Here is a 51,606-nt window from a genome sequence, read left to right as displayed (position 1 = left end):
CTCTATTAACTTTCTCATTGAAGCTGTATGTTTTACTTATTTTTTCCCCCAGTTAATGAAGCTTACTTGTGTGATTGCAGGTTGGGAGATTAAAGAGCTAGAGAAGTTTTATTTCAAAGAGCTGCCAATTGCCATCTAGATTTTTGTTAGGTTTTTTGGTTTTTGTCCTCCCAGATCAATACTGCCCTTAACTATTTCAGACTGGGGAAAAGCCATCAAAACAGCCTATTTTCACACCAGATATAGGATTAAACCATAGTTCCAAGTCGCTAACAGTTTTTGTGTTAATGATTTGTCTAAAGCAGGTTTCTTTTTCATTTCTGATGCCTTTTTTTTAGGAACAGAAGCACCACAAATTGCCAGCTAAAATCTAAACTCAAACTTGACTTCTTGTACTGTAACATTTGGGTGGGGGGGAGATAAGGCATTTGGAGAAACATGGATAAAGAATTTGAAACCCAGCACAAACAGAGAGCCCATTTCAACCCTGGGAAACAAACCAACAACTTTCCTGAGTTGGGTTGTTTGTTTTTTCTCCAACAAATCCATCTTCTCTCTCAGCACTGGCAGTGGCTGGCCGGGAAACGTCTGTGGGGGAGAATGCAATTGCCCAAGCTGTGCCAAGCTAATGGTGTCGAGTAAGATTGATTTATTTACTTATTTTATTCTTTTCATCAGGAAACATGGGGTTTGGCTTGTTTTGGTTTTTTCCCCCAAGTTTGAAGTGCTGAGGGGAAGGAGCTGTGCACAGAAAAGGGAACAACAACATCACAGAAGTTGGGACAGAAATGGTTGGTGCTGGTCCCTGTGTACTGCAAGGCAGCCAGGTAATGCTGTAGCCATGAACCATGTTAGAGAGAAGGGATTTGGAGGCTGTGATGGAAAACTTTTGGAAGCCATCAGCAGCTCTGAACTGCTCACATCAGAACACAGTATCTGGCACAGCCGGGGCTGCTGCTGCCTGCAGCCGTGGGTGCAGAAGGAGTGCTGCCAGTTGGGCAGAGAACAGCCTCCTACATATTTTCAGTGCATTTTATCTCTCCTTTGGTTATCCCATAGCTGAACCTTCTCCCACCAGCGCAACCCTGTGGATGGTGGGTGATGCTCCTTCAGCCCACATGGCAGTGATACGGTGGTGTGCCAGTGGGGCAATGGTTTGTGTGACGGCTGCTACCAGAGAGGGTTGAGCCATGCTGTCCTTCCAGCAGCGCCCAGGTGAGCTCTGGATCTTGCGGTCACCCCCATCTGCCCTCTGCTGAAGCATCTCTTTCTCTGCTCATAACACTAACAAAAGCTGCCGTGGGAAGCAGGAGCTGGAATGCCATGGCATGGCAGTAATGACAGCCGTTCCCCTGCAAAGCCCACATGGGAATTGGAGGGCTCTTCTGCTCCCCCTATGAAAACCCTCTGTGTTAGATGCTGTAGCCATAAGGCGTGGTGAAGCTTAAGAGAAGCTGAACAGAAGAGGAAGCTCAAGTGGCTGCTTTAACAAAATGGCTCATTTTTCTTTGAAATTAATTGGCTGGATCCTGACAAAACCTGTTGTTAAAAGAGCACCCTTGCCTTTTTTAATCATCTGCACTGTTTGTAAAGCTCTCCCACAAACCAGAAATCATACCCTTTCCTCCGGCTCTTTTGTTCACTTCCATCTGGGGGAAAGTGGTGAGAATCCATTAAAAATTATCGGCACCCCAGAGCCAAAGGCGCCAGGGCTCTCAGAATGTCCAAATAAAAACTGTCCTAAGGAATAGCCACTGTCAAATGGGCAGGCAGAAAGGAAAAACAAAACTAAACAAATCTTGAGCACTGCCTGCTAAGCGGGGGCTGCAATTAGGAGTTGTGTGATTCACACAGCAACACCCACCCACCACTGCTCTCTACCAAATGATTCACAGCAGATAGCATCACTCTAATGCCCTGGGACTTCCCTTGTGCCAGCGAGAAGCTAGGGCTGAAGGCAGCCAGGATACTCTAAACCGACAAGTGCAGCTTAAATTGTGAGAGTACACTTGTCATCCCGCTCATTGCACAGTCCCACCAGGACAAGTCATCAGGTCAAAATCTGCCTTGAGTTATCTCCTTGTCACCATAGCGTGGGCAGCAGGTCCAGATGAGGTAAGTGCCTGATCCTGGGAGCTGAGCCTGCAGAAGGACAGGGAGAATATCACTTAGTCCTGGGCGGCGGTATGAATGTGGTCTGTTAACAGCCAGAGTAAGCAACACAGAGTGGAATGTAGAACAACTGTGTGTTGGGCTCTCCTACCCAACAGCACAGCCTGGGGCTGCACTTGGCAGAGAACAGTCTCCTACATATCTTCAGTGCACTTCTCCCTGCATTCAGCTGTGGGGACCCTTCCCCAGTGGCCCATGTCCTCTGTCACCACCCCATGTACTTGCTTTGCAGCATTCAGGCTGCCCTTGCGATGGCTGCATCAGTATTCATCTCTTTGTAAACATGAACTGCCCCTGCTGCTCAGAGTCACTTCACATTATTCCTATTGATTCAGCACTGTTAATGATTAAATACAATGTTCTTCAAAGCCTGCGTTTAACAGGAAAGCTTGATTGGATTTACTGTTTTGAGGTTGGGTGGGTTGTTTTCAGTTGCGTTGCTGGTCTTTTTTTTTTTGCCTTGTGGAACATTGTGTCATTTTGCAAATGAAGAATTACCCTCTTGCCTTTTAATAAAAGCTTTCATCTCTGAGGCATTCACATCCCCCTGCTTAATCAGACAACTGATGCATTGCATGCCCCACCGTCATCTCTGCGGCCCTCTCCCCCACAGCCATCACAAGCAGAGCAGCTCCTGCAGGTCCAGCCCATTGAGCTGACCATGCCCAGAACCCCCAGGCTGGAGGACAGGGGACAGAACACATCCCAGTGAAGGCAGACAATTGCAAAGTACCGATCTGTGGATGGCATCCCTAGGGCTTCCTTGGATAGGAAGAATAACAGTCACAAAAGCTGGTGCTTGTCCTAGAGAGAACTTGATGTTTTTACAGAGGAAGTCAAAAGACAAAACGCAGAATTGAGGTGATTTGGTTGATGTTCCAAGTATCCTCTTGGCTGTGCTGGGAGGAAATCCCCCAAACCCCAGTGTAATGCACCGTGCAGTTTTGCCTTCCAATAGTTCATCAAAGAGTCCATCCATTCATCACAGATTCCCAGCGTCTGTCGGAAACATCCAGACTTAAGTCTGAAGAAGGAACATGTTTGCACATAGGACCAGCAGGATACAATCACTGCATGTGTCTGGGTCAACAACTATAGGTGAACTGGGGCATTTATTTCTTGCCTTATCTTTAAGACAGTACATGAGGTCTTGACCACACGAATTAAGAAAGAAAGAACAAGGCAAGAACTTGCTGAAATTGCTGTATTACTAGTTAGTGGCAGTTTGAAAAGAAGAAGTGAAATCAGAGATTCAGGAAGAAAAGCCCTGACCTGAAAAAGCACAAAACCCTGTGAGTAGTGGCAGAGAGAAGGCAGATTGCAACTCAGCAAGACTGATCCATTGCAGGCAGCAGCAGAGCCCTGCAATTCCCAGGGCTGGCTGGTCAGGAGGGGCTGGTTCTCTGCCTGTGCTGGGATGGGGACACATGCATGCTTACACAGCCCAAAGCTATGTGCATTAGCAGCGAGATGTTTGCCATGTACACATGTCATGGGCATGTTTTGCTCTCAAGTCTGTGCCTGATAGAAGATGGACAAATAAAAGTGACCCGGAGGTCCAGGGTTACATCTGGTTAGACTCAGTGAGATGAAATCCATTTTGGGATCTCTAATAGCCCTTGCTCAGTGGTGTCACACTGGTGCCAGGACATTAAGGCACCTGTCAGAGATATTTTAGGAAACAGAGGCCTCCTGCCTGGTGCCTCCCTCCCCTGTGCACTGAGCTCACATCATGTCAAATGAGGTCTGCTGGAGCAGGGCACATGGAAAGTTGTGGGTTTAGTGGAAAGCCTGGGTGAGAAAGCAGCTTCTTCGTCACACACAGCTCCAGCCTGGACTCTGTAGGTCTATTTTTGGCATCTTACATGGAACTTTCACATGCAGGTTTGGATCCAGCTGCACACCTCAAGCATTGCCCATCCCCAGGGACAGGAAGAGGGTTAGGGCTTCTCCCTTGCGAAACTGAGCTGCTATCTTCTCCCACAAGGAGAGCCAGCGAGGGTGAGAAGGGAAATGAATTCAGTGTCTACCCATGAAGACTTCCTTCAATGCATGAAACAGTTTGTGTGCTGGTCGTATATAAATAGGCAAAGCAGCTGGGTTCTGACCTGCTAAAGCACAATGCTTTAAGTTTCACAAGTGGGTCTGGATGTCAAGCCCTTTGAAAGACTGAAATCCCTCTAAGCCTTCATGCATTTAGGGTGTTCTAGCCTGTCTCCAACTGTTTGCACCAGGATAAAGCCAACAGTGACTAGATTTACTCTTCCACAAGAGCTAGTTCTGGAGCTACTGCACTTTTTATCTTCCTTAATTACTGCCATAGGTCACAATTCCCTAGTTTTGAGTGGCAGGACCTAAGCTGATCACAGGAACATCTAATGGGCAGTCAGGCTCCAGCACAGCCGGCCCATCAAGTCAGCAGTGCTTGGGAGCACTGCAGATGCAGCATGCTTTGCTTCATCCAGGATAACTTTCTCTTTAGAAATCCTGCTTTCTTGCATAGGTGAAAGTCACCACCCCACAGCCAGCTCCCCACCAACAGGTTACAAAGGCAAGGGCTTCTCAGAGTCCTCATGACATGAGATGCATTTCACTTAGAAGCCTTAAAACCCAAAGGTGAGAAAGAAACACAGGCAAAGTGAGAAATGAGCAAAGGAAGGAGTTAGTGCTTCATTTCGAGATGCCTGACCAGCTCAGTGAACCCTGAGTACTGTCATAGCCATGCCATGAGCTGGGTTTGGATATTCACCTTTTGCTTCCAGACTTGTCATTGTAGCTGCAAATTCAGGCTTTTTTCTTCTTCTCTCGGACTAGATCCAGGGAAGATCTCCAGGGAGCTTTACATGCCGAAGAGTGGGCTTTTTCGAAACCATTAGTGGTTTTGGATAGGGAGCTCAAGACCAAAGCCAGTCACATACTGATGATGCAGCCACAAAGCTACTCCTACAGATGGCTTGGTTGATGATGACTTCAGTAGTCATGCCTACCAGCAAGCACATCTCCAGTCACATAACATGGTGCTGCTAGGTCTGGTTTTCAGCTCTTTAAAGGCATCTGTAGATAAGCAGGCAATGAAAGCACCCCAAAAACACTTCTGGCTCCTGACTGCAAGGCCCCAGCCCTCTGCCACACTGCTCACTATCTCATTCCCAGGGGAAGGGAAAACAACAGAGAAAGACTTTTTCCTTCACTACTGCCAACACAAGAGCAGTTTGCTGCTTGGAGATCCTCCCAGGCTCTCCCACCCTACTTTCTTCTCTCCAAGCTCGCCTTCTCTGAAGAACTGAGAACTATCAAAACAACCATCACAGCCAGCATGAGCTCTACAAACACCAGCAGTAAGTGCCATCACATAACATCCCTCAGTCCAGCTGTGCAAGAAGCACAACCTCCTTCCTCCTCCCTGTACCTGCAGCATCTCTGTCCCTTAAGCCTTTGTCTCTGGATTTAAAAGCTCCCCAATTATCACATCTCTTTCACTCACCTGCAGAGCTGCTTCAAAAGACAGAGCAGGAGCTCCTGTTCCCTTCACAGCACAGCCACAAGAATCAGAGCTGCATGCTAAGGCCAGCTGTGATACATTTAGACTCATCTGCGCAGGGGCAGCTGCTGGCAGGGTTGGAGGGAAGGCAGCCCCAGGTACAAAGCCTTAGTTTGTTTCTCATACGGCTTTGTTGGGGAGTTGGAGATGATCTGAGCTGCAGGGTTATAGCTGGGGAAGTTTCCTCTCTTTTGGCTCTTTGTCAAAGCTGCTCATGGCTGCTCTCTGCAAGTCACTCCCAATGACCCACAGGTTCCTTCTGCGCTGCTGGTGACCCTGGGCTCCTGGGGAGCACCTCCTCACCAGCCCTATTCTGCAAATGGCATCATACTTTACATGCCAGACTAGTCTTTATTCCCCAATTCCCCAGTCTCTGTGGCTGATGCTGCTTTTGGAATGAGTGTGTCCTGAGATTTCTACTTGGAGATGTCTGTCCCCATCCCAGCTGTTGCAGAGGAGTCCTTGGGGAGCCCCTGTAATGGGGGGGAATGGTCACTTACATTGATTTAACTTAGTTATGGGGAGGGCTGAAAGACCTGTGGTTCAGCTCCTAATGTAGTAAATGATCCTTTTGCTTATAAATTCTGTTCCATCAGCAGAAGCATTTTATGTTGCTGAAGGCTGCACTAATCACTTGACAGAAATATATCTTCCACTGAGATTTATCCCTACACTTTAGCAGGGAGTACGGATACATCCCAAGCCCCTGCATCCAGGGCTAGAAGGAAATTTCCTGCTCAGAATTCCTGTTTTTTTTCCTTGCTTTTTGAAACCATTGAGGGTGGAGAAAATGGTAGAAAATGGGGAAATCCATATGGGTGAAGCTTTGTCCACCAGCAGCTTTGTCCATCTGCTTCTGGCAGAAAGCAGCAGGGCCCTTTGCTGGGTCTCCCATCCCTTTGCATGCACCACTCAAGCTGTGGGTGAATGGGAGAACTGAGGACCTCTGCCTGTGATGCTGCCTTCTCCTCTGAGCTGTGTCCCCACTACCTGCCCCTGGGGGACCAGGTTGCAGCAGATGAAGGTTATGGGCAGGCGTGAAGGGCACTTCTGTCATCAGACAGACGTCTGCGTGCAGCAGGAGTCAGGGAGCCTCCTCCAGCAGGCACTGCCCTGGAGAGATTAACCCCGAAAAGGGATGGAAAATCAGCCCTGATGTGAACATGCATTCCCTGTTAGCGAGGCGGGAAGGAAACTCAGCCGTGGGAGCAGGACCTGGTGAGTCAGGCTCCTTTTTCTCCCCTCTAATAATACCATCTCAAGAAGGGTCCTTGGGAGCTGGGGTTGGGTTATGTGAGGTCATGGGGGAGCACGAGCAGTGGAGGTGTCCTGGGAAAAGCAAAATCTGAGTAATTCTGGAGGGCCTGGCTGGGTCTGAGCCCTGCAGGGGCTGCAGTGGGGTTGGATTTACACTGTGTAAATGAGAGGTGAGATCCAGTTTGGATGTGGCTTATCAAGAAACACTACCCTAATAAACAGGCACATATATGCATATGGGTACAGCATCCCTGAAAGGGGCACCCTTCCAGCCCACAGAGCTCCTGCAGAAGTCTCCACATCAGAGTTTTTCTGTTCCAGAAGACAAGCCAGGCAATAAGTACTGGGAATGCCATGAAGGATAAATTGCTGCTGCAAAAAGAAATCCCTTCAGCCTGGCAGAAGCTCTGTTTATCTCCCAAAGACTTTAGCTTCAGTCTCTCCCAGGGGAACATTAATGGAGCTTGTTAGGAGCTCCCATGACAAACAAACCTTTGTTACATGCCAAAAGGGCACACAAGTCTGCCAGCTCCCTGGTCCTCCCCTAGAGACATGAGGGGATGCTTCATGCTGTAAATACCATGCCAGGGGACAATATGGCAGTGCCACTGAGAGACCCATGTACATAGGGGCTGTACAGCAGGGCTACTGGTGAGGATAAGACCCTTCTCCCTTGAGGTGCATGCACCTTGGTGTGGCTTGCCACCCACATCCCTGCCTGGGGAAGAGGGCTGGAGATGGCAGCCATGCTCCAGGGTCTCCATGCTCTGCACCCACAGGAGGCACCAGAGGGCTGGGTGGTGCTGGTGCCTTTGCCTTCTCCTCACCTTGTTACTCACTTTGCTGCTATAAACAGTCCCCAGCTTTGAGCAAAGCTCATCTCAGCACCCACTTTATGAAGTCGCCTTTGCTGAAGACCTTTAACAACAGTTGCCACTTGTCCCATCAGGCCCAGTCCTGCTCCTTTGCTCATTGGCACCACTGTTCATGGGAGACCATCTTGCTGTGGTAGAGTCATGCTCTTGGTAGATTAAGTTACTCAGCTACTGACTACGCTCATTAGTCAGATATTGACACATCATGCTGAAGAAAATGAGGAGGACTGTTACAGTGACTGCTTTATTTCTCAGCCTGTTAAAAGAGCTGTTCCTTGTCTGCTTCTCCCCCAAAAAAGCTGAATATTCAAAAGGTCAGAAGGATGTCTCAGCATGAATCAGCCAGGAGACGTATATCTAAAATCAAAGGGATTGTCAATCCAATTAGCAGCCTGGGTTCCTGCAGTGGCAGGTATTTTACATGTAAAATATACTCTATTCAGTGTTTCATCTCCAAGTCCAGGTCTCTCTGGCAGTCTCTCTTCTCAAGTCTTTTTCCTCATCTCCCTGCTGTCCCAGACACCTCTCAGCTGGCAGGAGCAGTTCTATAACCAACAGAGCAAATTCTCTTTTCTCTCCTTCCCCAGAGATGCAGCCTAACTCTTTTTTGTGAGGTTAATTAAAACTCCCTCATTTTCACATTGCAGCTGCCTGCCTGGATCAGAGGGAGGAAGCGCACAGCATGTCGGGCTGGAGCAGACAAACAGACCCTGGGTTTCAGACTATAAAGAGGGCACGAGATGAGCAACCAGGGGATGAACCACACTTCCTCTGCCTGGGGATGCATTGTTGGCCATACCCAGCCCTGCTCTGCAGAGCACTGCCTGCCTGGGCAGGTGGGATAGCAGATCTTTGCCTTGCTGTACGTAAAGGCACCATGGAACAGATGGGGAAATGTTGGACGTATACAGGGGGCTGTTGAAATCCCTTCTTTGGGGTTCTCCAGCAGGACTGAGAAGTGCTGGCACAGAGTCATAGAAGGGTTTGGGTTGGAAGGGACCTCAACGATCATCTAGATCCAACCCCTCTACCATGGGCATGCCCCCTCAAGTGCCAGACTCCCTGTGCGACTCCTCTGCCCCACTGCAGCCAGCCTCTGCTATCAGCAGAAAGAAACCACAGCCTGGAAAAAGAGCTTGTTCAGAGCAGGTTAAAGCCTAGGCACACCACATATAACAACATCTCAGTGGAAAAGAAGATGAGTTATTAACACTGCATCAGTGACAGTTCCTCGGGGACACCCAGGGCCCCCGCATGAATACCCTATCAGCGCATTAGGATTCATGTGGGCACAAGAGAGATAGCACCAAAGGAATGAATAGTCATGAGGCCATTATTTTATCTTTCTGGAAATGCCAGCATTCCCCATGTGGTATTGGCACAGCCAGCAGCAGTGTTGCAGGCAGGCCAGGAGGACACAGTGAGCTGCTGGGACCTCTAAGCACCCACACCTCTGCAGATACAGGCTCCTACAGTCCAAATCCCTGCTCGAAGGGAGGTAGGAACCCAGTGCTGTGGTATTGCATGAAAGCTCCTCTCTGGACAAGGACAGCTTGTAGGAGAGGAAGACTTGACACTACCTTTGCACTGAGGCCAATATCCTGTCCCTGATAGTGGCACCTGATGTCCCAGAGGAAGATGGGGGAATACACAAAGTGAGCAAGCCCTGGCCAAATGTGCAAGGTTTTCCTGTTCCTCAGCCAAGTTAATAATAGTGCAGCATTCAAACCCAGAGAGCCAGGTTGTATTCTGAGCTGATCCCAATTCATTCAGGGGAGCCTTTAGGCTGCACACACCAGGACGGCTCTGCGGCCATGGGAAGGTGGGAAAGCTGCAGAAAGGCCGTGCTGGTGAAGCAAAGCCCCCCTTCCATTGCTCTCTGATACCCTCCTCTGGCTGAATCTGGAAGCTCAACCTCCCAATGGACAGGACATAACCCTAAATGGGTCCTCTTCAGTGTTTAGGACACGTGGAGTTTGGGACCAGGAGTACCCAAGCTGTCATTTGAATGGGCAGGAGGGGACATGAAATGTCCTGAAAAACATGCCCATGGGTAGGCAGAGATTTTGTTTCTTCTCACCAGCCATGTAGAAGGCTGCAGGGATCAGCACAGAGCTGGAAGGCTCCTTCTGCAGCCTATGGCAAAGAAATGCAGGTGTTGATGGACTTTGAGGAAACACATCTCCTATCAGAAGGTGAAGAGCAAGAAGACACAACAGCCTTAGAAAGGGAAATAGTGCTCAGGCAGTTGCTCCATCAGGCAGCTAGAATGCTGTGCTAAGGGGAATTCACAGCATAGAATAAACCTGACTTTAAACCATGTTTCCTTCCTTCAAAGTTATCCAGCAAGTGCTTTCCTATTAAAGGTACCCTTGGAGGTGCAGCTGCCACGTTGACGCAGCATCGCCCCGGTCGGCTCCACAGTTCCCAGCTGTGCCGTGACGACGCTGCTCTGGTACATTCTGTAATCGTTAATCTGCGCTACAAGCGCACAACCACTGCAGCAATCGATGCCTAAATAAGCCCAGGGAAGTCTTTGCTAATGAAATGGGTGTTCATTTCTATTCTGGGGACAGGCTTGTTCTGCTGTTCCTGGGAAGTATCCGGGATTTCTTCATGTGCTGAAGCGTCACAGTTGCAACTCCCCAGCTCTGCATCTGCTGAAATTTTTCCCCTGACACATTTGCAGTGGCATCTTGCAGATAAACCTGGCAGCCTTCGCCTGCCACCTTTCAGCTATCCCAGGATTGCTGCAAACTTGCCATTCTCCCCAGTGCTGTCAGGGAGCATCTTGCTCTGGACTGGCCCTCTCCATGCCCAAGGAGGACCAGGGGAGCCCTTCCTGCCCCCAGACCTTGTTGGTGAGCAAATCTGAGCCCTCTCTGCTCATAACAAGCCTGGCTCTCCTGAATCTGGGGCACGCTAATCTTTCCTGCCCTCATGCATGCTCCAGAAATAGCACCAACCTCAACAGCAACAGGTGCCATCCTGGGCACCGCAGCCAACAGCATGGCTCGGTGTGGGCAAAGCAGCGCAATTCCTCATGCTGTTATCCCGTGGCTCACTGCCAGGTGCAGCTGGGGTGCATCAGGCGCTGGGATGCAGTGAGCAGTATGAGACAGCAAGCAATGGGTCCCCCTCTTCTGCCTGTGCCTGGCTTCCAGCGGGCTGTGGGATATCTGTGGCACACAAGCTAAATTGCCAAGTGAGATTCTCTGGCTGTTTACCAAAACCATTGGAGTTTGTACAAGCATCAGTGGGAAGTACTCAGCTACAGCCACAGGATGGGGAGCTGTAAGTGCCATTTAGCTGTGGTTAGCCACAATTTGGAGATCAAAGAGGCAGATTCCTTCAAAACCACCTTCTCTACAAACCCAGTCATTTCAGACTACACTTTCATAGGGGAATCTCTGAAACATGGCGAACTTCATTTTGCTTTGGTTTTGATGATAAAAGAAAACTGAAAAGTTTAATTTCCTCTCCATTTGCTTTGTCCCCAGATGCCCTTATCTAGGTGATGCTGGGGGTGTTCTCAGTTTTCCCTTCCCCCTCCTTGGCTGCTTTAAAAAGAAAAAGCACAGAACTTCTCCAACTGAAAAAGTGCAGGAGAAAGCACAACAGTCAGCAGGTCGGTGCACTCATTTAGCATTAGAAAGGGGAAGAATGTGGCAATGAAAATATGACTTCTTTGTAATTTTAAAAGAAATCTGAAATGATTTTAAATTATTTAAATTATTAAAAAACCTTCCACAAACTTCCCCAAAATCTGCCCTTGCAAGCTGGGTGCTCATTGTGCAATTGCTTTCTGGTTCTACCGTTTTTTCACGTGTTGCTTTGCTAGAAGCAGCAGCTGATGCTCCTGCCGGGCTTGCACAGCAGTCAGGCATCTGTGGGGATGCAAACGGGAATGTGCGGTTCCCCAGAGCAGGGCGCTGCTGTCTTCCCTGCCCTGGGAAGGCTGGCACCAGGGGCAAAACACACCCCTGCCTCAGAGCCAGCTTCTCGCTACCCTACCAGTGCAGGGCCATTGGAAAGGCTGCAGGGAGCAGAGGGAGCAGCCAGGATCTGTCTGTCTGAATGCAGATGTCTCCAGCTGAGCTGCTCCAAAGCGCTTTTCTAAGCTTGGTAGAAAAATAGCCTGTCTAGAGAGGCAGTTTATCCTAGCATTGGGTGTTCATAGTTCCCTGGGTTTAGCTGACCTCTGCTTAACCAGGGTATACGCTTAGATGCTGTTTGTTACCCCTGCGATGTCTCCTCTGCCAGGTTTTTACTCTCCTACTTATTCCTTTTCACCTGTTTAGATCTTGAGCTTTGCAGGACCAGACCCTTTCCCACGTGGGTTGTGTGATACCCAGAGCCATGGAGCTCTCTTCTTTGGTTGCCTGGCTGCTATTGCAGTTGCAAACGCAGTTCATAGTCATCTGCAGCCCTGCACTCCCATACAGCCTTTCCATTGGCTTGGGTGGCTTTGAATGAGGATTAACTCTCAAAACTACACGCTCCCTAAGCAGGCTGCAGCGAAGACTAATGACAAAATAGTTAATGGTTAACAGCAGCATTAGATATTTCTCAACTCTTTCAGCTTCCAGTCACAACAGTCTTTAGAGAAGCAGCATTGATAAACCAGCCTGGTGTTTGTAATGCCAACATTCTGCTGTTATTTTTGTGGTTTAACTACCATAATTTCCATTTCTGTAACACCCCTTCTTCCTGTTTTTTGTTTCCTGATGTCAGATGACAGCCTGGTCTGTGCAGATTCCTATTTTCATTATGAATTTCACTGACAAAACAACCCAGCCCCCATCATGTCTCCAAACGATGGGGCAAAATCATTCCCCTCAGAATCAGGATTCTGCAATCAAAAGGTGAGCTCTTCCGTCAATTTCCATGGAGACCAAAACAGAGCATCTGGGATTTAAATGTTTCCCCATAATAATAAAAATTACGGTAAATTACCAGCACAAAGTTATTTAATCCAAAATTTACTGGGATTTGTGCCTATAGAATTGAAAGCAAATGTGTCTGGGGGGACCCAGAAATCAGCTTCTGCCTTGGGAAGGTAGAGTGGTACCAGCTGGGGCTGGTGTAGTATCAAAGGCTCAGGGATAGTATCAGTGCTGTGGCAGCAGCACCCTTTGGGGTGGTGTTGGGGCAAGAAAGCATGTCCAGGGAAAGGGACACATCCTCCAGAAGGTATTTAAGGCAGGGAAAGAAAGTACCTGTTGCTTATACCCAGTGTGTGATTTCTAAAGGGATGCTAAGAAATGGGCCACTGAATGAAGGGATGTGGCTAAAGCTCTGAGGGACCATGGCTCTTAGGGAACTGAGTGCTCCTCCTCCATCCCCCAGGACAATACATGCCCAGGAGCAACAGAGCACTGCAGGGAGGCATCCTACAAGGATTTACGAGGACTGGGAGCCCTGCTTGCGTGGCAGCTAACAAAACAACCCTAAAAGTTACAGCTGGAGCCAGTGAACACTGATTTCCTCCTGTTTTCCTGCTGGCTGCACATGAAAATCCCCTGACTTCCCTGCAGCTTCTGCTATTTGCCAGGTAGCACGAAAACCAGCCAGATGTGGAGGTTTTTATCAACCTGTTTACATCTGCAAGTTATGAAGGATCTCATCTGCTGCAAGAGGTGACAGTGCCAGAGCCTTGAATGAACAACAGGTCAGAAAACAAGGAGCAAAGAATGAATGTGCTGCTTGGTGTGGTCATTTGATTCCTGAAAGGATTAAACTGGTTCATAAAATCACCTCGTTTAGACAGCAGCATTTACAAGCACTGACACCTTAGCTTAACAAGGTCCTTTACCAGTCATTTGAGAAAGCTGCTCTACACACTGCTCTCAAGAGGTTTAAATTGCCATAATTCATGTTCATGCCTCTAACCATGAAAGGATGAAGAAAAGGTTTATTGTAGTTATGTGCTGCAATAATCTCCTCACAGCTCTTTTCTCTGGATTGTTTTAAAGCTTTAGGAACTTGAGGAAGGTATTTGGACACATCCTGGTATGTCTGGAGGCAGCGTGGTTGCGTGTGTAAATAAGGCTCAGGATTTATCCAGTCCCAAATTCCAAGGCTGACCCCAGAGCTCAATAAATCCAGATACCAAGTCTGAGAGATGGAGAAAATCCATCCTGTTGGCTTGCTGGAGGCCTGCAGAGGTTAGACGAGCCTCTTTGATGTGGATGGGCAAGTACCTGTGTGTGCACATGGCTGGCACGTGTCTGAGCCATAATTGACTTTGGCAATGTCCTTAGAAAGCGGCGATGAGATGCTGTGGTGTTGTGGTTCACAGTCATAAAACTGGAGGTGTGGCACTGTGGAGACCTGCACAGTCATGCAGCCGTTCAAGGCTGTCTCTGGTATGACAAAAGCCATACCAGCTCCCCCTGGCAGCTCTGCATGCAGGTCCCACAGAGTGGTCCTGCAGTGTGTGTGTTCCCCAAGGCCCCGTGCTCACTGGCAGCCAGAGAACAGGCTGCTGACAGATGTACGCAACCCCTGCCTAGAATATCTTTATGCATTAGGGCACTCGAGGCCCTCCAATGTTTTAAATTGGGATGATTAATTGTCTAATCATGAATTCTATTGGAAATATGTGATTTTGATTCTTTTGCTGTTTGGGGACCAAATTCTTCCCCTGACAATTGCTTCTGAAAGCTGTGATGTCACTGCCACTGTGCCCCACATCACTGGGGAGAACAGAGAGGAGGAATTAAGGAACCTTCTGCTCTATCACTGATACAAAGTTTGGGCAAGGAACCAGCCCTCAGGACACACTGCTATGTAGGAGAGTCCAGATTCCTCTGTTGTCATCCAGCAAAACCCTTAGAAGTCTCTTCACTCTCATCTGTCTTTTTTTCTCCCCTTGGTTTCTGTGGTGTCCTCCTCCTGCTCTGCTCCACTGTACCTCCAGGCACCTACACAGACTGCCTTGCTGCTGCTCAGCTCCTCTGCAGCCTTGTTGCACAGCCGTTCTCACAATGCTTGGATATAATGCAACCCATCAGCATCAGCAGGCTTTGTGAAGAAGCCCTGGAACCTGCTCTAGAGCACTTTGGGTTTTCAGATCCCTGGATATTTCTGCCTGCATTCAGCTTCTGCCCCATGTAGCCCCAGCATCCTCCCCACAAGATGCCCCGGCATCTGCAGCAGCACAGTGACATTCTGCTCCCACCATCCCAGTGCCATCCCTTTCTCTGGTGCTGCATGGAATAGCATAGAAAAAGAAGAGGAGGAATTTTCATTCTTTATTGGTAGGAACGATTTGTTCGGTGAGAAGAACAGAGCTCTTACAATCACAATGGTGCTCCAGCCGAGTGCTGTACACAGACTCCCCAAGCATGTGCTGAGCCCGATGAGCCCCCCGTGCTGCTCATGGGGCTCCCTCTCTGCAGAGCTGCAGCTCCAACTCATGGGTATGATTTTCAGGCAGGGCAAACCACAGCTCCCTGCCACAGCACAGACCTCTGCCCCCCACCCATCCCTGTACAGCAGCACAGGTGATACTACAGCATCACCCACCTCCCTTGCCCAGTTTGGGCTTTGCTGAGATGGGGACGTTGTTGTGTCCTGTCCCTGGCAGGCACTCACTCCCCGCAGGGTAGGAGGAGCTCATTACCAGTGCTTTCAGAAACGTCTCTGTGCCTGCCCCTTTCCTGCATCCCATGTGCAGTGAGGGAAGAGCAGCTCCGCAGACCAGGCATTGCCAGAGATCCTGGCTGCTCCCTGGTCAGTCGGATCCCTGGTAAATCTCTGCACGGCTGAATCAACAGGCTCATTGTGTGCCAAACTATGGGAAGGACAGCGAGCAGCAGCGATCAGGGATACAGAGAAGTTCTTGGGAGGAGGAAAGAGGAGTACGGGTTGAGTGGTGGAGCCTGGCTGGGACATAATGAGCAGCAGGTATTTGAAGAGCATCACTAGGAATAACGGAATGAAGTTTCAAGAGGAAATGCAGGTGGAATACTAATAGCAGCTTCTGACTTGGACTACAGAGCAATCTCCCAAAGGACAGCACAATAACCCTGGTGTCAGGGCATTTAAAAATAGACCCAGCACACCACCAGTAAACGTAACACATAGAACAGGCCTGAAGGGCCATAGGCAGATGGATTTGTAATATGCCTCTTCTATCTCCAACTCTTACAACTCTGCAAGGAAGCAATCAGCAATAAGCAGGTCACTGTTTTTGGGCCATGCTGGCAGATTATCAGAGCAAGCGTATCCATTTCACTTACTGCAACCTGCTCTTGCACATGAGAGGATTTGGGAGAAAAAGAACTACAACGATCCCATGCATGTCTCTAACCTGAAAACGAGTCCCAAGGGCAGTGTTTCCAGTACATAATAAGTGACTAGAGGCAGCCAGGAATCTTCTGAAGAGCAGGTTTTGATTGGGAAATATTTCCATTCAGCAGCCAGACAGGTCTGGACAAAGCCTTGGTGGGGCATCTCAGAGGGAAGGGTATGGGAGATGTCAGGCTCCCCTGGAGCAGTCAGGAGCCCTGCCAGGGACATCTGGGAACCATGGCTCCCTCCTAAGCATGGGAGCTGTGGGAGAGCAGCAGGGCACCAGAGAGACCCTTCTCCCAGAGAAATGGTTCCCCTCTGCACTGGACACACAGGCTTTCCACAAAATGGAATACCTGGATGCTGCTGGTGTGCCAGCCTTTTAGCAAAATGGGTAAGAACAGCCATGGAATCAGAGAATCACAGACTGGTTTTGGTTGGTAAGGACTTTAAGATCATCTATTTCCAACCCCCCTGCTGAGCATGAACCATTACAGCTACAGCATTGTCTAGAGAGGCTCCTGCCCCTGATTTCAGACTGGCTGTGTTACGTGAGTCTGTACACGGTTATCTCTTTTGGACAGAACAGAAAAGGCTGCCAGGTATTAAACCCCTGTGAGCACACTGGTGGCAACCTCCTTGGATGGTGATACAGCTCCCTGCAAGTGTCCAAAGCCAGGGTGCCCACAAAGTGGATGTGGACATGCTTCACTACAGCTCCGAGCACTGGAAGGACAGGATCCAGCCAGGAAACATGCACAGAGACACATACCCTACACACACAGCTGCATGGAGCAAATCTGGCTAGAGGAGCACAGCGCAGCTCATGCTGCTTTTCTGTCCTTCCAGCCAAGGTTTCCCCAGCCTGTCTGCAATCCCTGAAAGATCAAAATCACACATTTACCCAGGGAAAGCATTTCTGGTTAACTGCAGCCTTCTCCTCCTGCCTCATGTGCACACCCCGTGTGCCCGGCCAAGGCATGCACCCGTCCCTTTGCCCGCTCCCATCACACACACAGAGCACACACTCCCTCTCTCCATCCCCTCTCAGCTGCGGATGTCGGTGGGGAGGGCGCTCCGTTAGCAGCTTTGCATCGAACAGCAAGAAAATAAATAAATAAATAGGATTGCACGTGAGGGAAGGGGTGTGCAGCTGGAAGCCCCGGGGACAAGGTCTGAGATGGGGCTCCCGGCACAGTTCGGTACCAGGAAGTTTTGCCCAGGCCTCTGGGAGCAGCTCGGTGAACAGAGACCTGCAGCCACCCAGCTGGGCTTACAGCTGCGTTAGGAGGTGCACATTTTCCTATGGGTTTGGATCAGTTTTTCCTACTTTCTGCCTGAGCCCCCATCACTCTGTCTGTTTCTTTCTCTGCTGAATGAGCTTTAACAGCAGATGAGTGTGCAGCCTGCTAGTATGCTCATGTCCACACCTACAGGAGAGGGACGGATGCTCTATAATGTTTTGGGGCTCCTGTGTTAAAACTTGGTTCCCAAGTGTGGTGGCCATGCTAGCATGTGACTGCTTGCAAGTAAAAAGATTGCCAGGTTCAAGCCTTTCTCCAGTCTGAAGTCCAGGCATTACAGTTGCAGATTTGATGGCATGAGGAGCAAACGAAGGCCACGTTACATCTGCACTGTACAAAGTCAGCCCCATCTAGCAACAGCACTGAACTGGGCAGCACAGATTTGCCCTGTGCTAATACTTCTTGTTTGTGAGGGTCTGGGCCCCACATGCAGTACACATAGGCCTAGAGAGAAAAAGAGGTAGACAGAGAGGACACCAGAAGAAACAAGCACAGAATGAATCAAAGCAATCTTCCATGCTCCTTCTCTCTCAGTCTTGGTCAGATTCCTGTTCCGGCTGGAGCCTCAGCCAGCAATGAGAGCGCATCCTGCTGTCTCCTCACCTTGCTGTGCCTCTTCCAAACCAGACACTGAAGACAGCCATGTGGTCCTGACACCCCTTTCCCTTTTGACAGTGCTTTCCAAGGATGCTGTGCCAGGGAAAGCCCTCTGCACCTTTTGTGGTGATTTGGACATTCCCCTCCATCAGTTCACAGGGCTCCTGTAGCTTCTTTGCAGAGCTTGTTTCACATGCAGTGGCTCCTGCAAAGTGCCTCTCTTAGTGCCGGTCCCCCATCTGTGTCCTCTGAGGCTAGTAGAGCCTTTCCTGGTCCTCTGGTTATCCTTCATCAGCTTCTCCTTCAGGTGATGCACAATGGGCTATGGGTTGGGATGAAGACATTTGCCAAGGCAACCACTTCCCGCAGCATCCCTAGGCTCAGAGAAGCAAGGTCATGATCCCACTCAATCTCTTCATTCAGAGCCCTCATGAGCTCAGGGTGGTGAGGAAGAGAGGTCAGCCCATTCAGCTCTCGACCATGCCTGGACACCCAGGGATCTCTGTGGGACAGAGAAAGAAAGAAAAAACCCATCAGTTCAGCCTGGTAGGGGTTGGGTAGAGGAGGGATTCAGATGCTGAAGACAGGAGAGAGATTACACCTCCCCAGAACTCCACACCATGCCCACTGGCACTATCTTATCCACAGGTCCCCTCCCGAGCTACTGAACACCACCCAAACCAGCCCCTGGACAACTGGGTGCTTTAGTACCTGACAATCTTCCCACAGTAGCTACCAAACAGCAAAGCTTCTTTGCATGGGGTAATTGGAATAAACAGATGCATCTCTACATACACACTCAGGTCAGCTGCCCAGGAGATGGGAACACATTTCCTTCTGGTTTTAATATGTGAATCTACAAAGGGGAAGAAATATGGGGCTTTTTCTTGATTGTGGAGATAACGAATGACAGACATGTTAGATGGAAAATGGGAAATTAATCTTTAGGTAGAGAAAAGAACAAGTACTGGATATGCCTTTTATTCACTTGAAAGTGGTATTTTAATAAGTACATGCTGAAGACTATGGTCTGTGTGTGGAGGAGGAGAAAGCAGCATTTAAACCAGAATGCATCTGCAGAGAGGAAAAACAGCTGTTCTTTGGGAATACAGTGCCTCTCAGAAGAATTCTGGGCATCCAAGATGAAGTTGCATTTCTTGTGCAAATCATTCCTTCCTTCTTTTCCTCCTTCCATACCCACTCTATCACTGCCCTCCTCAGCTGAACACGGGAGACAAAATATAGCTACAGCCTGGTGGGTCATGTGCCATATATTCTCACTCCTCTCTCCCACTGCAATTGCTCTTGTGCAGTGAATTTCCCCCATTCTTAGACACATTATCCCATTGGTGCTACCATTGTCAGTGATGGGCTTGGCCTTGGCCAGTGGTGGGTCCATCTTAGAACCGTATTGACTCCACTGGGCATGGGGGAAGCTTCTAGCAGCTTCTCACAGCAGCCACCCTGCAGCACCCCCCACTACCAAAACCGAATACAGTGGGCACCGTGGGCTATCTAAAGGTGTCAAAACTGTAGCCCAGAAACCTTGCAGATCAGGAGCTCTTTAGAAAATCCCTGATGTTGCACATATGGAATGATGGCAGCTCCACAACTCCAGGAATTTCCACAGGCAACAGCCACGCAGTCGTGCAGCATGGGGCTGAGGACTGGCAGTTTAATGGGGGAGGAAAGCTATACCCAAATATGAAGTAATGGCGATGAAATCAGTGACTTTCTGCAATGCGGAATGCTAAGCTTGCTGGAATTCTTCCAGAACAAATCCGGAATCTCTGCGTGAAGCTTCTCTGCCCATTTTCATCATCTTGAAGCCAAAAGGCTCTGCTTCGACTATCCTATAGATGGAGCTTGTAAGCTTATGAGGAAACTTGAACCATGCTATAAGCTCCCAGGGCAAAGCCAACTGTTGTAAAGAATTCAAATGGGAAGGAGGAGGGAATTCTTTAAACAAGCTGCATGCCTGCATTCAGGAAAGACAGCCACGAAGCAGAGCAAGGTTATGTTCTGACTCTGCATCCCTTGGTCGCTGTGATTTAACTGCCTCTTTTCCTAATTGGTCTTTGCAATGATGCTACCGACCACCCTCATCCTGCAGAGGCCAGTCCCCAACGTCTTGACTTGGTTCTTCCCAAGGGCCCAAAAGAGGTCAATGGATCCTGTCCTGCTCTGTGGCACTTCCAGGCTACCTGGTGATTCACATGGACCCTGTTTTGACTTGCTGGCTTTAAAGCAATTACTCCACACATGGCTGCATTTCACTGTGTGCAAACCGAGCCACTCAGAGCAAACACGTGCTATTGAAAGGAAAGTCACTTATGAACAATTAGGAGATTGGCCAGATGCCCACAGAAGAAGGGTGTAAATCAGCTTGCCTCCAACGGCTTTAATGGAGCAAGGCTGATGGACTCTGAGTCCACCGCTGGGCTCTCTTAACTTCCCAAAACGCAGCCTCCGGAAATCCAGGCCCTCCTTGCCAAAGTCCCTTTAAACAGCAAGGTTGTTTGGGAAGCCCTACAGCTTCAGAAGGAAACATTCACTTCTCATCTCCTTCCGCTTAGAGCCACAGCTTGCAGGCTGAATCCCCAGCAGAGCAGAAAGAGGGGCCAGCACCCCTTTGACAGCCAGGCTTTCACTTCTAACCCTTTAGAGACAAGGTGGAAAAATGTAGAGAAACAAGTGAGTGAGGATTAACACCCTGAATGCTGCCAGCACAGAATGCTTGAACAATTGCTTGTGTCCTCCTGGAGGAAAAAAGTGCAGGCAGCATTGCACCCCTCTTAGCATCAGTTGCAAGGCAGCTCCTCCACGTGCCCCTCTGCCTTCAGCTGGACCACCAGTTCCTCCATGGACACCTGCATGGTGTCCATCAAGATGTAAGGAAGATGTGCTACATTGTGCTCCAGCATCATCATCACAACACAAGCCAAATGGTCAGATTCATCCCTTTATGAATCTTCTGGAATAGCAACAGGCAACAGGACTAATAACTTTATACAGGAGCATTGGTTTATCCTTTTCATCAATGACCTACTATATGGAGCTCTTTGACACACAAACTGTAGTGAAACTCCAACTCATTTCTCAACTTAATAGAAGCAAAACCCATGGAATTTCTCTCCATCATCACCACTGTATCCCAGAGCAAACCCTGGCCTGCTGTTCAGTAACACAGTGCTAGGACATGCCGAGCCCAACGACTTTTACTCTTGTTCTGGTATAAGTCAGCAGCAACATTCTGAAGTCAAGGGAGTCTAACTTTCCTTTACACTGCCACTATGGCACTGACGTCAGTGGAGCTAGTTCAGATTTACACTAGTGTCATTGAGAAAGGAATTATACCCAACTGATTTACACCACTGTAAAACTGATGGGCAAGGGAAACTGAGTTTGCAGCACACAGTCCTGTCCAGGCGCTGATGGAAGACAGGGCTAACTACCCAAATAGCGGCATAATCTGAACAATCCTTCTTTATGGTCTCCGAATGTGTGCGTGCACGTAGGAAGGAGGTTTGGAAGATGGCAATTCAAATAAACAGCAGATCACTTATCCTAAACATCTGCCTCATAAAAGCAGAAAATCAGATGTTGCCCTGGAACGCCTGCTATTTGCTGCTCTGAGTAACACAGAGGGCGCACAGCACTGACCTCTTCCAACATTTCCTTTGCCCTGAGATCTGAATTCCTCAGGGTTCACAAGTCAAAGCATAATATTCAAACCAGAAGTCATCTGAAGAAACTTTGCAGCCTCTATTCTTGAGCGGTGCCTGTTCACCTGTGGGCAGCTTGGGTTTGCTCATCAGACAAACACGACGAGTGGGATGGACCACCCGCATCCCACAAAGCAAGGGATGTGTGGAGACAGGCCACATGCATTCATCTTGCTAACTACAAATCCAGCTGAATACAACTGATTTACATTCCTTTATTTTGTTTCAGTACAGCCCTAGAAGATGTGGAAGACTAATAATGAAATCACTTTTGGTCATTAGTCATAATACATCCCAGGCTTAAGGGCAGCCATTTTCCAGGGTGAAAATCTGATGAGAAAGCAAAAAATGACCTTTTCAACCAATGGGAATCAACGATAGCCCACAAGGAAAAGATGAAGAAGGAAAATATTCCCTCCCTGGCCCCAGGCTGTAGATTGGCAGTAGATTGTCTTAGTGGTTTGCTGAATGGCTTTGCAAATCTCAGAAGATTTGCTTCATTCAATTTGAAGCATGTACACTGTACAAATCTCCATCTGAGCTATTTGTCCAGAGAAATGGGCACTTTCAGGAGCCCAGTCCTCAGGCTAATGTAGCTATCTGCCAGGCAGGTGAGCAGCTCTTCCCCTGAGCATCAATGGGATTTGGGATGGAGTGAGGACAGAGCAAAATGAGGTTTCACTCTAGAGCCTCCCTGCATTCCAGGCAAATGAGACAGTGTCAGCCTTACATTGCACAGTCTCTGCATCTACATGGGGGTCTTCCAACCTAGTAAAGATTGGCACAGACTGTCTATGGATTTTACCCTCTTTCCTTTCTTGCTTCTTCAGTCTCTCATTGGAAACTTGCTATTTTTTCATGTTTCAGCAACCTGTCATCTAGCATTTGCCAACAATTCTTTCTATAACCTTTAAATAACATATGTTAAAGTGCAGAGTGTAAAAAAAGAATCTTAGGGCACAACAACATGAAATGAACCATCAGTTGCTTCTTCATAGATTAAGCTAAAAGCAGAACCAATTAATGTGTGATAAGAAGCTGAGGTATAACAAGGGCAAAAAAAATAACCCAAAATGTACCAATTCCAGATTTAGGCAACTTTATGCCCATACTTACTAAAGAAAGGAAAAAGTTATGTCTCAGCCCTTTTAGTTTGCTGTAACCCAAATCTGTGCTTTAGGGTATCTGTTAGGGCATCTGTACTTGGCTGAATGAGGTGATGTTCTGGGTGACACATGATGATTCTACTTGTTTTGTTGCAGGGCTCTGACACAGCATCTTTCCTCCACAGTGTTCATCTGTGCCTCTTAGCTACAGTTCACAGCCTTGGGAATGCCTGGCAGTGGTTCTTCACACTTTATAACGCATCCATCAGCTCAGGGGTAGTATTACTTCTTGGTCACTTTCCCTTGCACCAGTCTGTGCTTACTTTATACTCCCTCCCCATGAGCTCTCCTATGGGACAGGGATCCAGCAGCCAATGCAACAAAGCCAAACTTTGACACAACTTCCCAGTTACTATCAGTTATTACCACGTGTCCAGCTTGCTCCCCCCTAGCCACGAACCACTGTAAGTTCACATCTTCACTTGTTTGGGTATCAAACACCTCTGAAGACCCAAGCCCTCTTTGTCCTGTATCACCAGTTGAAGAACACAGATCTCTCACCACTAGGATAACACTTCATCTTGCCAGGGTCTTGGTAACGATCACTGACCCTTAAATCAATGCAGATTGCAGTCCCATCATTAAATCTGGGTCTTCATTTACTTTTCTCAGAAATAATGTCCTCACCAAATTCTAGGTTTGAAGGACTTCTTTTCCCGTCAGAGGATCACCAAAGTAACTCTGGAAAGTAGCCAGAATGTGAACAGCTGCAAAGCAGCAGGCTTTTAAAAGCTCTGTTATCTTATTTCTCTCTCATTTGCTTGCTCCAGCGTTGGGGGGGGGGGGGGGGGGGGGGGGGGGCATTTGTTTCTCTTTCTGAATTCTGGGGATGTGAGAAGGACATTATTTGCTCTGCTTTTTTATAATCATTGAAGAGATTGAAAGTGCTTCCCAACAGAGCGACAATTCTCTTCGAAACTGTTAAATCAAACTGTAAAATCCCACAATTCCCCTGCAGGAGCTCTTGATGGAGAATTAGGAGCCTTGTGTAAACCTTTTCTGGGGTTTTATGGATTTTGGCAAATAATGATTTTCCTCCCTGTGTTTTCCTGACAACAGTGCAATGCGCCAGGGCATGTGCTGCTATTGTGCACTTGACTCTCTGCAGCTGATAGACTTCACTCAAATCTTGCCACTGTGACTTGTAAGGGCAAGTGGGAGGACTGTAGAAAGGGATGATGGTTTCTGAAGCCCTTATAGAGGAGGTTTATTCTGAAACAGGAGCTGCTGCATGTACACATGATGTAAATGTCAAATAGCCGGTATGTGGGATCTCGCTATGCTCTCAAGGTACAGAAACATGATTTCATGACCACATGAAGAACCACATACTTTCAATGCTCTGCAGACCTGAAGTGATGACAGAGGTAAGTGTGCTGTTGTGACCAGAGCCCTGCATGCCAGGTAATGCAGGCAATGCCTCTGTCTTCATTTGTGGCATACTGTAATTTCTTTTTCCTGGTGTGATGCCAACATAATGTAGATTTGTGCTTAAGCTGGGCTTACATCCAGTTTCCTATGCAGTTGTTTCAGCTAATATGGGCTTTAAACCAAACCAAACAAGTTAACAATGAGCAGAACATCCTTCTCCCTTTAGGAACAACAGAATACCCAAACAGCATCCTCATCCTCCATCTACCTCTGTACTCCGCACCCTGTTAAAAAATAGGTATGGGATTTCAGCTCCTCTCCTGCCACAAAGGGCACAGCTCTGAGCAACCTTCTCTCACCAACCCTGCTTTGAGCAGGGGGTTTGGATGGGAACATCTCCAGAGGTCCCTGCCAGCCCCTACCAATCTGCAGTCCTGTGAAATGTAGGAGGTAGGAGCACTGCTGAGTGAAGGACCTCTCAGTTAAGTGTCACTGGCATTTGAGTGGCAAGGTGATGGTGACGTTGGCATTACCACATCAGACATCCCATCAGTGGCTTCTTTACAACTGTGTTTTTCCCCATCAATTCTCAAGCTCTCCATTTTCCTGCTGCACTGTGATTTGTGGCCATGTAGGCTACTTACAAATAAACACTCAAAAGAATCAGCCATTGATGGAAGCCAAGCTGAAGGCAGCCAATGCTCTGATGGGAGAGCACAGCAGAGTTGTTTTCTCAAGTTTGGTGAGTGGGATCACACTTAGGGTCAAGCTGTTCCAAGGCTCCACTGGTTTACTTCTGGCCCAGTTTATGAAGGGACAAACTGCCAGCCTTAGTTAACAGAGGTGGACCAGGAGCAAAAGAGCCTTATGACAGAGATTAAACCCAGATGCCTTCCCTGCCCTGCTTTTAGATATAAATTCATAGATGAGAATTGCAAACAATGGATGAGAAAGGGGCAGGGATCTGACAAACATGACAGAAGTGTCGCATCAGGAGGTCATTCAGTGCTTGCTTGGATCAGCTTCACACTTAAAAAGAGTCCTGTGTTTTAAGAAGTAAATGTTTGTGGACATTTGGCTTCAAGCAATGAAAATCCAGACTTAGCGTCATGGTTTGTGGAATTCAGGTCTGAAGTCTGATGTCCTCCAACTGCTTCAAATGCTTCAAGGATTTCTGGGAAGCCTTGTAAATGGATTTTGGGTGGTCTGTTGAATTGTTTTACACAAGACAAACTGGGGTGAGAGGAAATGCAGAAGAACTGCTGTCTTAGAGAGTGAGAGGCAGCTTTCCAGTGACACACCGAGTGTTCAGCCAGGGTTTGGTTTTCTGTCACAAAAAGCAAGAATATCCTCTCCATACTGCCTTGCGACATGGGGAGATGCTTACACAACTTGATCTTTCTCAGCTCTTTTGAGGGACTCCATGAGATGGCAGCAGCCACCCACAACCCTCTAGAGCTAAATGGTTCTTAAAGGTCTGATTTGAAAGAGCAAAACTCAGGAAATTAGGAGTAAAACTGGCAAGCCCAGGTGGCTTAACAGAAGCCATCTTGAATCTATCACAAAGCCATTAGTGTCCCTCAAAGCTGTGCGAAGCCATCACCTTCATGGTACCACTGTGCTCTATTGGTACAAGGGTCCAACAGGTAACAGGCAGAAGCAGATCTGCTCCTTTTCCCTGGAAGAAGGCATTTTTACTGAATTAAGTGAAAAGGGTGAGCTTTTCCATGCCTAGCATATCATCACTAGTAAAGAGGGACTGAAGAGGGACTGAGCTGGATTCAGAGACCTAATACACAACCAGTGAGCCAGCTGCAGATAAGGAAATGGGGATGAAGGTCCAGATCTCTACTTCTAATTCACAAGCAAACATCCAAACCATCTGTCCTGTGGTTTGTCAGAGCACAGAACCCCTTTTTAGGGGAATCTGATGCATTTCCTACTGCCATAACTGACAGTCACCTACCCAGGTTGTTCTCACCTAAATTCTGCCTCCTTGAACCAAGGAGGCAGAACCTCCTTGAACCATTTCCAGGATAGCTGTCAATGTTGAACAAGGGATGGGGACACAGGTGGGATCCAAGGCAGGTGAAACTGGGCATTACCATCTCCCCCTGCAGAAACAGACAGAACATCCCTGTTGTTTGTGCTTTGCTGTGAGCTTCTGTGATGCTGCTGTGATTCCCTTGAGATTCTTCCTGGGGTAAAGAGGCAACAAGAGAGTGCGAGACACAGAGGACATCCTCCCTCCATCTCCCACGTGCAGCTCCGCGGCTGTCTCTCTTGCAGTCACTGTTCCCATGCAAGGCTCCAATGTGGATGATCTGTGATCCCTAGGGCATGGGTGGAATGGCCTAGGATGTGGGAAATGGTTTACAACCACGTCCCTTATCCTCAGGCAGCCTACAAACCCTACACTAGCCCCGGGGGCTACGCAGAGTGCAGGGTGACGCTGTCACCACACTTGCTGCGCCTTGCTGAGCCACTGCAGCCTGCTCCATACAGCCAGAGCTGGTGGGCACTAGGGTTTCCTTTCCTGCCAGGGAGCAGCAGAGCCTCATCGGGGAAGGACACTGTGGTTTGTGTCCATCCACCTCCAATGCTCTTTCTACCCAACCCGCCTGCTTGCTGCTCCTCTCCTTCCTCGACTAAAGCCAGAGTGTGACGTGCATTGAGCGCTGACCCCACAGGGTGCCAGAAAGGGTCCAAAGTGAGGCCAGACAGAGGAAATGGCCCTTGTGACCCTCCCCGAGAAGGACAGGGGTGCGCTCCTGCCTGCAGCTCCTGCATGGTGTGGGGCCAGCAGCTGGTGTTGGAGGTGACCAGGAGGAAGGAGGACAGGAAGGCATTTGCCTGTTTGCGTCAGCACTAAAGTATTTCCCCCCTTTTCAAACCAGTGTTTCATCAGCTGATCTCGGAGCAGAGTTATCCCTCCCACACAGCAGATAAGGGGTTAGGACCTGACCAAGGCTGCTTAGCAAGCCAGAGCCACAAGTGACACAAGTCTGGCTTCCAAATCTCCCCATCTTCAGCCAACTCTGTGCAGCTCTGACATCCCCAGCTGAATGTGTGAGCTAACACCAATGCTAGTTGGTGACTAACGTGACTAATGAGGTAATGTGGATGCTGTTTAGACTCAGAGACATAGCAGATGCCATTTCACCCACAAATAAAATTCTTCATTCAAATAATGCTCTTCATTTCTCTTAGAAGAACATATCTTCCAAAATTGTGTATTATCCACCTGCTTCACTTCTTGGGATTGGGACATGGCAAAGAGGACAAGGGAGGGGGCAGCAGCTGAGAGGTGATTATGGGAGAAATTCAGTTCTTGCCATTTCAAATCACCCCATCGTGTTACACAAACTTGTATTTGGCAAGAGGATGCAGGCCATGGGGCAGATCAAAAGCAGCTGTTCCTAAACGTGACTTTGGTGACTGTATTTTTAAGCATCCTTAAGGAAGGAAGGAGGAAGAAGTAGTCACCAGTTTCTGTTCTGCTCCCATTCTGCTGGAACTGCACCCAGAGATGTGGAAATATATCAGGGGCTGCCCAGGTCAGGTCGGGTTTGTTGAGAACTCAGGCTGCCTTTTAGTCAGTCCGTGGTAGGTGCATGGGGAGAAAGAGAAGCTCCTGTGATGAATGGGAATCAAAGGAGAAAGAGAATCTGGTGACACGTTAACGCTGCAGCGGTGCGGGAAATGCGCTCTCTTCTCAGGGGGTGGTTACAGGGCTGGTAAAGGTCAGGGTTTCTTTTTTAGAGCCTTGAATTTTGACAACATTTCACCTGGCAAGGTACTGCTGCTGCCACTGGGAAGTAAGGGATATGCTGGTGCCCCTTGGGATAGCGCATGGCAGCTCAAAAACTTGACACTGGCACACATGTTAATGGCTCAGAAGGGAGCAGGCAAAGAGAACAGGGGAAAGCAAACAGAAGAGGGTGAAGAAAGAAAGGCCACAGGTTTCGGACGTTTCCTTGAGGCAGACTCTGGTTTGCTACCGCTTGGGAAAAGGCACTTACGTAAATGTAAGTGATTCAGCACAAAGAAACCATCTGGAGACTGCGAGTCCTTCCCCTCCGGTGGCAGCGGTGACTGACTAACAGTATGTAAATAACATGAAAGCAGCATTAACAGCATGGACATCCCTGTCACAGCTTTCTCCATAGCCATGCTGTGCAGTCACTGTCCCACAGGACACACGTGGCTCGGAGGACACTGCTCTTGAGAAGGCCTGTGGCTCTACCAGCTGACTAAATCAGCAACAGCCCTATTAGAAATACATAATTCTGTGGGCAGGGAGAAGTGGAGCCCCAGCCATCCTTTATTTCTCTCTTGTGCAATAGATCTCCAGTAACTTTTTCAAAAGCAGCTCTGGAACTTAAGTCACATTTTCAGGATTGCCTTGGATAATCATTCACTCAGAAGTAGATGTTACTTGATGAGACTAAGTCGAGTTTTTTTCCTTTATCCTGCTCATCCACATCAAAGGGTGGAGCACAGAGGTTTGTGCCAGGTTTGTGCTTATAAATATTCTCATGGTTTATAGGGCTAAACCTGTGTGGAAAACACCGGGTTCACACTACGCTTTGGTTTCCTTCATGAAAGCAAAGTGAGAGCTGCCAGAGCAGCGGCTGGCACACTGAGACGGGATCCCAGGCAGACACAACACAGTCCTGCAGCGGGCAGCACCCAGCTCTGCAGCACGAACAGTGTGAAGCCAGCAGCCAGGAATCCATGGGTGGAACAGGCATGGCACCTGGGTAAACACCCGCAGCAAGAAGCCCTGTTTTCCCAGAGCCTGGCTTGGAGCTGGTGATTGCACCACAGCAGCCCTCAAGGGCTTTTGTGCTTTGCTCTCCAGCAAGCTCCTTCTCCAGCAAATGAGCAAATGGTTGGCATCTGCCACTGAGATATAAAAAGACTTCCCTGCGAGGTGGAGCTTGTTGTGTTGATCTCATGGTTACAGTCATGGTGACCTGCTGCACTTGATGGATGCTCCCCTTCCTCAAGTGCCCCTGCACTTGCCCTCCGTCAGCAGAAGCTACTCTTGTCTTCAGCTGAGTTTGCAGCCAGGCAGGCTGGGATTGCCCAACCCAACCTTCCCAGTGCAAATCTCAGCCGCACACAACACAAGAGCAAGACCTGGCCTCCAGAGAGGAGGTTGGAAGTGAGACAGCCCTTGCAGAAGTTAACTAAAGGAGAGCCCAGCAAAACCTTTCCAGGAACATGCAGAAACAGCAGGAGCAGAATATTAAAGGGACATCAGGTTCTCAATTCAGTGACTGATTTACTGCAATTTTCCTGCTCTTTAGGAAGGCCCAAATCTTACCTCACAGCATCATGACCCTGTAGCAATTACAGGCTGTGCTGTGAAGCTGAAGCCTGAAGCCCCATTAAAAAATGGATAGTCCTGAGGCTTCTGCAGGAATCACAGCCCTGGTATTTACAAAAGGCTGAAGCAGCTCATCTACAGCCCTCTGACAGTCTGATATGGAAGGGCTTTCAGGTTTATTGTATTTTAAATCAGTTGCATAGTTATAACAGTATTGAAATCTGAAAGCCTCCGACTTCTTATAGAATGACCAGCAGCTCTATAAAACTGTTTGATTCCTCCACACTGGACCCTGGGCACAAGGGCTCACTGTGACAGCGAGAAGATAGAGCAGGGCTCAGGATCATAGGAGTTTCCAACTGCGTGCTAAAATGGCCAGTAAAGAACCGGTGATGTGCAATGAAAGAGTGGTTTCTGTGGCATGGAAATCCATCCAGAGGGAGTCCATGTGGAAATCATAACGGAGCTTGTCATAAATTACTGGAAGTCAAATGTTAACAACTCCCATGTAAGGAAGATAAAATGTGGAGCAGGGCTAGATGCATGCATACCCTCAGCTCTATTATTCTCGCCTCCAAAACCATTCCAGCCAGCCCTTTAATCACTCAGCCACTCATCTCTAAATTGACTCTATGATTAACAATAAAGTGGTTGTTATTTGCATCGCCATCCTTTGTAGGAGCTGTGGCTGGGGATGAGGATGCGTATGGTGAGAAGCATGGCACAGGCATGGGATGTGCAGAGAGCCTCTGCTGTGCTCCTTGAACAGGGAGCTCAGGAAGGAGGATCCAAACAGAATTGGTGGGAGCAAAGAGGTGAAACAGGGGAAACATGGGCATAGGAAAAGGTGTACCTCTGGGGTGTCCCAGACTCTTCTGTCCAGGGAAAAGGCACCCCATTGTCCTGCACAGGACAAACACAGCATGAAAAACTTTTTGAGTGACTTCAGAGCACAATATACCCATCCTTGTGTTTATACTATAGCGGAGGAGTCCTTCAGAAATGCACAGGATAACCTAACAGGTCTAGTTTCTATTAGTCATTTACTTGTAACAAACAGTAATTGGAACTCGTAGCTAAAATCACAGGGGATTTCCTCAGGCAAAGCCACAGCTTGGACCTGGCTTTGGTGATGCTATAATTAGCATGTATACAGAAACATATCCATTAGCATAGCAGACTTCTCTGGCCCAGTGTGCATTGATGTTAGCGATGGAATTGCCTCCTTAGTCTGACTTCTTGTACTCCCTGAATACCCACAGGAATGTGGGGTCTCTGGGTAAATCATGCAAGAAGCAAACAAAGGAAGAAAGTTCTCTGCAAAAACAACTTTTTTTGTCATTAGCTGAAGGAAGGAAATGTAACTCATACTTAGGGTTAAGGAAAATGGGAAATGTCTCATTTGCAGGGGATGCAGTCACTTTCGAATTAAACAGGATGACTCATGTCTAGCTAATATAACTTGGACTTGATGATCTTACAGATCTTTTCCAACCTAGTTGACTGATCCAAAGATACAACACAGAATGGTTTTCTAACACTGTTAGCAAATGTTGCCCTCTTGGTGCAAAGGGCTGCGTCTCATCCTTTGGGGATCTAGCTCCATTCTCACCCTCTCAGTGGTAAGGCTCAAAGACCTGATGGTAGCTGTCTTACGTACGTCCTCACAGCACTTTAGGTAAACTGGCAGAAGAAAAAGGTTTCATCATGAAGTGAATCTGGATGGGGCTGAGGTTCAGACTCTTGCTGTGGAAGACAAGAAATGACAGTATCTGGCAGATATGAAGCATCTTCTCTCCAAACTTGTGGACACCACTTGCAGATGCTGCCCTTCCAGGCACCATGTGCCTGGCATGCTCCATCTGCAGACAAGTGCATTGGGACACTGATGTGAGACGAGGCACTGCAGCAGAGTACAGAGCCTAGCACTCTTGTTTTCTAATCTGGGTCCTGCATCATAGATGTTTGTCGCTGTGGAACAGGGTGACACTTTCATGCTGTATTTGTTCCTGCAACCCAACAAGCACCCCACATAAAAGCCTTTGTGCATCAGAGAGGATTGAGGTCTTGTGGTTATGTACAAAGCCTGAACAAACATTTCGGCACATTTCAGTAACAGCACAGTCTTTACCCAGTGGCAATATAACCCAGACTGCTTTTCAGGGACAGCTATGGACAGTGGAGACTGAGGGCATCTCCATGTTACTCCAAGGATGCCTTGCACAGCAGGACTGCTCCAGCTCTGGACCATGGATAGGTTTACACCCCTAATACAGCCAGGGTCCTGCCTGGTTCCATTCCTGCTGGGCTCCCACCTTCCCTGGGGAACACTGTAGCTACGGGTTCCTCCACACGTCCTCTGGGGCTGCTCGTGGCAAAACCATCTTAGCAAAGCAGCTTTGACACTAGCCACATGGCACGCACTCGTGTTACTGCAGGCACTGCAAATAGCAGCCCCTTCATTGTTGACAAGTGCACACGATGGACATAGCAAGAGAGGTGAGCTACACTGACCTGTCCCTTCCAGACCACAGCTGCTGTAGAGACACCCCACAACAGCCAAACAAAGCCAAATAAAGAATAAAGCCAAACTAAGAGCAGCAAAACATGTAGGAGCGATGCCGATGCCGAAGCCCAGGCAGCATCCCTGGTGCCACACAGGTACCCAACCCCTTCCAGTGGCTCTCCTCTGGGAAAACCCCATCTCCCCACTTGAACCTTGTGGCTACATCTCCTGCTTATTGCCAAGGCCATTGCTGCGCCGGGGCAGGCAGACGGCTGTCCTGGTTTGTCTCCGTACCTGTCAGCCACGCTCACTGTAAAGGCACGCGTGGCTGCCAATGACAGGAACGCCCTCTCCACACCCTCCTGGTCCTGCCTTGGCACGCTGCAGAGCAGCCTCCCAGAAGGAAGCGAGCTTGCTGTTCGTTTTGAGGCCGTCATTGCTCCACACAGAGCTTCAACCACTCGGGAAGGAGCGGGGGGGGGCTCAGAGGAAATTGGGAGTTACTGCTTTACCCAGTCCTGCCCTGCACCAAGGATTGGAAAGGGACATTCCAAATGCATGAGCTTGTCTCTGAGTCTTCTACAAGGAAGAGGAGGAAAAAGATGCTTCAGGAAACCAGGAAAGGGGAGGGATGGAAAACAAGGCAAATAAATATGGTACATTAAGGTAGACAGTATGTTTTTGGAAATGGGTACCGGGCTTTCTTCATCTGTTATCCGTTACCAGTTTTCACTGGGCACCTCCATCTGCAGGTGGAGGTCTCTAATGGAAAACACATTTAAAAATGCCTTTTTTTAAGACACCTTGAATTCTTTCAGCACTCCTGGACATCAGAACTTGAAAACCACAGCTAGCAGCAGCTACAGAACAAGCAGGCACTACACTAGCATGTTCGGCCCGGTTTCCCAATCAAGATGCTGCTCATCCCAGCTATGTCTTCTATTCAGAAAGCAACGCGTTTGGTAGGGACTCTTTTTTCAGGCCATTTGATCTGTGGTGCTCTAGGGATGCTTACAAGCATTTCATCCCATCCATTGGAGCTCGTGGTTAGGTAACCCAAGGTCAGATTTAGGCGACCTCATGTCTATCACATTTGTACTGGCTGGAAGAGAAGACAAGACAGAAATATTGGGATCAAGGCTGTAACATGCAGCACAGAGAAGGGACACCTGCATCCAAAACCAAGGCACAGGACAGTCCGGTCCTGCGGGCAATGCTGGAATCAGGAGCACGACACCAGGGACACCCCTGCTCCGGCTCTCACTATGCACAGACACCACCACGGTGTGGGACTGCTCTGTAGTGCCCTGTCAGCCGAGATGTGGCACTTTTCCTACGCTGAAGGAAAATAAGCACTGAAGGCAGAAACGATCCAGCTGCTTATGGAGCATCTCAGGTTTGCAGTGGAAGTTTCTTCCCACGACAAAATCCCTGGCTTTTCTTCCCACTCCAGCAGTGCAAAGGAGCCATAAAGCTGCTGTAATGAGCCTGCTGAAAGTTTTGGCTGCTAGGGGAAAATACCTGAGCAGCACAGCAGAGGTGTGACATGCTCTGTGCTTCCTCCAGTGTTGGGCTAGGATGGGACGTGACTAGAGACCGGGTTCATACTGCTGTCTTCTGACTCCTGGCCCTGAGAATGGCACAGTGAGAAGGTGACACCCAGGCTGGATGCCCGGGGCCAGGACTTGTTGGATTTTTACTGGACAGGAGGATCAGTTGTCACTTTTTCACCCATCTCCAGTGAAAATCACCTCCACATCCTTTCATTTGGCCTTAATGCCCTGTCCCAGCTGATTTATTCGATCATTGGCAGGGACAGGGTTACACTCACTGTGTTCAAACACATAACTTGGGCCACTTAAATCCTTACTTGCAGTCTGCAGATGCACATTGTTTTTCCTTGCATACCAGTTGCTTGCAGTGAGACAGCTATTCCTCAGCATCTCCCATCCCCAGGAGAAACCGATCCCTGCGCAAGGCATTGGAGACAAGGGAAAGGAGAGCCTGTCAAACAGCCTGCCTTCCCTCTGAGTGCTCAAACAACACCTCCCTTTATCTCTCACTAGCCCTCTCAGTGAATTGAGTGCTTGTTCTGCTTTGGGTGGAAACACTCCAGCTCCAGTTTGTCACCAGTTCCTTAGCATGGTCCCACTGCATGGCTCAGCCCAGTGAGGTCTAAACTAAAGCTACCTGGCACGATGTGCTCTGACTGTGCTGACCGCTCGGGTCATTTGTGTTTAAACATCATCCCACTGCCTTGTGCCAGGACCTGCCCCACAGCTTGCCTGCTCCCTGCTCAGGCCATCCTCAAGAGGTAACGGCTTGCAAGGCCAGAGCTCCCAGCACTGGCTCTGCCAGGAAAGAGGGAAGAGAATGATTTGAGACAAAAAGCTTTGATGCTGTTTATGAGTAAAAGCAGAACGTTTGTATTTGGTTGGGGTTGTTTGTCCCCTGCTCTTCCTGAAACTGGAAACCCAGTGCAGGAGCTAGCACAGCATAAGGCAGAGGAGGCTGTCTTTAAAAATAACCCAACGCTCACCCTCCTGGCCCTAGGAGCATAAATTAGGCTGGCCACTTGCCTCGGATGACTCCCCCAGTGCTGGGAACACGCTGTGCATGCACTGCCTCACTAACAGCCACCCTTGCTCCCTGGCAAGTCTGTATCATAGAATCACAGAATAGCTAGGGTTGGAGAGGACCTTAAGATCATCCAGTTGCAGCACCCCTGCCATGGGCAGGGACACCTCACACTAAACCATGTCACCCAAGGCTCTGTCCAACCTGGCCTTGAACACCACCAGGGATGGAGCATTCACAGCTTCCTTGGGCAACCCATTCCAGTGCCTCACCACCCTTACAGTAAAGAACTTCCTCCCTATATCCAATCTAAACTTCCCCTTTTTAAGTTTTAACCCGTTACCCCTTGTCCTATCACTACAGTCTCTAATGAAGAGTCCCTCCCCAGCATCCCTATAGCCCCCCCCTTCAGATACTGGAAGGCTGCTATGAGGTCTCCACGCAGCCTTCTCTAGGCTGAACAGCCCCAAATTTCTCAGCCTATCACTGACAAGCTGTCCACCCCTCCCTTCATCCTGTGGCTTCAATCCGCTAAATCAAACCCATACTGGCTGAAAGCAGACAAGGAAAGTTCTAACATAGGAGGGAAGAGGCACCAGCCAACTGCCTGCACTGAACTGCAAATCCTGCTGTCATGGCATTCTCCAGCCCTGTTTCTTCACCTTCTGCAGTCCCTTTCTACCTTCTCCTTCCTGTCCCATGGCATTCAGCCTCTTGCTTTCCAACCTGAGTTTCCTACTGTTGCTTGACTCATTGTCACTCTCAGGACTGATTCCTCATCTCATTTGTTTCTTTGTCATTTTTCACACTCTCCTTGGGGTGTACTTCATTTTGCCTCTGTTCTTTGGTTGCCTCCATCTGCCCTTTCAACCGTTCTCCTTAGTCCTTCTCTTTTCATCACCAGTCTGTACTGCATTTATGACTTTAATGGCAGAGTTAATGAAAGCCTCCTTACAGACACAGGCCCTCAGCAAGCTGCAGTTATCCAAACCTATGCTGTAGGAGTTGGCTCCACCTGGTTTTATCACTATCTTTCCCCTCCTGAGTTTTGTGTGTTAAAGAGAATTCTTAAGCAGAGAAGGAAAACATCCCAAAATCACTCTGACTTTGCTACAAGCCATTAGCTTTGCAACTCTTATCAGCAAGTAAAATCCCCAAAGCTCTGCCATGTCACTGGAGCAAACTGAAATCCTACCCTGCAGCCAAACAAGTGAGTCCAAGTGGCTTGTCCTCAGCAGGGAGGGCTGGAACCAGCCCAGCCTGAGACCAAACCTGAGCCAATGCAATGCCAGCACCCCCTCTTAGCATCCCTCTAAGATGCAGGGGGGCCTTAGTAGGGAGAGCTCATCGTGCCCCTAGCCAGCGCTTGGGCAGAGCCCCATGCTTCACTTCAGCAATCCTTTCCCCCTTTCTGTCTCTCCTGGGCACCACCCACAAGTCATGCGTAGAAACCATAGCCCCCTGCCCCATCCCTGCTGCCACGGCGCTGTGCCCTGACCTTTCCTTTGTGGGAACAGCGCGCACCCCTCTCTCTCCTCCCATCACTTGGCTGCCCCACAGTGCCAACGGCGGGGCAGCCCAGCTGGAGCAGCCCGGCACCCTGCCCCTCTCCCTGCCTCCTGCTGCCGCCGCCAGCCCTGCGCGGTGTCAGCCGTGGTGTCATCACCTCCCGTGCCAGGGAGAGGTGTCCACAACTGTCCCGTACAGTCTGCTAACAAACGTCAGCTGCACCCCGTGAAGGGGCTGGGGCCGCAGGAGGAACAGGCTGTACATCACTCTGCGGGTGGGGAAGGGGGATGTTCATTCAAGGCTGGGTGACTCCCCCGGAGCTGTTTCCACGCTATAAATAGGTACCCTGAGGATCCCCTTTTAAGAAGGGTCTTTCTCTGCAGCAGGGAGCCCCAGAGGGATGGGGAAGCACACAGCCAGCTTTTCAATAAGATGAACAAATCGTGCTATGCAGTTGGTGAGGAATGGCCTTCTTGTTCTGAGTCACAAAGATCTTTCTGTGGCTCTGCTCTCACTTTTAGTTCCCATGGGTATTCCCCCTACAGCCTCCCCGTTGCTTCAGCTGCTGTGCTGAAGTGATACGAATCAACTCCAATAGGTGTGGATTGCATCTCCAGATTAGTGCCTTACTACTCTATCCTGTAACTCTATATACTTGTACTCTTTACAATTGTATCTCAGCTGGATACAGCAGGATCTCCAGGTTTGGGTGGGACTTGCCTTCATTGCGTCTCCATAGCCGCTGCCACCACCACTGAGGTTGCTCAGGGCTCCATCTCCTACAGCAGGGAGCATGATAACAATTGTGCAAAAGCCTGGCAAGTTCACAAATGACTCCACTGTCATGAAGCTGAAAAGCAGAGGACAACCTGTGCTTGCCAGAAGACATGGGAAGGGTGTCTCTGAGCCACAGCACTTCAAAGGGATGGTGAAAAGCAGAGCAGCACCTACCCCTCCAAGCCCAACCATGCAAGCATCTCTCCCTCCCACCTTCCACACCAAAGATCTCTGTGACAGCTACATACTGGCTTTCAAGATCATGCAGAGTGCTGACTGACTCCCCATCACAACCAATTTCACACGTTATCTTCCAGCTTACAGCACTGTCCGTGGCACTGCTGTCCAGCTCAGTAAAAGCACAGGAATGGAAAGACACACATCCCAATGGAAAATCTGTGACTGATGGCCTAATCACACAGGTCTTCCTTTCACACAGAGCAAGCAGAGCGGAAAGAGGTCCTGCTTGAACCAGGCTAACTTAAACAGAGCCTTGCAAGGCATGGCACAAGGGCAGGAAAGGCACTGCGGGGCCCAGCAAATCCCCCTGGAAGGCCATCCTGAAACCCAGCCTAGAAAGTCAACGTCTCTCCATATCAAATTGCTGGGCTGATGCAAAGGTGTTTCTTACCCAAGCATAAGAGAACCGTTTGTTTCCTCTTTAGCTACAAAGCCGTTTGTACAGCCCTTCCCACTCAGCAGCTCTGCACTCCAGCGTTTGTCCTTAACTTGTCTCTATAAAGAAGGTCCCACGCTCAGCCAGACTCACGTCAAGGCAGAGTATCACAGCAATATCTAGGTTACAGTGAAGTATCACAGAAGACCTACAGTCAAGGCTGATGTGGATTTATCTCAGCATCATCCCCTTGTGAGAGGCTGCCCACTGTGCTGACACAGTTCCTCTCTGAAACCAACAGCAGTGTCTTATTCTCATGAGACCTCAGATGGAAGAGAGGGGTGGCAGCCTATACCTAATCCCACCCATTCCCAAGCAGGACATACCAGGTGAGGTGAACGGACAGTAATGAAACACCTGAATATGAGAACAGATTCCCCAGTGAGCAGGTACCTGAGCATCTCCTCCACTCCTACTCCCGTGTGTGCATAGATACATTGGGGTTTCCACTGTCCCTGCTACATGCAGACACTTCCTTTCTCTACCTTCCTTTCTCTACCAGCCTATCTCCCACTGAGCCCTTTTCTCCCAGTGACAGGCATAAAGGGCTTCTGCTCCAGTTTTCCTCAGAAAAAACTGCCCCACATTTCCAGACACTAGTCCAATACAATAGGATGGGAATTTCAAGCTTTGGAGCAGGGACCCCACAACCCTATGGATATTTTACACTGTTTTTGAAGGCTTCTTCAGTGCTGCCTAACCAAACTGTAGCCCACAGGACCTCCATCCAACAGCCACTAAGGAATGTAATGTCCTGACAGGCATCCATTGTGGTAAGCACCATTTGACCTGATGCCAGCGAGCTCGGGAGGCAGGAAGAGCAGCATGGCTTTGGGGGTGATAAGAAATGCTTTCAGCAGTGTGGTTCTTGCTTGGGCTGGTGGCTGAAGAATCTCAAGATGAGGGCAGCCCCTACCCAGGGATGAACAGGCATTTCCTTCAGCTGGGGAGGAAAAGATTAAGGAACCATTTTTCACACTCACATACACTTAAGAGGAAAAAATATTTACATGAGGGAGCAAGGACTTGGCAGGGGCTCCCCAGAGGCCGTTTGCTGTTTATGCATTTCTCAGGACTGGGCTGGGGCTGTGGAGCTCAGTGATGAAGCCTGAACCCCCCCGAGCTGCTGAGGAGGTAGTGAGAGTGGGGAGCTGTGTTCAGAGCTGGTGATCAAGTATCTTCTTGACACTGCTTCGGTGCCTACCCCTGCAGTGAAGTTGTTTGTGAGACCTCAGATAGCTCTGGCAGCGGCCACTGCGGTTCCCTAATGCCTTTCCTTTGCATGACTGGAGGACCAGAGCCAGGAGAGGGTGCTGGGAGCATCAGAGTCACAAATGTGCTGGGAAGCAGGGACTGGGCTTGAAGCATCTTTGAGGACCAAACATCTTTCCAAGGTGGGATGTGAAATGTTCTCCAGTCCTGTTTTAAAACAGGGATAGGGGAGCTGGATGGCAGCTGAGGGTCCTCACAAAGTTCCTGAAGGTCTGATGTATTCCTTCATCAGGACCCCTTCAGTCAGCAATGGCTTGTGTTTCTAGCTGGGGCTCTCTATCCCTTGAAAGCACAAAGTTACAAACCTATAAATTACTATAATTTGGGCATCTGCTGTGTTTTGGAAGTGCCTGGTGTAATCCCTCCCTGTCCAAGCTGCACAGTGACTCCCTGCTCCTGCTTCTGGAAGGAGAAGCTTCAAAACATGCCGGGCACACACTGGCCTCTGCTGCCAAGACTTTCATCATGGTCTTAAGTGGCATAAAGAATGCAAAATACTTGGTATTGCAACACGCTGGGCTGGGATCCTACTTTACATTAACCATACTCTTTCTCCAGCCCAAGGTAAGACCTTGCTTCGAAAGCTGAGAGGGAGCAGAGTCATCATTCACTCCTTTCTGCTGCAATGCCAGTGCTGTGGCTTGCTTCTTGGACAGAACAGAGCACTGACAGCACCGGGCTTTGCAGACCAGCCCTGCACCCATTGTGCAGTGTTTCATGTTTCCCATCCCAACAATCTCTGTACCAGACATCTGTGTTTCCTCCCAGTCCCAGGGAGCACTGGCACGGGAGACCAGCAACAGAGGATTAAAGCCCACAGCTGTACTGGTCTGTGCTCCTGCAGCAGCCCTGCTCTGGAGCGGCAGCGCAGGAGCCATCCAAGTCTGCCACTGTTTGAAGTCCAAACAAGCATAGAAGCAGGTGGATGTTTAAAAACCACTTTGTCTACAAACCCTGGCACAAGTGGTGAAAACCACAGAAGCCCTTTTACAGCGAGGTGCTGAGCATCCACACCCTGCTCACCACTTCCAGGGCTCAGACCACCGGATAACTGAAGGGAACCCTCATCCGCTGTGTGCGCCTCCCCATCAGCACCGTTCAGGTGCTGGCTTTCTTTAATGATCCCTGAAGGATTCACTGGAAGAATCTTTGAGAGTATGGTGGAAATACAGCCAGCAAACAGCTTTCAGCAAGAACACCTGACTACAAACATACCACAAATACTCTTCATTTAACCCAATGTCAGTCAATAGGGCCTGCAATAAACACTCAAACTTTTGAAGTTAGAGATATTCATCTGTGCATCTATCTATCTAGCACAACAAAACATCTTCCAATTTCCCTGTTTATACACAGATGTGTATGGTGCTGTGTACAGATAATGGAGATATAGATACATACAATACCTAAATATATATGCACTTGTGCAGAAATGACCTTACCAAGGACAGTAAACAAGTAAATATTTCCCAACCCGCTCTCACTGGCGCTGGCAATATTGCACTGAAATTCAGTTGTATTCTCCTGCCATTGGGAGGGTAAGAAAACAGGAGAAAAAGTGAAATTGAATGGGTGGAGATACATCAAATCTGCTTTTTTCATGACAAAGATTGTAAGGGCTCAATACCACCTCAAATACTGTGTTTGATTCAACACTCTCCCACACAGCAATCCCAGCACACACCCACTGCCAAATCCAGGGGATTCAGCATTGTGTCCTGCTCTTACAACACTTATCAGGAGAGATAACCTCCTTCCCAGATCCATGTGAACTCCAGCTTCCAGCGTGCGCTGCTCTGTCTAGACCCAGGCTGTGTCACTAAAACCCTGGGGAAGCATCTGTGCTCCCAGCCAAACTGGATGTACTTTGTTCTGTGTCAGGCAAAGACAAGCCTCGGTCCTTTGGCCAAGGGTGCAAGAGAGAGCACTAGTACCACAGGTATGTACCACATACCACCAGTGGCAACTTGAGGAACAGCCGTAGTGCATTCCCCAGGAGGCAGTGATGGGTGAAATACTGGTGCTGTACTCTGCAGTGGGACAAGAGCAGCACCAACAGGTTCCCATGAGTGCCCCATGCAGCTGATCACCCCACAGGAACGTGCCTGATACGAGGGTGTAACTACCCCAGCTGCCAAATGACGGTGTCCTCACAGCCCGGGATGTGTGTTCATTGCAAAATGTTCTCTGTGCCCCTAGGTAGAAAGGTTACGGCTAATGTCTGCTTTCAAAACAGCTCCAATAAAAGAATAACAAGGGGAAGAAGTGTTCAGGTGGCTGGGTTCAAGTCTCAGAAAGAGAAGCTTTCACGTCAAGAGACTCTGTGGCACAGGGAGGAGATGGGAAAGAGTGGCTGCGTTTCTACTTGTGGGCCTGAGAAACCAAGCACAAGTGTAAAAACAGTAATGAAAGGAACCTTAATGCTTGCAAACCACTCATCTCGAGGGGCCTGGGGTTACAGCACCTCTCTGCTGAGAATAACACCCAAGGCCACAGGGGCTTTTCGAAACAGCCCTTGTTCATCAGAGCCTCAAGAGCCACTCTGGGTACCACACACATTGCAAACCCCAAGTGCAAGCACCGATACTGCTCTTAGATGCTAGCTAAAGCTTCAGGTCAGCCAGGGTATGAAGTGCTTTACCAGGGCTGGATGCTTTCACAGAGGCAGCTGGGGAGGGGGAAGACTGGGGTGATGCTGGTGAAAGGAGCAGCAGGCACCTTCCCTGCCCCTCCTTCCATCCCAGGGACACAGCCAGGCACTGCCATGGTCAGCCAGGAAACCTTTGCTTCCCTGCTGCTTTTGGAAGGGTGGCACTTGCTCTCTGCTGAACAGAAAGCAGAGCAGGGAACGTGCGAGCCCGGCCATCCTCCCTCCTGCCAGAGGAATGAACGTGCTCATAAACCCATCTCCTTGGGAAACGGATTCATCATACCAGTGAAAACAAACCCTCGGAGGCAGAGGACAGGCAAAGGGAGGGGACAAAAGCCCTTCCCTTGGCCAGTGCTGGTGTTTGAGACTCCTGGCAGCTGGAGCACTGAAATTAAAGGCACAGGAGCAGCCATCCCCATGTGCCGAAAGACGAGCAGCAGGGAAGACTGGCTTTGATGAACAGAGACATGTTGGCTGGAACTCAGGGAGAAAAGAGTTTATGATCTTTGGAAAAAGGGGCAGGCAACTCAGGAGGACTGCAAGGATGTCATGAGTTTATGAAGGGGGAAAACCAGAAGGGCCAAAGTCCAGCAAGAACTTCATCTAGATGCTTAATGTTTTCTTTGCCTCAGTCTTTAATAGCAAGAACAGTTGTTCTTGGGATACCCAGCCCCTAAGCTGTAAGGCAGGGACAAGGAGCAGAAAGACATCCCCATAACCCAAGGGGAAATGATCAGTGACCAGCTGCTACACCAGACAAACACACAAGTCTCTGGGGCTGGATGGGATTCACCCAAGGGGACTGAGGGACTCATCAAGCCACTTTCCATCATTCATCATCAGTCCTGGCTAACTGGGGACGTTCCAGCTGACTGGACGTTAGCAAATGTAATGCCCATCTACAAGAAGGGCTGGAAGAAGAATCCAGGGAACTGCAGCCTTGTCAGTCTCAGAGGGCCAAGGCCATTGGTATGAAGCTCAACAAGGCTCAGTGCCATGTCCTGACTTTGGGTCATAACAACCCCATGCAACATTACAGAGTTGAGGAAGAATGGTTGGAAAGCAGTCAGAAAAGGACCTGGGGTGAATAGCTGGGTGATATGAGCAGCTTGTGCACAGGTGGCCAAGAAGGCCAACAGCATCCTGGCCTGTATCAGCAATAAGGTGGCCAGCAGGACTAAGGAAGTGGTTGTCCCCCTGTGCTTGGCACTGGTGAGGCTGCATCTCAAATCATGTCTTCAGTTTTGGGCCCATCACTACAGGAAAAACGTTGAGGTGCAGGAGTGGGTCCGGAGAAGGGCAACAAAGCTGGGGAAGGGTCTGGAGCACAAGTGTGATGAGGAACAGCTGAGGGACTTGGGGGGGAGAGGGTTTTAGCCTGGAGAAAAGGAGGCTCGGGGGGACCTCATTGCTCTCTACAGCTACCTGAAAGGAGGCTGTAGCAAGGTGGGAGTCGGTCTCTTCTCCCAAGTAGCAAGTGATAGAACAAGAGGAAATGGCCTCAAGCTATGCCAGAGAGGGTTTAGATTGGATATTAGGAAAAATTTCTTCACCAAAAACGTTGTCAAGCACTGGAACGGGCTGCCCAGGGAAGTGGTGCCGTCACCAACCCTGGAGGTGTTTAAAAGACGTGTAGATGAGGCACTTGGAGACATGATTTAGTGATGGACTTGACAGCATTGGGTTAGCAGTTGGACTTGATGATCTTAAAGGTTTTTTCCAACCTAAATGATTCTATGAGCACATACCACAAGGGCACGAGATGCTGGGAGACAGATTGCAGCCTGTTTACTCCTGGACAGCGTTGTCAATACCCTCCCCTCTACAGCAAAAACAAGTCCCTTATAGTAAATACATAAATAAGCCCTTTGAAAAGCTCAGTGGCTGTGACTTGGGAGAGCTGAAGTGCACGCGGTGTGCCTGCTTACATATCTGCTCCCTTTCCAGAGAAGCCAGGCTCTTTTCCTGCACTACTAAACCCTGGCCTATTTTCAAACATTTGGGTACATTTGGTAACTTAAGTCTCTTCCGTCCCTCTCCACTGTACCCGCTGTACCCATTGCCTCAGCAGTGTCCCCTGTCAGCAGGGTCTCCCCTTCACCCGAACCACAGGAGATGCCACAGGCATGGACCTGGCTTCACTGGTGAGGCTGGGGCAGGCACACCCTGACACCCCCCAGCAGTGGGATATGCAGTGATGTGCAGTGCTGCACATGATGAATTGCTGAGCAGTTTGGGATATGAGGTGCTTTGGAAATGGCCAGTCCTGAAGATGTGTTGAAGTCGTGCTCCCAGGTGGGGGTCTGCCTCCAGATCCTGCTCCCTCTGCCAGCTCCACTTGCACTTCCACACCTCCCCAGTGCCAGAGCAAGCAGCAGGTTATATTTCAAGGCCTGGCTTCCCAGAAAGCAAAAGCTCTCCAGGAATGCTCCCAGGAAGAGAACAACCAACATAACTCAGCAGCTCTCGGTACTCTGCCTGTTTTGGAGGACAAAGCAAAGACAGCCCGTGATGTGAAAGCTACAGCTGCCTGAATCACAAGCAGGACACATGGCGAGGTCAGTATTTTGTAACAACACAAATGCTGCATTCGTGACGCTCCTGTTGACTTTAAAAACAATAACAATCTGTTTGGCCAAAGTGGCTAGAAGCAGGGAATGTATCGCAGAGCTCCAGCTGTACACATTGACACCAGGCTGGACCGTATCCCACCCATGCTCCATTCACCATTGTGGCAGTGGTGTAAGGTACAAACCAGCAGCATAGCAGGTAGCCAGCTCAGTTTGCTATAAGAATTTGGCATTTGGTCACAATGATTCTCCTCAAATTAAGTCACCGCTGCATGTTTTATCAGATACATTTAACCTGAGCCAACCATCTGCTCAGGTAAAATCCTAAATACGCTAAATCAATTTAAGCAGCTATTGCCCTGACTTCAGTGCTCCATTTTTTGATGCCTATAAAACTATCCTTTTATTAAATGTGCGAACAGGCCAAAGGATTCCTTACACAACTTTTTTTTCAACCATGGAACAGGAAAGGTTTGTCAAGTTCAGCTTTTTTCCTCAATATTACCCCCTTTCCATTCCCTCTGCTCCCAGAACTGTGCAGCTCCATATTTCATCAGTTTTACTAATATTACCATAGAGGAAAGAAATCAGCTCTTCAATGCTCAGAATTCATTGCAAGCCCGAGGTTTCCTAACAGCATAGCTAAGCATGGCAATACCAAGGTCAACTGCCCAGTGCCAACAGCCAATGTCTCCTGTCCCTGCCACATCCATGTACTCTGGATGCTGCAGTGGTTCTGCAATTAAGACACTTGCTCATCTCTCAGCTTTGGCTACATACAGCCGCAACATCTGAAGCAGGAACACAGCCAGCCAAGCAAATAGAGCATTTATTTGGACAACAAGTCCTGGTCCACAACATATGCTGCTGAAAAGCAAATAATTAGGAACAGTAAAAACAGACAGCAACTGAAATGTGGACACTGGATTTCTTTGTGCCCCAGTCTATCAGGAGAGTTTGGCTGCTGAACCTACTGGAGGCTGGTGTGACCCCCACTCATGAGCTGTCACTGTGGGACACCCATTCCCTCTGTGCCCTTGCTACCTGCCAGACTACACTGCCCCTGGGTGCTGCAAAACACAGCAAGTGACTGACAGCAAGTGGAGAGGTTAAAAACGGAGGAGATATCGATCACTACAATCAAGAGGTGAATTTTTACTTCCCCCTGAACACTACATGCGAATCATGGCCCGTTCTAAGCTAAAGTGCATCTCAGTGTACCTCCAGCACAGCACACACAGCATTCCAGTCCTTGTGCAGTAGGAAGCAAAACAGCACCTAACTGCAGGTCTGGTCCTGTGCTGCGTCTCCTGTGCTCCAACAGCCTGTTAATGTTTATCCGAGGAGCACATGTTTTTGCTGACCTGGAGCCTCGCACACCACACCACACCATGCCATCACACCCTCCTCTGCCCCTGTGGCTCACACTCAGAGGACTTTGGGCACCGCCAACAACCCCACCAAAGCAGGAGGTGAGGGCACGGGCAGGAGCGGGCGTCAAAGGAGGCAGCAAGAGGCAGGAAGGAAGGGCTCTCAGGCACGTTCCCTGCTGTAGTGCTGAGCTGGAAAGGCAAGCGGAGCTGAGCCAGCACCCATCACAGGGCTAGAGGAGGAGAGGGCTCTTACAGCTGCTCCTCCTTCACAACACTCTTTCTAGGCACGATCAGGACCCCTTCGGGAAAAAAAAAAAAGGGAGCACAAGCAGTTTCCAGAACCCAGCCCCATAAAAGCCAGGTGGGGTTTTACTGTGAGGGGTGTGAGAGCCCGAGGAGTTTGTCACTGCCCTGCACCTTGCAGCAGCCGCAGCAGAGACCAGCAGCAACCCCCCTCACACACACACTGCCATTCCGGGGGACTCCCCTCCAGCCCTCCCTGGGGCGGCCCCTTTCAGCATCACCGCTTGGGGCAAGCCCTTCTCAGAGCAGCCAGGAGAGCCTGGGCCACGCGGGAACTGCAAAGAGATGTCGGCACCCAGAATCCCTTCTCCATCCCTCCCCCCTCAGCTTCTGGTCTCCCCAGGACGGTGCCTGCTGCTTCCTTGCAGCGCTGCCCCAAAGCCGCTCTGCCGCCTGCAGCGGGGGGTACCAGCCCTGGGGACTCGGCTCACCCCACCGCATTTACAAAGCCAGCTCTTTCCCGAGGACCCAGCACGGCCTCAGCAGCAATGCAAGAAGCACCCCCCCAGCCCCCACCCCCCGCCCCCCAAGCCCCCTGCAGAGCAAGTGCGTGGAAATGCGGGAGGAAGGGGGGACGTGGAGGGGATGCTCATACAAGCGGTGCCTGAGCATCCATCCCTCTGCGGGACACCACGGTCCCGTGAGCACCGTTTCTCCCCACCGCTCCCGGTTGTTTCTGAGAAGACCCCGCACTAGCACACCCTCCCAGCCCTCGGATCCAGCCTTTCACAGGGCAGCCCTGGGTGCAGGGAAGGGGGAAGCTCCATTCCCCTCGCCCCGATCGCTGCTTCCCTCCAGCCAGGGGCTTCGAGAGAACAACCCCACGGCAGCAGTGCCACTGCCGTGCAGGGTCACTGTTCCCTTCGCCACTGCCGTACCCTCCTGTGCAGCCCGGCACCTGCCTGCCCGTGTCTCCCCGCTGACAGTCCTGGGCGCCCGCCGCCAGCCCGGGAGCAAACAGCAAAGCCTGCGCAGGGGAAACCCTCCTCAAACCGACCGACCCCCGGCCGTCCCGCGGCCGGAGCTGCGCTGCCAGCCTCGAGAAACAAGCGCTCCTCCCGTCCCACCTCCTCGGGCTCGCTGTCATTGGAGACTTGTGCTTAAACAAACCGGGCAGTTTAAAAGCTTTGGTTGGAGCCTCAACGAAAGAATGGTTTGTAGCAGCGTTTCACCCGACCTCCTTCCCAGCGTCACATTCCTGAATGCCACAGTCACACTACCACATTCCTGGAAAACGGTGTATTTATATTATTATTTCAGCTGAAAGTCCTATAGCACTTGGCAAGGAAAGCATTCCTTCTTTCTGGGTGTTGTTTAAACTGTCCCACCGACGGCAACTGCAGCGGATCGGACACAGCCCCACTGAGCCCCTCAACATCCCTTCTCGGGGGGGGATGTCACCGAGTGCTGTCTCCGCTCTGTTCCCTGGGCTGAACACCGGCATCACCTCCCGAGGCTGCCCTTCTGCCCGGGGAGGCGTTCCAAGGCCACCGGCTGGGTTATAGCAAGGAACCGGGAAGGCTCCGGCAGGGGACCCGACTCCGCTGCCGCCGAGCGGGGCGTGTAGCCGGGCCCTGCTCCCGGCACCGGCCCCTACCCTAAGGTCAGGTTCAAGACCGGCCACTGCCAGGAGGTTCGTCCGGGGACAAGCTTTCTGCACAGCCTCCAGCCTCAATTAGCGGCACCTACACCACCACCACCACCCGCTCCCAGCCTCCACCCGCTCCGCACGGTACCTTTGCAGTGCAAAAACTCCTCGGGGTGCGGGAAGGAGCCCTCCTCGCACAGCAGCTCGCAGGTTTTATCCGATGTCAAGGGGTAGCCGTTGTCCTCCTCGTTGTAGTCGCTCTTGCCGTTGCTGTTGGAGTAGCCGTTGGCATACATCTTCAGGGCGGATCTGCGGAGGCACAGGAGCTCCTGGAAGGCATACCTGAAGTCCGGGCTCCGGCAGTAGATCAGAGGGTTGAAGGCAGAGTTGACATAACCCAACCAGTTCAAGAGGATATACACGTACTTGGGTATGATATCGTCCTGGATGACGTGCACGATGTTGACGATGAAGAAGGGCAGCCAGCACAGAGTGAAGGTGCCCATGATGATGCCCAGGGTCTTGAGGGCCTTGTGCTCCTTCAAGAAGAACTTGGAGGAACGGCGGTGCCCAGCTCCCCCTTTCTGCTCCTGCTCCTTGTTCTGGGTGTGAAACCTTCCCTCGCTCCTGTCTATCTTCTGCAACTGCTTCTTGGCCACCTGGAAGACTCTGGCGTACACGAATACCATGACCACGAGCGGCAGGTAGAAGGAGATGATGGAGGAGGCAATGGCATAGGCTTGGTTGGTGAAGAAGTCACAACACGTGTCCTTCTCGTAGCACAGGATGGCCTCGTCACGGTCTGCCCGGTACCAATGCATTTGTATGGGCAAGAAGGAGGTGAGGGCAGAGACCACCCACACCACAAGGATGACCACACGTGCCTTGCTCTTGGTCAGCAGGCTCTGGTACTTGAAAGGGGAGGTGATGGCAAAGTACCGGTCCACGGCAATGACACAGAGAGTCTCAATGCTGGCTGTGACACAGAGAACGTCCAAGGAGGTCCAGAACTCACACCAGAAGTTCCCAAACTTCCACATCTCCATGATGATGTGGCAGGCGCCGAAGGGCACCACGGCCAGCCCCATCACCAGGTCGGCGCAAGCCAGCGAGGTGATGAAGTAGTTGGTGACAGTCTGCAAGCGCTGGAACCGGGCGATGGCGGTGATCACCAGCACGTTCCCGAAGACGATGGCCAGCACGATCACCGACATGAGGATCCCCATGCCCACCATCCACACGTCCCGCGACAGCGTGGGGTCTGCGGCGCTCTGGTTCGTGCTCACGTTGCCGCCGGGCAGCTCGGTGCCTGCCACCCCCATGGCCCCGCAGCGAACCCCTCAGGCAGGCGGCGGGGGCTCGCCTTTGCCTAGAGCTGCTCCGCGGCAGCGCCGCGCTGGGCGCCGCGCATACGGGACGGCAGGTGCGGGGCGGGCTGGGCACGGGGGTGCTGCCACCGAGCGTGCCTGGGACCGCTCCCCACTGTTCGTGCGCGTCGCGTCGCGTCCCGTCCCGTCCCGTCCCGTCCCGTCCCGTCCCGTCCCGTCGCGGCGGCAGCGCGCCCGCCCGACTCCCCCAGCCCGTTAGGCGCCGCAGAGCTTATAGCGACACCCGCCGTGACATCACCGCCGCACAGCCAATGGCGGCCCGCGCCGCGCCCCGCGCGCACCTCGCACCCCCCTCTCCGTACCCGCCCGCCCCACGCGTGTCCCCCAGCCCCGGGGTGTCCCCGTGTCTCGCACCCCTGCGCCCCGTGTGCTCCCCGCCCCGCCGTGCCTCCAGCACACACGGCACTGGGGAGATCCTCCGGACGCCGGTGCTGGCCTTTCCCGAGAGCCCCCCGTCCTCACCAGTGGCACTTTAATGCCAGAGGGACCCTTCGTTAGGGACTGTAGTGATAGGACAAGGGGTAATGGATTCAAACTTAAACAGGGTAGATTTAGATGACACATTAGGCAGAAGCTCTTCCCTGTGAGGGTGCTGAGGCGCTGGCACAGGGTGCCCAGAGAAGCTGTGGCTGCCCCATCCCTGGCAGTGCTCAAGCCAGGCTGGATGGAGCTTGGAGCAACCTGCTCTGGTGGAAGGTGTCCCTGCCCATGGCAGGGGGTTGGAACTGGTTCTTTGCAACTCAAACCATTTTATGATTCTATGCCACCTAGGTGTCTGGCCTTGGGAGTCCTCAGTGCCAGCACCATGGCTGTGGTTCACCCCCAGTCCAGCCCATTCGCACACAGGCATCCAGGGTGGTGGGGTGCATCCAAGTGCTGGAGATGCAGTCCAGCCCCAGAATCCAGAGCTGGTCAAAGGTACAGACACCCTCGACTGCCCCAGGAAGCAGGCAGGGAGGTTGTGCCACTGCCACGCACCACAGTCCTCCATGCTGCAGCCAGGCATATGGCTAGCCCTGGACACTATCAGTCACAAGTATTTCCCTCCAAAGCAAACAAATTTGCTAAATAAGGACTAAGGAATCCTGGAAACTTCCTTTAAGCCTAACAGGAGATAAAGCTGCTGCTGGAGCTTCAGTTCTGCCCATCGCTCTCTACTGACACTGTCCAGCCTAGTGCTGCGTGCTGCCTGCAGGCCCCAGGGGCTTGTGGAGGTGACAGCGAAGCCTGAAGGCTGTGGTTCTGGAATTGCCCTGTGTCACAGAAAGGGAGAATAGAAAGAGCTGCTTTTGCCTGGATTTGCCTCCAAACCTCCAGCTGCACCAGGAGTGTCTGGTTGGGTGCTGCACTATGTCCCTCCTCTGGCAGAGGCAGTGGACTCCTGCCTTCACTAGCAATTAGAGAGTTGCTAATGTTAATTCTCATTTGAAACATGTCAGTTGCTGGAGCCCCATGGGGTTCACAACTCTGCCTTGTTTCTCCCGGACAGCAAAGCCACAGCCTTCACCCTGCCAGCCCTGTGCCACAGCCCGCTGGGTGTCCGTGTCGCACCCGCCGGTGCCTGGCTATTTATAGAGGAGCTGAGTGTACGGGGAGGAAGCTTTGTGGTTTAAACAGAGGGGCAAATGAGGTGCTGGAATCAGGAAATGAGATGAAAGGCAGCTCAGCCGTACAAGGTTTCTGTCTAGGCAGGGACCTTCCCTAACCAGTGGCTTCCCTGTGCTGTTTCCACACTCCGCACACTTCAGAGGTTTTAAAAATGAAGAGATGTGAACAAAGAGCCACGGGGCAGGAAAACGAGAAGATCTGGGCACTACATGTGCTCAAACAGCTCCCTGTTCCCTTCTTTTGTGAGAGCTGATCAGAAGGCTCTAGAAAGTGCTCAGGGTAAGTTTCTGGTAACCTGGCAAGTTTGCTATGAAGTTTCCCGTGGGTTAGGTGAACATGTAGGAATACTCCAGCACCAAATCAAAGAGTTCAAAAAGCACTAGGTCCCCTGCCCTAACAGCCATGCAAATGTTCCTCCTTGCATGAAGCACTGAGTCTTGGAAAGAGGAGAGGCAGGACTGAGGATGGTAGGAAACACCAACTCTGAGAGAGTCAAATCTCTCTGCTTCATAACAAGTGCTTTATCAAAGACATCTTTATGTCCTGCACATCCCCGGTAGCAGTCCTCCATCCCTCCCAAGAGCCTGCTTCAGACCTCTGGAAGGATGCAGAAATCAGCCAGCCCAGCTTACATCTGAGTGTTTTGTCTTTGTTGTACTATATTTAAAGAAGCCTGAACCTCTGCTTTGGTTAACAGGGTGTGGTGAAGGAAGCAGAGAAAGGCTAATTTTTCTTCCTTGATTCTGCAGCTCTTGCTTGTGTTGGCAATCTTTGTTCACCTCTGGGTTAGGTGTATCAGGGTGGACCCATGGCTTGAGCTGATTTCTGCCCTTGGCTAAGCAGCTGTGACCCCCACCAAGTGGGACTAGTGACCACAGGTCAATTTTGGGTAGTTATTGGCTTTCCAGCACTTTCGAGACTTCTTATTTAAACAAATACAATACCAAACCTCAGGGGAAGACAAGTTTGCACTTCTTGCGCTGCCTAAGGCCCTGGGAAGAGCCCCAGCTCACCCCAAAATGCCTTTCTTCTGGGTTCCTTGAGCTTGGAGGATGTCAAAACCAAGCATGTCTCATTTGTTTCGTGCTGCACCATTGACCCTGCTGCTTCGTCATCACACTAATCTTTTCTCTTTTTATAATTGGATGTATGCTCCCTCCTTGCTGGG

At 50.1% G+C, this 51,606-nt stretch overlaps 1 protein-coding gene across 2 annotated transcripts; it reads right to left on the bottom strand.

The window, feature by feature from the left end:
* Positions 1–15,088: 15,088 nt before the first annotated feature.
* On the bottom strand, positions 15,089–48,972 carry ADRB2 (adrenoceptor beta 2). 2 transcript variants are annotated; one of them, XM_062607678.1, is made up of 2 exons: positions 47,591–48,972; positions 15,089–18,546 (listed from the first exon to the last, which is right to left on the bottom strand). In XM_062607678.1, exons 1-2 carry the CDS (start codon positions 48,762–48,764, stop codon positions 18,512–18,514), a joined length of 1,209 nt encoding a protein of 402 aa, XP_062463662.1. In that variant the 5' UTR covers positions 48,765–48,972; the 3' UTR covers positions 15,089–18,511. The 2 variants fall into 2 exon arrangements, with proteins under 2 accessions (XP_062463662.1, XP_062463661.1); XM_062607677.1 differs by lacking the exon at positions 15,089–18,546 and adding an exon at positions 40,187–40,988.
* Between the last annotated feature and the right edge of the window lie 2,634 nt (positions 48,973–51,606).

Source organism: Pezoporus occidentalis, unplaced genomic scaffold, assembly GCF_034315485.1.
Source record: "Pezoporus occidentalis ecotype Australia unplaced genomic scaffold, CSIRO_AGI_Poc_V1 ctg124, whole genome shotgun sequence".
NCBI classification, from domain to species: domain Eukaryota; kingdom Metazoa; phylum Chordata; class Aves; order Psittaciformes; family Psittacidae; genus Pezoporus; species Pezoporus occidentalis.
The sequence above is the reverse complement of the archived record's forward strand: the minus strand, read 5'-3'. Positions and strand labels throughout refer to the sequence as shown.

Coding starts and splice junctions, on each gene's coding strand:
- ADRB2 (XM_062607677.1), bottom strand. CDS start 48,764: ATGGGGGTGGCAGGCACCGAGCTGCCCGGCGGCAACGTGAGCACGAAC. Junction 40,989..47,590: donor GGAGTTTTTGCACTGCAAAG/GTACCGTGCGGA, acceptor GTCCCACTGCAG/AGTACAGCACCAGTATTTCA.